Source organism: Vicugna pacos, chromosome 21 (genome assembly GCF_048564905.1).
Source record: "Vicugna pacos chromosome 21, VicPac4, whole genome shotgun sequence".
Lineage (NCBI taxonomy): Eukaryota > Metazoa > Chordata > Mammalia > Artiodactyla > Camelidae > Vicugna > Vicugna pacos.
The window spans coordinates 10,370,679-10,442,446 of NC_133007.1; the positions used below are offsets into that span (position 1 = coordinate 10,370,679).

The window sequence follows — 71,768 nt, forward strand, 5'->3', positions numbered from 1 at the left end:
ACATGGAGCACTTGAGAAAAGCGAACACAAACCACTGAAAACGTAACTCTGATAAACATAAAACCTGCGACCTGCCAACTCCAAATGCAGTTTTTCCAAGATACAAATTCCATGCATAAGTTCAGGGAACCAAAGGGACATTTGATCAGTTGGCCACTGGGCTGAAGCTGGTTCTGGATCCAAATTCTTTCCTCAGATCTTCATATCCAACCCCTCCCCCACTCCAAGACCCCTTGGGTATCCATCCCATGGTGTCAGACTTACCCTTCAGAGTCTCTCGCACAGGCTATCTTCACCGACCTTCATGAGGAGAGGAGAAATGACAGAAAACAAAGAAACATGCTATTTCTTCTTTCACCTCTCTGTCACCTGAATGGATCCAGTGTCCCTCCTCTTTATAAAATTCTGCCCCAAATGGTGCTGCACATATGCCACAGTAAACAAGCAAAAGGAGGCATGAGAGTGTGGGAGAGAAGGATTGGGGGTGATGATTCAGGTCACAGAGACAATGGGTTCTTTCAAAGAGAGGAAGAAACCCTTAAAAAAAAAAAAGAAAAAGAAAAGAAAAAGCCAGATCTGAGAATCTGTAAAATGACATTCAACTGGAGTCCCTTTCTTTAAGCATAAACAGATGTATTATGTCCACAAGTCCTCCAGTGGAATAATGCCTAAGTACCTAACGGCAGAATGTGGCTGGACATTCAGTGAGAAATTGTGCTTTAAAGCACTGCATTGTCTAAAGAGCTATAGTTAAGAAAATCAAATTCATTCTTTCATTGAACTAACATGCATTAAACATCTACTCTATGCCCAGAGGCTGTGCTAAGAGCCAAGGTATTCACGTAGGTAAGAGGCTTGCACTCTGGAGGAGTTTTTATTTTAGTAGAAGAGACAAGATAACAAAGAATGATAATAACACTGTGAGGAAAGAAGGAAGGAAGGAAAGAAGGGGGAGAAAGATAGCTAAGGAGATGGTAGTATGGAAGAGAAACTGCCTGAATCTACCTGGGGAATTCTAGAATGACTTGAGTGACGACACTAACATGAATAATTAATAATGGCATTAGCAACAATCATTAATGTTATCTTTATTGTTGTACCCTGGTGACACGTAATGGTATGAATAATATGGGTCAAGTACATTAATATCATCCGGTTTTAGGTTAGAAAGTTCATTGAATTATGTGAAACACTTAAAACAGGCAGTGAAGAATTGTTGAAAATGATTTTCAGTGGTGAACGGGAAGGTCATTGGACAACAGAATCCTTGGCAAAATGACAAGAAAGTCAAATTGTCCAGTAATTGCTAATAATGAACTCTTTTAGGGAGTGTGTGGTATTTTATGTTTAAATAATAATGTTTAAAATAATAAAATATTGGAATTAGGAGGGACCTAGACCTAGATCCAGGTTACTATTAGCATTTCTTTATTACATATATCTGTCTATCCTTCTATCTGCTCTGTAAGCTCTTTGAGGATAGGGCCACTGTCTTGTTTATTCTGTATTATAGTACAAAGCAAGAAACAGGAGCTCACTAATGTTTTCTGGAGGAAGAAACTAAGAGGCTATTGATTCAACCCCTTTATTTTTTTGAAGGCATGGAAACTGAGCCTTAGAGTTATGAAGGACTGGTAGACAAATTAAAACTTGCTAATGGTATCTCTTGGTCTCTTGCCCCCAGGCCAGGTTATTACCCACCATATCACAGTACCCATCTCTGACCAATCCTTAATCAATGGAACGTGTAGCGAAGGTAGTTTTGATCACACAGCTTCTAAAGATTTGCTGTCTTCTCATAGCTTTCCTCTGTATACTTTCACCTCCTCCATGTAGATGCCATGAAAACAGAGAACAGAAATTTGAAACCCCATTTTTTAAACCCTGCTGATTACTGAAACCCTAAGTCTCATCTCTGACATTTCCCCAGACCCCATAAATCCCTAAGACAATTAGAAGTCCCACAGAGTATATGAAACTAGCCTAGTTTCCCATGTTTTGTTTGTTTGTTTGTTTTTTATTTCCTACTGTAGGTCATTATCAGGATTCTATTTTAGGGCAGAAATGCCTTTCACTGCCCCTCAAGTCATACCAAAGTAGGTAGTTTCCTACTGAATTGATTCTGCATAGCAAAAAGCACTGCTGGCTTATTTGTTCTTTCAAGCAGTAGAGGGTCTTCCTCTTAGTCTGATACTGTTTTTAATCCCTGTATACTTTGTACTATGATGTTGATGGTGGTAATGGTGATGGTGATGGTGATGGTGATGGTGATTTTTATTTTCTATTTGTCTTGGGTTTCCATTGATTGAATTTTACCTTAAGGATTGCAGGTTAAAAGTTAAGGTAATAGAAAACTAAGTTTCTAAGAGTTTTCACCAAAAAAGAAATAAAGCAAAAAGTTAGGTAATGATAATAGTGCTGTCACAGTACCTTGGCATACAGTCCTTCATCTAACCTGCCCAGCACAAGAGGTTTGTATTCTGATTTTGTAAGAATACTAGGTGTCCAGTGATTACCCACACTCACATAGATAATGAAAGGTGGAACTGAGGCTCTAATCCAACACTTTGGACTCGAAACCCACTTGGAATTTTGTCTAGCACAAAACAGGGCAAAGGGTAATCAGAAAAACCCAGCAGGTGAAAATTAAATTTCCTTTATGAGGAAACTAAAGAACTAGAGTCAAATAGATTACATTAAACCATTTTTGTGTGTGTCAAGCTCCCAGAATTAAAACTGAATTCTTAATCTCAAACTCACTTTCTAGATAGGGCCACCATATTGACCTTGGAAAACTGTAGAGTTGGATCATTTTCATTGCTTAGCAAGGAGAAAAAATAACTGAAAACCATTAGAAGGGGCAAGCAAATAGAAAAATGTTTTGACTCTAGTTGGTGTAGAAATAGATTCAGAAAAAAAAAATCAGAAGATGTGAGCCACCCCTTGTGAGGCTCCAGTATTCATCTGTCAGGGTTAAATTGGATACTGTATCATAAGTGTGTATTATATAAGATTCTGAAAACTCAAGTGTTTCTAACATGGCTGTACCTTCTAGAATATCTTTCTGGCTGCAGAGGTGTACATACTAAAGGCAGAAGGATATTTTATCAGGAAAGCAGAAACTGACTCACCATATTGAATTCCTAAATTTTACAAAGTTCTCAACACTTGATCCTTCTTTAATTATGAGACGTTAAGATGTATTTCAATCTTAAACTGATTCTACTGGTGTCAGCGCTTGAGCCATGTATGAACAAACAATCTGATATTCTCACTTAGTAGGGAGGCACTGTGACAGGAGTCTTGTTCCAAGAAAACTTGCTCTTCTTTTGACTCATTAGAGTCCAGTACATCTCCTCAGAGCATTCCTTATTTTCCTGGGTCACTCAGACCTTAAATATTCAATTAACCAGGAAAAAAAAAAATCAGTGACTGGCATTAAAAACAATTGAGTCTACAGATGGCTTAAATGAACATTCTGGGAATCACCAGAGCCACTCAACATTCTCCAGGGAGCAATAATAACATAATTCCTAACTGTTGTAACTTAATTCATTACATACTACTGAGCACTAGATATAGGCAAAGCACTACACTAGTGTAACAGAGGGAAAACCATGGTCCCTGCTCTCAAGGAGTTCACTGTGTAACAAGAGACAGTAGCTATGCTTACAAGAGACTAAAAAACAAATAAAAGTACCATAAGAAATGTCACAGGACTCCAATAGTCCATTTCTGCTCCTGTTTGCTACCGTCAGATTGCCTCCAGCAAAGCTGATGCTAATTTCGGTTATAACAGGAAGCATCAGGAATCTTCTGACTGGGTCAGACTGCCTCAGAATGAAGGTTCTCTTCTTTGAATCTGTTCTCTCTTCTGCTTTGGTCTTCCTTCTTGTCCGCGACCTTTTCCCAGTTCCTCCTCTCTCTCTCCCTGCCAAGACTTTAGGCTATTAATCTTGCCTTGCCCTGCACTGGGGGAACTGCGCTCCCTTGATTTCTGTTCCTCCGTCCAGGTTTATTCCACGGCCAGGTTGTGGACATCATCCATGACACCGTCAGACTGCTCATCAGGATTCTGACTCCTGAACCTTGATTCTTAGATCTGGTTTACCCTTAGGACTATGTCTGCCTATGTCTTTCCAGCCCACATCTAACCCCTGTTCCCTGTGAAGCACTTTGACACTGTAGGTACAGTGACAGGATCTTAGAGATACAGAATAAAATCACTGAGCAATAAATCTAATCAAGTTGTTTGAACAGAGATGATGAAACTACATTGTTTCTATCAGTAAAATGACTGAACTAGAAGAACCTTTTGAAAAGAGGATTTATGCTCTGAACTGAGCCACCTAAAAGATTAGAATCACCAAATTTAATACCGAAACAAGAAAAATGTGTTATGTAGAAGCAGCTATCTTATGAGAATTTTATCTCAAGGTCCCAATACAGCATAAAATCACATATCTAAGAGCTAGGGAGAATCTTAGAGGTCATCTATTTAAGCTTCGTACTCAGTTAAAAAAATCTGCAGATCACCCTTGTTAGGAAGCTCTTCAACCTCATTTATCCAACCCACACTTGTTGCTCATCCAGTTTGGGGCAGTTTTAGTGCTACAGCATATAAATGACACAAAGATCTAGGCCTCAAGAAGCTTCCAACCAGAGGAGGGGTGGACATGAAACAAATCATTGTAATACTGTGTGATGGATATTGTGATAGAAACAAGTACAGGATTCTGTAGGAACTCACAGGAGTAAAGAATGGAACCTCACTGAGATCAGCGTAATTAGGAGTAGGAAGGGAGGTGAGAAATGGCTTTCTAGTACAGGAAGCTCTTGGGATGAGCTGGAATGAGCCAAGTTCACATGAGGGGAACAGGTACACAAGGCTGAGATGACAGCATGAACCAGCACAAGAAGGCATAGTGAAGGAAAAGCAGGCTAGGTAAGCAAGGAGAGCTAGATAATAAAAGGCCTCGTCTGTTCCAACAAGAAGATTGGATGGTACCCTGAGGACAGTGGGAAGCCACTGAAGGATACTGAGTTCGGGAGGAACATGAAAACATTTGCATTTTAGAAAAAAAGAATGACTTCAGCAGTAATGTAAAGGATGGGCCAAAGGAGTGCGATACTGCAGTAGCAGGAAAAGTGAGTTAATGCGTCGTATGTAGAGAAGCATGGTAGGACTGCAGGAGCTCAGTTCTAGGGCCAGGGAAAAATCCTGAAAAACAGAGAGGAGAAGGAAGCAGCAGGACCTGCGTAGTTCAGGAGCAAACAGGATGGATCACAGCCTCTGACCAGACCCCAGTTAACTTCACACCTTCCTTTAAGTCCAGAGAAGTGCCCAGGCATACAGAAACTGTATCATTCATGGTACCAAGGCACCTTTCCTCAAGTCTTTGGAACAGTTGTGCCCCACACTGTACAAAATTTTCCCTCCTACTCCAGTTCCCCTATACATGCCTGCCAGACATTTGCTGGTCAATCTCACCTCTCATGCTTGCAGGACAATGGGAAATTTTACGATGGCTGGAGGACCTGGGAACGTCAGTCTTGCATTGGGTCGCACTGTACTGCTTGAGTCATGGAACTGGAGTTTACTGAATGAAGAGACAGTTACAGTAATCCAGACAAGAAGGATCGAGGGCCTAAACCAAAGTAGATGAGATGTGACAAAGACAGAGAGCAGATTAGAGTAGCATTTAAAGAAAGAATTGACAAGACCCATAGACAACAGAGACTGGAGAAGAAGGCTGACTTTGTGGGTGTCTCTGTATTAGTTACCTGCCTTCTACCCTCCCTGAATGGAGATAGTGGTGAGAGGAAGGCTTTCCAGACACTGAATTACCATGAATAAAAAGGAAAAGTGCTTCCTCCCGAGAGGTATCGATTCTGTGTTGGTTTTTGAATAAATGTAACATTGATCATCCACCATTGAAGATGACTTCACTGAAGCTCATTTACCCTTAAGTAAAGGAAACATAGATATCTTCACATAGTTCTTTCTAGCCTTGTGATTCTGTCTTTGGGTTTTATACCCTATGTTAAACATTTTCATTATGTAAGGACAACATTTGAAGCTGTAGAACTGGTTTATGGACATTCTGATCATCGAATTTCTTGTATTTCCACTCATGATTATTCTTTGCTTTGTGTTCTATGCTGAATTGGGGGATTTACTAATTCAGGCAGTAAATGCATTTTTTTTAAAAAATCTCCAACTAACTGATATCCTTCCAGCCTTCTATATTATCTGGGCACAAGGTGAACCGAATGATTTCTATCCAAAACTCTGTTACAAAGGAGCTATTCTGGATGGGCCTCTCCTGAAGCATTTGATTAATCCCAGGCAGACTGTGATGGAAAATTCTGTGCTGGGTTTCAGAGGTCACACAAAGAAATGCATATGTGTCAACCCTGGAAAACTATCATCTGCATTCCAGCAGCGAACTGTTTTGGAAATGTCGTCCCTCAGAGGAGTTCATGCCAGAGCCAATTAAACTCATGGTCATAAAGAGTGGAAAGATGACACAAATGGCTAGAAAAAATCATAAAGTGTTAGAACTGAAAGAGTTACTAGATACGATCTAGTCTAACTCCTTCATTTGTAACTGTGGAAACTGAGACTCAAAGAGCTAAAAAGCAATGGGTTGGTGGCACTAACAAGACTCCAGAGCTCCCGACTCCAGGTTCAGTCTTCTTCCTATCACACGTTATCACTTCATGGGATCCCAAAGTTGTACATAGCAGTGCATTCTGGCTGAGATTCAGATATGCTAGCATGTGGAACTAGGCGCCCTCCTGTCCAGAGGTCATCTATGTGCACCAGGCTATTAAGGGTAACTGTCATGGAATGTTTGTGGACACTTAGATAAGAATCTAACTGCATCCTTTTACTGGTATGGGCCCAGGACCCCCATGGGAAAGAACTTGAACTGTGTTCATAATTGAGGTCTAGACAAATACAGACATCTCTGATAGATTGGGGAGGTCCCAGGGGAAGCCATGGTCCAAACAGCGACAACCACGCCACTGAAGGAAAAGTTACCATAAGTGGGGAGGAGTCTCGAGAGGGATAGACTTAGTATCATGGCCTGAGTGTAGAAAAAGGAGCTGTTATTCTGGGTACAATATGAGGCTATCCTCAAAACACTCTCCATCTAGCCCCAACCAGCCCCCTGGGAAGTCTATATATCCAAGGCAGAAGAGAACTACATGAAAATAAATATACAAAAGAAACCAATCACTCAAAAGCATCTGCATTTCTGACAAGAAAATGAACTCCACAGAGGGCTGGATGATAAAAATATAAGATTTTACCGCTCCTGTTAAAGGAGCTAGACATAAGAAGGGAAACAGGTTTCCGCTCCAGCAGAATACTCAAAGAACAAAGATGTGCAGAGAAGGAGAGAAGCTTCAGTCAGACAGCAGCAGAAAGAATAGACATGTCAAGGGAAGTGGAGGCTGAGAACAGATTATCAGCTGTGCCAAGGCATCCAGAGGCTGCCACGACTCACGTGGCAGAGCTGAGTCAACAGCAACAAGGTGACTAGTGGCACAGCCACAGCCGACGACGAGACACACCCCAAATTGCAGGGGTTAAGAGGAGTGCAGCAGCAGCATCCTGTGGATGTTAGCAGCAAGGCCAACCTGTGTAGGCAGGCAGCAATATGTTTCAACCAAGTCATACCATAGATCAGGGAAGGATAGTAGCTGGAACAGATAAACTACTGAATCACAGGCTCTTTTCTCACTGCAATATTCCACACACTTAGTGCTTGCTTCATACCTAAACTAAGACATCAATATTAATGTTGTAGGCTGAGTTCCCTAAGAGACAGCAAGTTGTATGCAGGACCTTTGCTGTGGAGTCCTCTTGGGATGGTATCTATGAGAACAGGTGAAAGCAACATTGAACAGAGAGAAATTGGTTTGCGGTAAGTCGTAACAAAATCCTCAGCTGATCTCATGGGGAGCTTTAAAAGTGGCATGGGCCTACAGAGTTATTCCAAACTGGGGCAAGGGGTGGGCCTTTATACCCCTGTATCAACCATGTGGGTTGCCTCCAGGAAGTAGGTGTCACCTTGGGTGAGGTGACATTCAGCAGAGGTCAGTCTCTGGTGAGGGACTCCAATACAAGCCATTAGCTGCCAAGTCCCAACAAGTTGAGGACTTTCAGTCCTCAAGGAAGGATCTGAACAGCACACCACAGTTAGTTACACGAGTGAAGGGCAAAGCGTAAATTCAACGAGAGACCCCACCATCCTTCTGAGGATTCCTAAAGCTATAGGAAATAAGGTGAGGTTAAGGTCCAGCCATTTAACAGATAAGTATTGTTGATTATCGGATTTAAGGACATATTTTTCATGTATTATTAGCCTGAGTCTAAACAAATGGGGACTAGAAGCATCCAGACTTCTCTAAAAGGTTAACAGAGTCATTTAGTCCAAACTTCCACCTCTAGAAATCAGATGTCTGAGTGCCCAACTGCTGGTTTCATTACATCACTCAATGAAAAAACTATGTATGGACTCATGGGCCTGTGACTCACCTGTTCTCTCCCTCAGAACTGTCTGATAATGGAACTTTTCACCAAACAGAGATCCAGATGTCTGCTTCTTAATGGCGTGGAAAGCATTCAATGATCCTCAAAGCTGAGGCCCTGGTAACCGTGCTGGAGAACATAGCTTGTACCTGATGCTAATTGGGGCCCCTATTTTCCATCTTCAGTGCATACCTTGGAACCTGCACACTCAGGTGTGCCATGGGGTCCTAAAGAGCAGACCCTGGAGACCCACGCCCATCTGGATAAAGAGCCTGCATGTCTGACTCACAGTAATCACCAGCCTCTTAATGAAGGCTCTATATGATGACCTTCCCCTAGTAAAACAGGGCCTCAAAAATACTCTGGACTCTAACAGAGCACACTAATCTCTTCCATGAGGAGAAGTAAGCAGGTTGAGAGAAAGGGGATAGAAGCAGTGGTAGAAATGTCCCACTTTGTGCTAACACGGGTCACAGGAGGCAAGGCAAGAGCACTGTTCCCCAAACCCCAGGACAGTTGCTTGTCAAGCCTCTTTTTTGATCATCTCCAGGCTGAGAGGTGCACTGTTCAGCAGGAAACCTATTCTCTTACTGAAACCCCTTACTGTTAAAAAGTTATTCTTTGTTCTGAGCTGAAAACTGTTCCCATTTAATTTCTACTCCTCACTTGTTCTAATTCTGCCCTCTAGGATATCCAGAATTATCTGTGTTCCCTGTACCACATGGCAGACTCGTTACCAGGCTGACTCTCCTTCCCATGTGCTGCGCAAGCACACTGGACAAATCTCTGCAACAGTTTCTATCCAATTAGATTGCTAATATGTGTGTTTTCTAGTCCTACCCTGACGGGCTGATTCAGTAGATCAGATGGAAAGCTTAGGACTCTACCCTGACAGATTGCTCAAGTCGTCCAAAGATCCTCCTTTTAAAACACAGTATTAGACTATGAGGTTCTTAAGAGCAGAGATCTTATCATAATTACCTCTGTATCCTTGGCACGTAGGGTTCTGAATAAACCTTTTTTGAATGAATGACTACTTAAGCATGAAAAAAATAAATGGAGAATTTTAAAGATAGTTATCATTAACAAATTATCTGTAAGCCTTTTCCTTTTCAGAATAAATGTATCTAGTTTTCTTCAAAACAGACCCTTCATAACCCTGTGACTCTCCTCTAAAGCACTACAGTTGCCAACATTTTTGTTAAAAGGCGGTGTCTAAAGTCCAGCTCATCTTCCACATTCAGTCGGTGCATGGAACAACTGCCTCCTTTAATCGGAACACAAGGATGCTCCCAAGACAGTGTGAGATTGCAATACCTTCTTTTGGCAGCCAAATGACACTGTTGGCCTACACTGCACTTACATTCAACTAAAACTTCTATAATCCACCTCATCCTGAATAAAAGCAGTTGATTTTTTTAAAAATTAATTGTAGTATTTTTCTCCTACCCCTATTAAATTTCATATTATTACTTTCAGCTCATTCTTCCAGTCTGTCAAAAGCCTTTTGAATCTTGACTCTATCATCCAGTGTATTAGCTATTCCTCCCAGCTTTGTGTCAACTGAAAATTTAGTAAGACATTTTCTGTGTCTTCATCTCCAACTCAATAATTAAAATGTTAAAAGTGACAATGACAGTCAGAGCCAAAGATCTAAAGTATACTACCGCACATCTCTCTTCAAATGACACAAATCTCTTAAGCATTTTTGGAGTATGGCTATTGCACCAACTATAAATCCACCTAACTGTGCTTTATTCAGTCCTTACTTCCTCTTGTCAACAAAGATATCATGAAAAGAACATGATGTTCTAGAAAGAACTCAGACTAGGAAGCTTGAGTGTATTCCAAGCTCTATCTGCCATTAACTTACTGTGTGACATTGGGTAACACAGTCAATCCTTTTGGACTTTCTTTTTCACTGACAAATGAGGAATTTGAACTAAGTCATCTCTGAGACCCCTACCAGCTCTACAATTCCACGATTCTTGGTATCTTGGTGAAATATGATACCTACAACACTAGCAACCCCTCAGAAAGTAGAAGAAGTTGCTTTGGCATGACTTGCTGCTGGTGAACTTCTACTGGTTTCCAAAGAAAACAGTGTACTTGTCTAAGTTCCTAAAGCTATTGTTTAATAATCCATTCTAAAATGTTGCAGTCCTACCTCCTCTCACAGGCAAATGGAAATCAAGAGACCCCAATACTGGACTGAGGTTTAAGGCTTCCGGGAGTTGCATAGGGTTAAAGGACCACCTACCTGCCAAGCTTTGAACCTGGGCATGTAGAGATCCAGCCTAGACAGTTGTGTGAATCAACATCAAAGTCTTCCATTTGTAATTTCTGAAGTCTACATTTTCCATTATAAAAGTTAAAATGGTTGCCTCCCTCAAGTGTTTGGCTATGCTGTGCCATTTTTTTCCTCAAAGATCATTAGTAGCAGTTACATGCACACATTTCCAGGTTCATCCTCTTGGTCTAAAGACTTAAATATATTTAAAGTAGTTAGTGCCCGTTTGCTTTCGTTCATTCATCTCAGTGTTTAATTCCTTACTCAACCTTTTGATTTATTAATCGTCTTCTTTAATAAAGAAGAATGAGGAGAATAAGAGTTCAGTAGGTCTGTATTGTCTTCAACAACTGTTAACATGGCCTCACCTAATTTTAAATGATGGAACAATCTTTTAATATATTTCTTGCCTACAAATTCCACTTTTTTTCAATCCTCATTTTACCCTTTCTTCAGTCCTTTGTGGTATGATCTTTCATTTGGTGACTTAAAAAACATGCATGAGAAAAAGACTGGACCTTTGTAGAAGCCAAGTTGAAAAGCAGAGAAGTCCTAAGGCAGAAGGGAGGAACTCTGAGTCAGAGCATTAGGATCGAGTAGCTGCTTGTGAAGGCCGTTTCCGAGTCCTCAGAGAAGGACCCAGGAGATCAAACCACACAGAGGCTTTGCGCTTCAGAGGGCAGACCAATAAAGAAATGCGGCTACCAGAAATTAAATCCACTTAGTGTTCACAGAATAATAGGCATTTAAAAAGCAATTTAATCCTTTCTTCTGAAAAACAACCAGATTCATGTTTCATTTTATCTTTGCTCTGAGACGTTTTTTTAATTTATAAGGACAAACAAAATCAAATTATGTGTTTTTTATTCAGCAAAGATATCTTAATGTAAAATAAAAAGCACAGGATGGTACAATCTAGTGTTATATCCCTGACTCTCTACTACTTATAGCTAAAGAAAGTCTACACAGAGTCTAGCCTACTTTCAATGAGCTCCCTTAATAATCTATTATACTGAGCAAAAAACAAGCATAATTTCCAAGAGAAGTTCATTTTCTAAAGAGTTCGTCCAGGTTCTTTTAAGTTATGTTAGTAATGAACTGTTACAAAAAAGTTAACTATGTATAGGATGGGATTCGAATTCAGTAACCAAAATACTAGACAGCAATGAAAATAAAGGAAAACACCAAAAACTCAGAAAGATTTTGGTTGTTTTTGTGAACATTTTCTTCCTCTTGAAGCACCATGACTGCAATCATCTAAGGGAAACTCTAGGTGATGTATTTTCCCACTCTGAGCCCAGATGGCAGAAATTAGAGAGTTTCAGCCTAATGCCAGATCTTTTAACTTTTAATGTGACTCCAAATTATTTTTCTGGAGCACACAGCTGTACAGAAGGTGGAGAGCTATAATATTTTATTTGAAGACCTCCAGATTTCAAATCTTTTCCCCCAGTCCAAGAGGAACAGTATTGAGGACTGCTTGAGAAGTGTCTTGAGGACTAGCTAGTTTATACCGGTTTTCTTACACTGATCTCAAGTGAGATAAACGACTTTGTTAATTAATCAAAACACATGTGTTATACAAGTAGCTTATAAAAGCAATTATACAAATAAGGGCCCCATTCAACATCTTTAGCACTAACCACAGAAAGTATTTCAGATTTGTCCAGAAGGAACTAGACTTTAAATAACTGATGTTCTTAGAGAGTAGAAGAATTACTGTCTGACAAAAGGGATTTCCTTCTTCCAGAAAACTATTTTAGACAGTTGTAGTCAGTTTTTGTGCCCCCACCAAAACATAAATCACTAACCTAGGAATAGAAGGGAACTTCCTCAACTTGATGAAGAATATCTACAAAAACTTCCAGCCAACATCATACGTAATGGTAAGAAACTTGAAGCTTTCCCACTGAGTTCAGGAGCAAAGCAAGGAAGTCCTCTCTCCCCAGTGCTTTTCAACATCATTCTGGAGCCCTGGCCAATGCAATTAAAAAAAAAAGAAAGAAAAACAATGAAAGGAATATATATTACGAAGGAAGAAAGAAAACTATCTTTGTTCACAGATGACATAAATGTCTATGTAAAAACTCCAAGAGAACCAACCAAAAAAAAAAAAAAAAACTCCTGTTATATGTGGAATTTAAAAAAAAAGACAAAAGAACTTTTTTACAAAACAGAAACAGACTCACAGACATAGAAAACAAACTTATGGTTACTGGGGTGGGGGAGGGTGGGAAGGGAAAAATTGGGAGTTCGAGATTTGCCGAAACTAACTGATATATATATAATATAGATAAACAACAAGTTTGTATTTTATGCCACAGGGAACTATATTCAATATCTTATAGTAACTTATGATGAAAAAGAATATATGTATGTTCCTATATGGCCGAAGAATTGTGCTGTAGACCAGAAATTGACACATTATAAACTGACTATACTTCAAAAAACATATAAAAAATAAAAATAAAACAATTTTAAAACCCCCCTGAAACTAATAAATTATTAGAACAAGGTTGCACTAAATGGTGAGAAGGATGTGGAGCACCAAGAACTCTCATGCATCACTGGTAAGAAGGTAAATGGTACAGTCACTTTGGAAGACAGTTTGGTTGTTTGGTGGTTTCTTATAAAACTAAACATACTCTTACCATACAATCTAGCAATCACACTCCTTAATATTTTACCCAAAGGAACTGAAAATTCATGTCCACATAAAAACCTGTACACAGATATTTATAGCACTTTATTCCTAACTGCCAAAAGATGGAAGCAACCAAGACGTCCTTTGGTAGGTAACTGGATAAGTAAACTATGGTACACCCACACAATGAGAGGTTATTTAGTGCTAAAAAAGAAATAAGTTATCAAGTCATGAAAATACATGGAAGAAATATGAACGCATATTACCAAGTGAAAGAAGCCAATCAATGAAATGCTATGTACTATAATAGGACTCTAACCTTACGACATTCCAGATAAGGAAAGCTATGAAGACCATAAAAAGATCAGTGGTTGCTCAGAGTTAAGAGGAGAGAGGGATGAATAGGTGGAGCACGAAGGATTTTAGGGCAATGAAACTATTCTGTGTCACTGTAGTAGTGGCTACATCATGAAAAATTAGTCCAAATCCACATAATGTATAACACCAAGAATGAACTTAAGTGTAAACATGGATTTTGGGTAATAAAGATGTGTCAAGATAGGTTTATCAATTGTAACAAAGATGCCATTCTGGTGGGAGATGTTGGTAATGGGGGAGGCTATGTGTATGTAGGGGCAGGGGGTACATGTGAAATATCTGTATTTGCTCAGTTTTGCTGTGAACCCAAAACTAGTCTAAAAAATAAAGTCTATTTTAAAAATAAGTAAGTAAATACATAAAATTATATATATACATATATATGTGTGTACATATGTATACACACATATAACATCTACATTCTAAACTTGTGAATGTAAATTTATTTGGGAAAAGGGTCTTTGCAGGTATGATTAAGTTAATGATTTTGAACAGAGATCATCCTAGATTATCCAGGTGGGCCCTAAATCCAATGACAGGTGTCCTTATGGAAGACAGAAGAGAAGAAGACACAGACAAAGAGAAGGCCAGGTGAACACAGAGGCAGAGACTGGAGTTACGCAGCCACAAACCAAGGAATAACTGGAGCCATCAGAAACTGGAAGAGGCAAGGACGGATTCTTAAATAGAGCTTCAGAAGGGGCAGAATCCTCCCAACATCTAGATTTCAGATATCTAGCCTAAATAAATATAAGAGAATAAATTTCTGTTGTTCTAAACCAAGTTTGTAACAATTTTTTGTAGTAGCCACATGAAGATAATATGCTAGTTTAGAAGAAAAACTTGGATTAGGCAAGTTTCAAAGACTCAAGCCTACCTTTCCTTTCTACCAGGAAAATCTGCTTCCTCCATCTCCAAAGCCAGCAGCCAAGTCTATCTTCCATCATATAGCTCTAAGTCTGCTTCCATCAACATTTCCTTCTCTGGCTCTTTGACCTCCCTCTTTCACTTATAAGTACCTTTTTGACTACACTGGGCCCACCCAGATAATAAAGTATAACCTCCCTATCTTAGGACCCTTAACTTCATCACATCTGCAAAGCACCTTTTACCATGAAGGTAACAGATTCACAGGTTCCAGGGATTAAGATGGAGATATCTTGGGAGAAGGAGGGACATTATTCTGCCTACTGCACATAGCTTAAAACGTGCCCATGGATAAACCTACCACAAAACTAGATTACAGGAATTACCATAAACCACAAAATAAAAAAATAAGAGAGAGAGAGAACCAACAACAACTACAAAGCTCACATGGCATCAGCCTCTACACAGAGAAAGCATAGGAAAATAGCACAGGGCTGATGTGCCTGAGAACACAGGAACTCCAAAATCCCCAACAGATACTCACTGGAAGGGGCAATGGGCCAATTTAACATAAGTAGCTGAACTGGGAGAGGTTCGAAGTTCAGGGTGAGTACAGGGAGCACACACCAAAGTATGAAGAAGCTGGATCAGTCTAGCTATATGAAATCTTGAAATTAACAAACTAAAATACCCATCCAGGATAAATCCCAACAGTAAGATCTTTTCAAGCAGGGCATAACAGAGAAATAGGATCAAAAGGCAAAAGGAGGCAGGGGAAGACAATCTCAGAAAGTCTGAGTCTATTTACCAACCACTTTGTGAAAACAACAGAAGAGGAAGCTCTTGAGTAATGAAATCTGAAAAGCTATTTTGGCCCATCCTACCATCCTGAAAACAGAAAAATTCATTTCACTTAGAATGAGGCACAAACAAGGATGTGATCAAAACTCATTAGAAGTTAAAATTAAAAACAAAAAATAAAGAGCAGAATAACATCCTCTTAGACAACAAAAGCACTCCAAAAGGTCATGTGTGCAAAACATAAAAATGGTAACCTAGTATTTCAAAATAAGCTAAAAATCAATTAAGAAAATGCTGGGATCAGAGAAATGCAAATCAAAACTACAATGAGATATCACCTCACATCAGTCAGACCATCATTCAAAAATCCACAATTGACAAATGCTGGAGAGGCTGTGGAGAAAGGGGAACCCTCCTACACTGCTGGTGGGAATGCAGTTTGGTGCAGCCACTATGGAAAACAGTGTGGAGATTCCTCAAAAGACTAGGAATAGACTTACCATATGACCCAGGAATCCCACTCCTGGGCTTGTACCCAGAAGGAAATCTACTTCAGGATGACACCTGCACCCCAATGTTCATAGCAGCACTATTTACAATAGCCAAGACTTGGAGACAGCCTTAATGTCCATCAACAGATGAGTGGATAAAGAAGAGGTGGTATATTTATACAATGGAATACTATTCAGCCATAAAAACCGACAACATAATGCCATTTGCAGCAACGCGGATGTTCCTGGAGAATGTCATTCTAAGCGAAGTAAGCCAGAAAAAGAAAAAAATATACCATATGAGACAGCTGATATGTGGAATCTAAAAATATAAATACAAATCAGAAACAGACTCATAGACATAGAATACAAACTTACAGTTGCCAAAGGGGCAAGGGGTGGGAAGGGACAGATTGGGATTTCAAAATATAGAATAGATAAACAAGATTATAATGTATAGCACAGGGAAATATATACAAGATCTTATAATAGCTCACAGAGAAAAAATGTGACAATGAATATATATATATGTTCATGTATAACTGAAAAATTGTGCTCTACACTGGAATTTGACACATTTTTAAATGATTATAACTCAATAAAAATTGTTAAAAAAAAACAAAGAAAATGATGGATTTGTTGAAAGAACACATACATCATAATTAGAATCATTAGAAAAGAGAAAATAGGACTCAGAAAAGAATATAAATAAAAGAATATATCATCTCAGTAATTACAACTAAATTTGAAGGACCAAATAGATAAATAAAACACATAATGCATTAAGATAAATAGAAAATGAAGAGAATGAAATTTTTAAACTAAAAATGTTCAGAAACTTCAGTGCCAGTCTAGATGGAGTAAAAGAGGCCAAATTTACAATCTCATATGAACAGGTTAAAAAAAAAGGACAAAATACATGAAACAATGGTTATCAAGACATTAGACATCTAACAATAAAGGGCATTGATTTATGAAAAAGAGGGAACAAACCAAATGAGCCCTACCATTGTCCCAGTGTACTGCCCAAAGACAGCATCTAGGTCACAGGGAGTTCTCAGGGCAGAATATCATCAGGAGAGAGGGAAAGAAGGAGAGAGACACAGAGAGACAGAGAGAGATCTGCAAAGGGTCCCTCTTGACTTTTCATCTGAATACTGATCAATCCATGTATGTAAGATAATTACCCAAGCAGGGAAAGAGACCTAAAAGGATTAAAGGAAATCCCAGTTAGAGTGCAGAATTTAACACAGGGCATTGGGTAGAGTACTCAAAAGAGTTTTGTCACAGTATCAGGGAAAAACTAACCCTATGCTAAATGCTGCTCTGCCTACCGAAAACAAAACAAAACAAAACAAAAATTTTAAATCACGGCTGTAAAGGATGAAACTGTTTCCAAGAAATTAAATGGTATCATTGAAAAGAAGCAATAATATTTATAACAGTACAAAAATACCCAGCACCCAACAAGGTAAAATTTACAATGCCTGTTGTCCAATCAAAATTACTAGTCATCAACAGAAAGAAGAAAGTACTACCCATGGTGAGAGGAAAAAATCAAGCAAACTGACCCAGCAATGACACAGACAGAACTAACAGATAAAGATGAAAGAATTACTATCCAGTGGTGTACTGAAGTCAGATCATACTGGCTCCAGAGAGCCAAGTTTTCAATTATTCTCAATTATTGGGAATTTTACAAGCCAGTTGTTAAACATGACCATCATTTAAAATTAAGTTACATAGATTTACAATTAAATAATTTATAGTCAAAGTAAAAGGTAACAAATACTAAAACTCATCACTTGCTAGTTATTCTGCTACATTTTAGTATGATCCATGCTTCTGAGGTTAAGGTTACTGTATTTATATGGTGAAGATACTATGAAGTAATATGCTCCTATTATGCATCTCTTCCCAACTCTGCATTCAGTGATGACATGTTGGTAGCTTTAAATCAGCCATAGTTTGGTAATTAAAGCACAGAAAAGTCCATATGTCACAAATCAAGGCTGTGGGTTGTTTTTGTTTTTTCTTTTTCCCAAAGAGCCAATTGCTAAACATTTGCCAGCACAACATAAATTATAACTGAATTCTCCATGTTTGAGAAACTAGAGGAACTATGGAACATGTTAAGTAGAGACATAGAAGAAAAGTAGATTAGACTTTGAAGAAGAAAAGATTAGTGATCTGGAAGACAAAGCAATAGAAACTATCCAAAGTAGCATATATAGAGAAAAAAAAGATTTTAAAATAAATAAATAAGTACATCATTGGTGAGCTCTAGGACAATTTTAAGTGACCTAGTATATGTGTAATTCAAGTCCCACAGTAACAAAAAAGGAATAAACTTTTAAAAAGAAAATAATGGCCAAAAGATTGTCCACATATGATAAAAACTGAAATTCATAGGTCAGAGAACTTCAAAGAACATCAAGTACATGAAATATTAAGAAAACTATAGCAAGGGACATCATGATCAATTACTTAAATCGAGTGATAAAGATACAATCTTATAGTGGCCAAAGAAAAATGGCACGTTATACACAGAGGAAGAGAGTCTCATCAGAAATAATGCAAGTCAGATGAACATAAAGCAATCTAACTGAGAGAAGAAATCTTTCAACCTAGAATTCTATACTCAGTAAAAATATCTTTCAAAAGAATAGGTGCGTGACTTTGGGAATGACATCAGCAAAATGGTGGCATAGGAAGTTCTGGCTCTCCCCCCCAAAATAAAATATGAATTTGAACAACTATCCACATGTGAAAATATGTTAACAAGAGCTAAGGATTCCAGGTGAGGGATTACTGCATCTGGATGAAGCACAGAAATAAGAAAAGATACCTTAAGGAGAGAAGGAAAGATAGATTCACATTACCCCCAAGACCATAAGGATCATGAATGATCAAGGAAACAAAACCACCAAAGGAACTCCAATGACTGACTCTAAAGGAATGGATATCTATGTAAGTTTCTTATAGCATACTTAACATATATAAAATCACTTGAAGGTAAAGTTATTATTTAAAGATGTTCATAACACCAGAAATTGACACAATATTGTAAACTGGCTATATTTCAATTTTTAAAAATGTATACTATAAACTGTAAATCAATCTTCAAAATAAAAAGAAAGAAAAGAGAACAAAGAAGTGTTGATAAGAAACCAACAAAAAAGATTAAATAGAATTATAAAAAAAATCAGTCTAAAAGACAGCAGAAAAAGAGAACAAAAACCAGACAGGATAAATGAAAAATAAATAGCAAGATGGGGTCAATCACCTTAATTATCACAATAGTTGTAAATGGTATAAACACCCCAGTGTAAAGGCAGATATTATCACTCTGAATAAAAAAAAAAGACCCAAATATTTACTACCTACGAGAAATCCATCTTACATATAAAGACATCACAATGTTAAACGTAAAAGGAAAGGAGCAAAAACAATATCCCATGCTAATACTGATAAAAAGAAAACCAAAATGGCTATATCAACATTAGGCAAAGTTGATTTCAGAGCAATGAATGTTACCAGGGATAAAGAAAATCATTTCATAATGATAAAGAGATCAATTTATCAAGAGAATATAATAACATTAAAAGTTTATATGCCTAATAACAGAGTTTCAGAATAAGCATAGTGAAACCAGCACAACTGTAAGAAAAAAAAGGTTTTCAAATTTTCAAAAAAGGAAAACAAACAATCCCTTTTAAAATCACATCCAAAACAATAAAATACTTTGGAATAAATCTAACCAAGAAGGTTAAAGATGTATACATGGAGAACTACAAAACATTCACTAAGGAAATTAAAGATGACTTAAAGAAATGGAAACATATCCCATGCTCTTGGATTGGAAGAATCAGTATCGTTAAAAATGGCCATTCTGCCCAAGGCAATCTACAGATTTAATGTAATCCCTATCAAATTACCCATGACATGTTTCACAGAACTAGCACAAATAATCCTAAAACTCATACGGAATCACAAAAGATCCAGAATTGCCAAAGCAAAATTGAAGAAAAAGAATGAGCTGGAGGAATAACCCTCCCAAACTTCAGACAATAATATAGAGCTACAGTAATCAAAACAGAATGGTATTGGCATAAAACAGACATATGGATCAAAGGAACAGAATAGAAAGCCCAGAAACAAACCCATGACCTATATTCATTTAATCTTCAACAAAGGAGGTAAGAATATACAATAGAGAAAAGACTTATCAATTCAGCAAGTGGTGTTGGGAAAACTGGACAGCAGCATGTAAATCAATGAAGTTAGAACACTCCTTCACACCATACACAAAAATTCAAAATGGCTTAAAGATTTAAACGTAAGACAAGATACAATAAATCTCCTAGAAGAAAACATAGGCAAACATTCTCTGATGTAAATCTTACCAATGTTCTTACAGGCAATAGAAATAAAAGCAAAAATTTTAAAATGGGACCTAATTAAACTTATAAGTTTTTGCACAGCTAAGGAAACCATAAGCAAAACAAAATGGCAACCTACAGAATAAGAGAAAATATTTGCAAATGATGTGACTGACAGAGGCTTAATTTCCAGAGTATTTATACAGCCCATACAATAGCAAAAAAACAAACAAACCAATCCAAAATGGGCAGAAGACTTAAACAAGCAATTCTCCAGTGAAGACATACAGATGGCCAATAGATTCATGAAAAAATGCTCAATATCACTAATTATCAGAAAAATGCAAATCAAAACTACAATGAGGTAGTACCTCACACCAGTCAGAATGGCCATTGTTCAAAAGTTCATGAATGACAAATGCTGGAGAGGATGTGGAGAAAAGGGAACCCTCCTACACTGCTGGTGGGAATGTAGTTTGGTACAGCCATTATGGAAAACAGTATGAAGATTCCTCAAAAGACTAAAAATATACTTACCATATGATCTAGCAATCCTGCTTCTGGTTATATACCTGGAGGGAACTCTAATTCAAAAAGATACATGCACTCCAGTGTTCATAGCAGCATTATATACAACAGTCAAGACATGGAAACAACCTAAATGTCCATCGACAAATGACTAGATAAGAAGTTGTGGTATATTTATACAATAGAATACTACTCAGCCATAAAAAGAATAAAATAATGCCTTTTGCAGCAACGTGGTTGGGCCTAGAGATCGTCATTCTAAGTGAAATAAGCCAGAAAAAGAAAGAAAAATATCATATGATATCACTCATATGTGGAATCTTAAAAAAAAAAAGACACTGTGAAATCATCTACAAAACAGAAACAGACTCAAAGACATAGTAAACAATTTTATGGTTACCAGGGAAAGAGGATGGAAAGATATAAATTTGGGAGTTTGAGATTTACAAATGTTAGCCACTATATATAGAAATAGATTTTTAAAAGGTTTCTGCTGTATAGCACAGAGAACTAAGTTCAATATCTTGTAATAACCTTTAATGGAAAAAATATGAAAATGAATATATGTACATATATGCGTGACTGGGACATTGTGCTGCACACCAGAAATTGACACACTGTAACTGACAGCACTTCAATTAAAAAAAAAAACTCTCAACACACTAGGAATAGAAGGGAATTTCCTCAGCCTGATAAAGGGCATCTATGAAAAACCTAAAGCTAACATAATATAAGTGAAGAACTAAGTGCATTCTCCTTAAGATTAGGAACAAGGAAATAATGTACGTTCTTACTTTTATTCAACATTGTACTGAAAGTTCTGGCCACTATAATTAGACAAGAAAAAAATCTATATTGGAAAGGAAAATGTGAAATGCATTTATTCATAATTACAATAAAATGAAGACATGTCTAAAAACCAAATATATATGTATGCTCTAAGAAGAAAGAGTGATGAAAAAAGAAAAGACCACATAGTGAAAGATCATTTATATAAAAGGTATGTATAGCAAACATGAAATGAAAAGATGTCATAACTTTTTAAATAATTAACTATAAAGACATAATGAATAAAGAAAAGATTAAGTAAAAAAATATCGTGGAGTGGACAGAGAAATTCAGGACCACTCTGAGTATATTTTGTTTCATAAATTTAACTTTGGACTCACGTACATATTCTACATGGCTGTAAAAAAATTAAATTTAAAAATTCATTCCAGAAAAAGTTAAAATAAAATGAAACTAAAGAACCTAAATGTGTATCCAGCTGGTCACATAACCACATAGAGAAAGAGACCAAGGGAACTTTAAAAATAGAATCCAAATCATATTGTTGGTGAAAGGGCTGGTATTATTATTCTGAGACTGTTGTGTGTGTGTTGTGGGATAAAGCAAATGAGTAACTATGTGATATTCTATCATTCCTGTTGCAAACCGAGCATTCTCAGAATACTTAGAGAGAGAATTGGACTTCCTACAGCCACATAACTCAGGGTATCCAATTATTGTCATTCAATGTCAAAGAGATCCAAAGATTGGAGAGTCTAGAAAATTCAGGAATGTTTAGCTACATTTGGCTTCTAGGTAAATGTGAATTTACTATCTTTGGAAGTTTTCTAAAAGTAGAGTAATACTAGAAATAAAGAAATAATGACATAAAATATTCATTGAAAAGTTAAGCTCCATTTCTCTTGGCTGTTTAAAGCTGTTTAGCAATAAGAGGCAATCGAGAGTTTAAAATAGCATGGTAAAAGGAAAGCGTTAAGAACCCTGGTTTCAAGCCCTGGATCTGAATTGAGGGTTGTGAACTGGGCGATCTGTATGGTCTCTTAAAGTTTTCAAACTCTGTCCTGGTTCCCAGTAAACATATGAAATGCCATCAGCAGCCTACTTTTTTCAGTCCAGTAGTTTCATTAGTAAACAAGCTGACTCATTAGCAAATGTCCAATCTCACTTGAAAGGTGTATAGTTCATATATTAAAAAAAAATTAATGATGATCCAAAGCCTCAACAACCAGACCTCAGCAGAACATTGGCACCAATATGTTTATCTGGAAGAGAAAGTAACAGAGAATATATCATTAGAGCGGATAACTACAATAAAAATCTCAGGATTGGAAAGCCTGAACAATACCAATTTACCACAAGAGTCCACAAATTGAAGGCCACGTTTGCCAGACATGGAATTCCTAAAAGGATTATCTCTGACGATGAGCCACAGTCGTCCTCAGAGGAATTTCCACATTTTGCCAAAACATGAGATTTTGAACACTTCACAGTCAGTCCACATCACCACAGAGCCAAGCCCTTTGCGAGGGGTTAGTGGTGAAAAGCTGAAAGAATGAAACTCTAAAACACATTGCACCAAGCTAAGACTAATGATAAAGGCCCCTGCCTCAGACTATTTGGAGCAAGGAATGCATTGTGGGCAACTCTCAATTCTCCTTTCCCAGTTATTATAGTGTTAGCATCGCCCGTCAACACTACTGCCTACGTGTGGAATGCAAGGGCCTATGGCAGGGAGTCTGCGCCTCACACAGATATTGTAAAACTGAGTCAAAACAGATATGATAAACAACTCACACCACCAAGTTCTGGCCTGACCCCTTAGTCCGTCTGAAACCCTATCCCTTTAAAGTTATGGTTGACACCAAATACCGAATAGGAGAGATTCTTGCTGGTGATGGTTCATGTTTAAAATGACACTGGAGTCCTATAGGAAACATTCTAGAAAAGATCAACATTTGTTTAATTAGTGCAGCAAGTGTGGTTTGAAAATCTAATATGCATTAAAATCTAGACCTGTGCTGATGAAGTACAGTCCTGCCTTAGTCAAAGCTTTTTCAGTGGCAAGTAACAGAAGTCACTCAAGCTATCTTAAGGGGGAAAAATGAGAATTTATTGCATAAGAGAGAGGGTATAGCTCAAGTGGTAGGGCGCATGCTTAGCGTGCACAAGGTCCTGGGTTCAATCCTCATTACCTCCTCTGAAAATAAACAATCCTAATTACCTCCCCCACTCCTACCCCCGCCAAAATAAAATGATGGGGGAAAAAAGAGAATTTATTGCATAGATTATAGGGGTATATTATGGAAGCCAAGAGCAAGTAATGCAGTTGGTCCTCATGAGGGCTGTAATTAGGAACTGGAAAGATATTAGCATCAAGGCAGAATGTGGTCCTTATCTCTACCTTATTTGTATCGTTTTTGTTTCTTCTCTCTCCCTGCTTATAGCATAAGATGACACTCAATGATTCTACATCTTCACATCTACAAGCTTGCACAATCCCTTACACCTAAGTGTGGACTGGATCCTGTAATTCACTTCTAATATGAAATATAACAAAAATAATAGTATGTCACTTCTAAAATTAAGTTAAAGAGAATGTGGCTTCCGTCCTGCACACTGTGACTCTTTGTTCATTCTGACTGACACCAGCTGCTGTCTTACAATCTGATCCATGAAGAGACCCACATAGGAAGAAACTGAGAGAGGCCTCCGAACAACAGCCAGTAAGAAAATGAGAAAGTCCTGTCTACAATCATGTGAGTTACAGTGAGTCTGGAAATGGATTCTACCAGGTGAGCTTTCAGATGAGACTGAAGCCTCAGCCAAAACCCTGATGGAAACCTTATGAGAGATCTTGAGGCAGAGGCATCTAGACAATTCACATCCAGATTCCTGGCCCGTGAAAACTGAGATAATAGACGTTTATTGTTAAAAGCCATTAAACTGGTGGGGGGGATGTTTATGCATAAGTAAGTAATACAGATTTTGGTACCATAACAAATACCCAAAGATATGGGAGACTTTAGAAATAAGAGGTGGATGGGGGTTAAAAGGGTTTTAAGGAGCATATTTAGAGAAAGCCTGAACTGCCTTGAGCATTTCTGTAGTAGAAACCTACACTTTGGGGATGCTGCCAGTGAGGGCTCAGCAAAAGAAATGAGGGGAATGTTACTGAAAACTGGAACAGGGGGATCTTTATTATGTAAGGGCAGAAAGTTTAGCAACACTGTTATCTGAGTGATATGGAAAGAAGAAAATGTTCCTACCAATAAAGCGTGTGATCTGATTAAGTAGGTTTCCAAGTAGAATGCTGAAGGTGCCACCTGGTTTCTTCTTACAAAAGTGAGAGGAAAGAGATATAGAGAGAAGGGCTGTTCAACAAAAAGAGACCAGGAATTAATGAGTTTGTTTTTGTTTTTTGGTTTTTTTTTTTTTTTTGGTAATTCACAGCTACTTCAGATGGCAAAAAAATTAAAGATTAAAAAAAAAGTTTATAAGTAAGGACTAAATCAAGAGCACCGCCAGAAGAACATGGTTGAAAGATAAAGCTTGTGTTTTTAATGACTTTTCTCTAGAATATTTTTTTTCCAGATGATGATTGAGAAGCTAATAAAAAAAAAAAACGGTGCCAGGTTCCACAATAGTAACAGAACTTTGTTGTTTTCTGGAGTTTTGTTTCTCACTTTTTTTTTTTAATGGAATGTGCTGGATGTCTCTATAATTTTGTTCAGATGACTGCAGAACCTGGAAAAGCTGTTGCTGCAAATACTGCATAACATAATGCTATTAGCCTTTTTATATAAATAAAAATAAATCTACATATATATAGTTTAAATTTTTGGAAACATTAGCTGTGCTGTCAACTTTGGAAAAAGTATCCCAGTTGTACCATGTTGGGTTGGCAATGTACAGAAATTATCAGCCATATTGGTCTAGAAACGTTCAACATACTTTTTTCCATTTGTAGAGGGGTAACACATTGTATTAAATATGTAAGTTCTTATCTACACAGGTTTGATTACAGAAACTAATAAAATTCTCTAAATAATGAAAAAAAGAGAAAGCTCAGGGTAGGACTATAAAACTTTCTATTCATACTTCAGAAAAAACATAAGTGGTGCCTATCAGTATTATTCAGTCACACAAAAGTCCCTTTACAGAGATTAAATAGTCTCTCAAACAAGAGGTCTTCTCAGAAGCGTACACACATTGTTCCTCATTTGTTTCAGCATAGGCTCAATGTGAAGAAAGGCTTTTCCTAAAGGGATTTATGAGTATGAACTTGATCTAATGGAGTGAACTCCAAGACATTGATAGGAAGCCAACAATATTTCTAAGAGAATCACATCAGCAGAAACTCTACAATCTTAGACCGAAAGGGACAGAGTCAGTACAAAATGAAAAGAGGCAGTTTGATCCCCAAAATGTAACTGGTAGGAAGCGGACTGGGAAGACTATTCAGCTATACCATGTAACTTGCCATACAAAAAGCATAATGACTCACAAGGTGCAGCCAAGATACCCAGAGAGCAGAGCCAAAGAGCCATGGAGTATTGTTCTCAGATCTGGAGACAAACTCAAGTGATTTCCAACATTTGCTTGTCCAGATTTCAGAATTGCTATAGACTAGTGACTCCTTTGTGGCTTCCATTCCCCCATGCCTTTTTGAACAGGAATGGACCAGTTAATCTATGCTTGTCCTATAAATGTGTATTGTGTGTATGGACTTAAAAGTCTACAGATTGAGAAGAACTATACTCAAGGAGCTGTACTTAAGGAAATATTCGTAAGGTGCCTCACCCAAACCTGGAACTTATTGAGATAATGGGGTTCCAGACTTTGAACTGGTGCTGCCATGCCATACTTCTGAGTAGGGGTGAGTGTACCTTCCATGTAGGAGGGACAAGATAATTGGGATAGAGTAGACTGTGGGAGGCAGCCTCTAAGATGATCTGCCTTATCTGCCTCCTGATATTTACAGCCTTGTGTAATCATCTATCGTTGAGTGTGGAATGGACCTAGTCACTTCCTTCTAGTGGATAGAATATGGCATAAGTGATGGTCTATCACTTCCAAGAGTAGGTTACAAAGAGAGTATAGCTTCCGCTCTGTGCATTCTCTCTCTTCCACTCACTTGTTTTCTGACGGAAGCAAGTTTCCCCATGGAGAGCCCCCTCCAGCAAGGAAGTTCGGGAAGCCCCTGACCAACAACCAACAAGGAACTGAGACCCCCTGTCTCACAGCACATGAGGAACTGAATCCTATCAGCAACTCTGTGAGTGAGAAAGGAAACAGACCCTACCTTAGCTATTGCTTCAGTTAAGTCCACTGCCCTGGTCAATCAACGTGTACAGAACCTGGATTGCAGCCTTGTTAGGGGCAATAAGGTAAAGGTGTATATCTAAGCCATTCCTAGATCTCTGACCCACGGAAACTATGAGATAATCAATGTTTCTTACTTAAAACTGTTAACTTTTAGGTGATTTGTTATGCATAATAAATAAGTTAATACAATGGCCCTGTACCTATTAATCTGGCACCACCAACTAATAGCAGTGTCTTACTCCAAAATTTCCAAGAGAAAGTCTGATTGGCCCGGATTGGCTGGGGTGTCCACTATCAGTACAAACAGCTATGGCCATGGAGGAAACAAAGTTGTTTGGTACAATTATAGCCACAGTGCTTCAGTCCTGTAAGTAGAGATGAGCTCTTAGAGAAAAGGAAGTGGGCTAGGAAAAAGTCTCTCTGAAAAGGAAATTCACAACTAGTGGGGAAGATAAAACACTTGAAGTGAACAAAGGCTACCCAGGGCAATAAAAGATGAACTCCAGGCCCCATGTCCCTACCACCTCGAACCCAAAGTCTAGGGCTGTGTCTAGTGTGGCTCTAAGACAACCAGGAAGCTCTGTTACTAGCATTACTTTGTTTGCTGGGGTTTATTTTAATCCACTAAGCTAGTTGTTGAGCAGAGTGCTGAGAAAATGATCGATTGATTGAATCCATTTGTTGACACAAGCAGAAAAGGAGGAAAGCAGGTGTCACACTAGAAAACAAACGCACCTCTTTGACAGAAAGAAAATCTCTACAATGTTAGCCCTTTACAAGGCATGACTGCTCCAGTGAATCCTCTTTAGAATAGTGTCTTCTTATGATTGAATAACAGCAACCAAAAAAAAAAATGTTGGACAGAGGATTATTAAGGACTAAAGATCTCTCTGAGACCAGAAGCATCAGGGTCAGATGATGTCAAGAAAAGAACTTCTCATTCCTATCCTTGCTGCTAGAGAGTACGTATTACCAAAATGCTGGCCCCAGAAAGTACAAAAACAAGAGGGAACTAGCAAAGGTTAAGGATTGACAGTACAAAGCCGTGTGAGAAGAAAACCTAGAAATAGATCAGAAATGGGCTTTAAGTCTAGACTCACCAGAGAATATAGTCTGATGATTTACAGCACTAATTTATACCTAGGATTTTGAAAGTGAAATTTAAAAATTAGAAATAGAAATTCAAAGAGTATGCTTCTAACCTGTCATCAAGATAAACTGGGACAGAGAAAAAACTATAATCATCACCTGCGTAATCCCACCCTATCTCCTCACCACTATCAAAACCTTTTTTTTCTCCAAGTCTTTGTCACAACCCTGTTCTGTGACATCATTGGCAACCCACAGTGATAATAACACCATTACTAGTAATATCAGCAACAGCTACTATTTACTGAGTCCTGACCACGTCTTAAGCAACGAAGTAAGCACCTTTGGTATACAAATCACCTAAATCTCATAAGAATATAACGTGGGTACTTTTAAGTTCTCCGTTCAGTAGATGAAGAAATTCATCTAAGGCTGAGAGAGATTTATAAAACCTGCCCAAAGATGCACAGCTGGAAAATGAAAAGGCTGGAATTTAAACTAACTTCAAAGTCCATGGCCACTATGTTAGCTGGCCTCCCATGAAATTGCACTTGCTAAGCACTTGCACGCTATCATTGTGCAAAGGGCTCTGCTTACATGACCTCAGCAGATTCTCACAACAGCCGATAAGGTAGGTTTGGTTGTACCATTTCACAAAACAAGAATCTAAGTAAATGCACTAATCACCAGGCTATTATCTATAGACCCTCTAGCTAAAATCAACCACTACTTGAGTCACTCACATGTGCAGTATGAATACTTAACAAGAACAATCTTTGTAGACAACGTGTTTTATGATGACCATAATGGGTGAACAATGTACAAATATCATACAGGGAACCCTTAGTTTCATGGAATACCTAACTCATGGTAAACTGTTTCTCTTTGTCTTATTTTAGACGTCAAAGAAGACTCTTTTCTGCTGTGTACCCACTTACACAGATCCTACACAGAAGTCCATGGGTGTTTCAGGAACAATCAGGACAGATGTAGCTGCTGGGGTGGGGTGGAGGACGACAACCAGCAGACTGTCATGCTTATGTTGTTCTGTGCTGACATCTGATTTGGCTATTCTTATCTGTGATTACATGTCCCATTCATCCGGTTCAACCAGACAAGGTTTTATTAATATTATTGATGGTTGCTATAACAATAAGCATGTGAATATAGTTTAGCTATGAAACTGTGACAAGTATTTGGTTGATCACAGTCCGTAAATTGCATCAGAGGGATGATCTCCAGAGGTGAAGGGAGATGGAACAGGACATCACCGGATGGACACTTGCTTTGATCTCATTGAGGAAACTTACATAGTGATTTCTTCAGGAAAAGTTCCTTTCCAGGGGCTTCCTCTGGAAATTTGGAGCTGTTTGACCCTTGGAGAAAAGCCAGTAACCCAATCAAAGATTCTTCCTAGACTGTAAATAGCATTCTGAGTTTGCATCCTGCGTTTCCATTACTCTCCCTCTCCTGATCTTCTCAGTCCCTTCAGTTTTCAGGACATTAATAGAATAGTCAAATACCAGAAATTGGCTGATCTTCCTTTGCTGCTTTTAGCTCTGGCTTCTTAGGTGACATTCCTTTGGACTGCAGATACTTACCGAAATTTATACCGGATACTGTAAGGAGGGAGAAAACAGGGAAAGACAGTAGATATAGAAGACAGGTAATCTCTGTCACTGAGGAAACTGTGGTCTTATTTAAGGGGTAGGATGACTGAAGGCATTTAGGTTTAGGTGTAGGTTTAGAACTTTGAGTTTTATCACCAGGAAAATCCAGGGTAAAACAGGATGAGTTAGCCACTCCATAAAGTCAGCCTGGGAAATTCACTTCATCTATATAGAACTCATTTCTCCCACTTGTAAAAATGAATTTAAATTTTTAATTTCTTTTCCTTAATTGATAATAATCCATATTCAATAGGAGAAAAAAATGCATGGAATCTTTAAAAAGGAGTACAGAGATGCCAGCATGTCTGATCCTTAGAGGATTAGCTCCAGAGAGACAGGAAATCGGGACCTTTTGGTGAAACACCTCGACGTTCATGATTTCAAAAACGTAGTTTCTCCCTGTGGTGCACCTGTGGTCCCTCTGAAGCAGTGGAGTACCATTTAACAAGCTGACTCCCTGAAGGTGTCTAGTGATTCCCACGATGCAGCTTACACACTAGAAGAACCTGATTCAACAAATTTTGAACAACCAATCTTAAAACTCCCAACACACAGCTGCATGTTTAGGACGAATAAAACTTGATCAGTAAAGTATTTTGATTTCAAGGGTCTACCACTGAAGTACAGCAAAGAAGATGTCAGATTAACGTGTTCCATTTAATGCACTCGTAGGGAAGGGGAGAGAGAGGGGGTTGGGGGAAAGACAGTCAAGTCACCCTATGTTGATTTCATACCACCATCCCTCTTCCAGTGAGAGAAGAGCAGCCACTGAGCTTAGGATCATCCATTCTTCATTTTCTCTAAAGAAACAGAAGTGCTATGAGAATTAAAGGCTGGTGTGGAGGAAGGGTGCACTCAAAAGCCTCCCCCCTCCCAATTTAGAACATAGTTGTTAGAAGGTATCAGCAGAGACTTCTCCTCCAAGATGGTAGCAAAGGCAACACTGTCCCCCCACCGTGGCTCAGCTCAGTCAATAAAAAAAAAGACACTCCACCCAAGGCACTGTCAGAGCTCATGGGCTTTGTGTGAATGAGGCCAAGGAGACAGCTGTGATTCTATGAGGCCAACAGATGACCCATCACTTTCCTTTCTGTGTCCAAGAATGCTTGGGGCATGTTATGAGTTGAATTGTGTCCTTAAAAAAAAAAAGATATATTGATGTCCAAACCCCTGGTACCTGTAAATGTGACCCTATTTGGAAATAAGTTCTTTTCAGATGTAATCAAGTTAAGATGAGGTCTTACTGAATTAGAACGAGCGCTAATCTAATGGCCGGTGTCCTTATAAGAAGAGGAAATCTGGACATAGAGACACACAAGAACAACATGTGATGACAAAAACAGAGATTAGAGTGATGCATCTGTAAGCCAAGGAATGTTAAGAATTACTGGCAACCACCAGAAGCTAAGAGAAAGGCATGGAACAGACTCTTCCTCCGACGGAACCTTTCCGACACCTTGATCTTGGAATTTTGACCTCCAAACTGTGAGAGAATAAATTTCTGTTGTATTAAGCCATCCAGTTTGTGGCAGTTTTTCAAGGCAATCCTAAGACACCAATAAAGTGGTCAAGGGTCTGTCCTTGGTAAAATAGTGAAGTAGGTACCTCTGGGAAATTCCTGCCTGATTTATTGAACTCACCTCATTCCATTTTGCTCACCTTCCCTCCACCCTCCGTATCTATGCTAGAGATATAATACTAAAATTCAAACCCTTCGGTGGCTCCCCACAGTTTGCACATGATAGAAGCAGACCTACAAAGCACTGCCAGACATGGACACTGTCTGTCTCTATAGCCCTCTCTCACCTCAGTCATTGTACTTATAGTCCCATAAAACCGCACATCTTTTCCTTGGTGACTTCACACAGATGTGTTCTTTGCCAGTGTAAAGACTCAACTCAAATATCACCTCCCTAGGATGCCTTCCTGCACCTCTGCAGGTGAAGAATTTGTCTGATCTCTGTTCTCTGGCATAGGGCTTCAAACACTCTTGGAATTTCCTGAGTGATAGAAGAGTCTTTGTTATGCTCCTGATATGACTCACGGTAGGTCCTTAGATAGCTCCAGGATGGAGGCAGGTCACCAGAAGAAGGCTGGGACTTTCAGTCACCGGACCTTCAGGGAATGAAGCAGGACTGGAGACTGAATTCAGTCATGTGGCCAGTGACTTAATCAATCATGCCTGTGTAATGAAACCCCAATAAAAACTCTGGGTACCAAGCTCATGAAGCTCCCTGCTTGGTGAACACTCCGATGTGCCGGGAGGGTGATGTACCTTGACTCCAGCAGGACAGGGTGTGGAAGCTCTGTGCTCCCTCCCAGAACCCATCCTACGTGTACCCTTTGTGGAAAACCTATAATCACAATACAGCACTTTCATGAGTTCTGTGAGCCGTTCTAGCACATTCTCAAACCTGAGGGGACAGTGGAAACCCTCAAATTTATAACCGGTCAGTCAGAAGAGTAGGTGACGTGGGGCTCCTCAAAATGCAGCTAGCATGTGAAGTAAAGGCAGTCTTGTGGAGGACTGACACTTGAATCTGTAAATCTGCTAACTCCAAGAGGTTAGTGTCAGAACTGCACTGTTGGGTTTTGAAACAGAACCACTTCCCAGTCCTCTCGCCCCCCTCGTCTCCAGCCGGCACGAGAATCTCTGCTGGTTTTGCATGTCTGCAAAGAACTCTGCTCCACGATCAATCCATGTTGTCTCAGTGGGAGACTCCTGTTTCCTCAGCTCCAGAACAAGCATTTGACCCAGACCTGGCCAATAAGAGTATCCCACTTCCCCTGGTAGCTTTAGGATAGGCATGTGATCCCAGAAAGCACAAAGAGATCAGTCTGACAGAGAACATCCTCTTTCCATTAGGGTTGTTAAGCAGATAATAAGCAAGACTACAGCTGCCTAATCCATCCTTGGCACCATTTGCAGAAAATTTGCCTGAGAATGATGTCAACACACATTAAAAAGAGGAGCTGAGAGACAACTGTCTTCATAGAATTCTTGACACCCTGAATATAGCTGCGTTTGAAACCAGAAATACCTCCTGGACCTCCTAGTTATGCTAATCAGTCATTCTTTTCTTCAAGTTGTTTCGAGCTACGTTTTCTATCACTTGCAACCAAAGACTCTTGACAACAGACCATCCTTCCTGGCTCTCATTTCTACCATCACACTCATTATAATTGTCCATTTGTTTGCCTAGCTCAGGAGAACAGTGACCATGTCTTATTTGTCTTTAAAAATCTTCAATACCCACCTTGATGCCTAGAATGGTAGTGTCCAACGCCTTTTTTTTTTGAGTGAATGTTGGGTAACAAGCCACTTCTTTCCCAAGTGCTCATTTCCTCCCTCCTGGAATCCCCTTCTCCCCCTCACCTTCCCTCTCAGCACAGACTTATTCACGGGGTAAGAGAGGGAAAGAAGGTCCTGGTGTAGAAATTGAAAGAACTGGATTGTAGTCCTTGTTCTGCTTCTTTTTTTTCTTTTTTTTTTTGAGATATGTAACCTTAGCTGATTCTCTTGTCTCTCTCCAGTCTCAGTAAAGTGAGCAATATCTGAAGATCCTCTAAGGAAAAACCTTGCATGACTCTGGTACCTGCTAAACTATTCACTAAGAACTAAAGCAATACCTGTTAAGGACTAAGCTACAAGCTTTCCCTAGAACCACTGCATTTGAATAGATGGTTTCTATCTATTAAAGACTGAGAAATCTTCAAGGGTGAAAAGGGTGAGACTACAAAGGTGGAATGATAAGCTACAGATAAAGCTACCTGGTAGGCGTGCCCAGCTCAGCCGCCCCATACACCACATCTTTCTTGGGTGTTGCTCTTGGAACCACTACTGGAAAGATACAGGATGGGACTAACTGCAAAAGATAGAATCTGGTCAAGTCTCTTCAATAGGTGCACTGACCCCATTCCCAACTCAAATCATCAGAACTAGACCACAAACTGGAACTCACCCAAAACCCACTGGTGGGATAAATGGCTCATTCCATGACACTGACACTGTGTCCCCAAGCTCAAAAGGAAAATATCTGTTACCAAAAAAAGACAGAATGACCTTAAGAAGAAAACAGGATGAACTGTGTCTTCCAAGTCTTAACTAAACCAGAATAAGACCGACTGTCCACTTGGGAGACTGCCACAGGCCTCTAGGTTCTTACGGACAGCAATGTCTTTTTCTTCTACGGGCAAAAATTTAAATGTCTTTATTTGAGGCCAAATTCCCCTCCACGGTAAAGCTATGATGAATTTCAAGAGGAGAACCATTGAAAAGGACGTATGTGATGAGTCTGGTGTTCCCCACCCCCACCTGCCCACCCAGACTGAGTCCTGACAGGGCATCGAAAAAGTGAGCTTTGACTGGACAGAGTCCGCTTTTGTTCCAACCAAGCCCAGAGGCCGTGCCCAGAAGAGCAGGAGCCAGTGGGGCCAAAGAGGAGCGTCTCAGTTAGTCAGGCCCTGGATTACTCTGGCTCCCCTCCGCGGGGCTGAGAGAGGATAGCTACTGAAAAGGGGAGGCAGCAACAAGAGAGGAAAGGAAATGTTTTCAAATTATCGAGACCAGATTATGACACAATTTTTACTTTCCTTCTGAATAGACAGCAAATGACACTCCTAGGAGATTCCCAGGGATAACTGTAAAGTTCAGGCCAAATAGGGCTGCTCACGAGAACAAAATAAAAAGACTTTAGAAAACTCCAGGGAGAAACCACTGCCCACCCACCCCATCTCCCTCGGGACTTTATTTTTCTGGCGCTTTTTGTTTGTTTTTTTGGCGGGGCGGGGGTTAGGTTTATTTTATTTATTGGTTTATTTTAGTGGAGGTACTGTGGATTGAACCCAGGACGTCATGCACGCTAAGCATGCGCTCTACCACTGAGCTACACCCTCCCCTCCCATTTGTCACCAAAAACAACAAAAAACCTTCGATGTCCAGATCTACTGGATGCTGCTCCATGTATTTTTAAAACTTCAGTTCCTTAGTTTAAGATCTTAATTTCTGATAGACTGCAGGTCCTCCTAAGAAGGTAACATTTTAAATTAGTATCAGCTATGTTAAGGTGAATAAGTTCCTATTCTTTAGGGAGTAACTTTGACCAGTGAGGGAAGCCAGGAAGGAAAGAAACGAAGGAGGGAAGAAGTGAGAGAGAAAGAGAGCAATCAGGAACGAGTCTGCACAGGAGAAAGGGGAGGCTGAGACTGACTACCGCCTTCACAACTTCGCAAAGTGGTCTTAGTGAGGTGCAATCAAAATTCTTAAATCGGACCCTTTGAAAGTACTTAAAAAGGGCACCTACGAATCAACAAAGAGTCATCCCTGGGGAGAACCCTACATACAGCTCATGGAAATAAATCCTACATTAGAAGAGCAGGAAGCACCCCTTCCATCTTCAGTCACCGTAACAGCTTTATTTCTGAACTGCCGGGTCCTCCCGCCCTCACAGGCATACTCTGGATTTATTTCAGGGAGAATTAAGCATCTCCCTACCAATCTCGTCTCTCTGACACAAACTCTGGAAGCTACAGGTCACTGCTCCACACTTTTCAGTTCCTGAGCTACGGCTGTCAGTTTCTTCATGCTGCAAGTTTCTAAAGAAAGAACCTCAGAAGAGATAAACACGTTAGCTAGAGTTCTTAAACGGTGGGAAGAATTGCCAATTTTCTCTTGGGTAAGAGCGCCCTCTGGTGGTGAATGTCTGTATTGTGGCCTAGCAACTCCTATGGAGGGAGGTATCCCGTCTCTTAACGGGGCTCAACCATAAATAAACCCTTCCTGGTGGAACCCGAGATTCCAAGATCTCATCCACTGAAATCGGAGTTATAAGATCTTGGTTCAAGGCCTTGCTCTGTTATTCCTAGTGTGTGACGTTGGCTTAGCCACCTCGCTCAGCCTCACTTCCACTATTAAAACTAGGGAAGCAAAGCCAACATGAGGGTCAAATGAAAATGCCTGCTACTCAGTAAGTACACATTAACATATACGAAAATAAGAGATATCATTATGGTTCCCCAGATTAATGCAGATCTCAGATCCAAATAGACAGTTCTTAATATTATATTCTTATCCTGAGAGCCCCTCCGTGCACTGCGTACATTACCCTTACAAATATCTTCCTTCCAGATGGCCGTCTCCAGCCTTCGTTTAGTCCTGTGTGACTTCATGCCCGTGTTGCTGCTACAGACTGGCCCTCCTGCCTCCAGTTTCTCTTCCAAACCACCTCACCAACTGCTGCCCTACTGACCCTAACAGCTACAGTCATCAAGTCACTTCCCAGCTTGGGAGCCAGGGGCAACGTCCCATGGCTGTGAGCAGGGATCTGCAAGAGCCAGCAGTGGCAGGAACAAGCAGCCCTTCCACAGCACAGCCAGGGTCGGCCCGGTGTCCCCCTCATTCCTGTCCCCTGGCACCCCTGGCGTGCCTGGCTTTGCCTCTCATCCTTCTTTTCTGTAGGCTGCCGGGTGGTCCCTGGTGAGGGACACATGGCTTTCATCGCCTGGCCCCTGGCTACTTCTACCTCATCCTACTTTGCTCCTTCATATATTTACACTGCTGTCCACTGCAACCAATCAATTTGTAGTTCTCTAAAGACAGTGCTTTATGCCTCCATGACTTTGTACGTGAGTTTCCTCCACCTAAAGCGAATTTATCACCCTCCTGGCTATCCTTACCCACCCTTCAACACTCAGCACCAGCATGTGTTTCTCACCCCTGGCCTCCAAGGCTGGGGTAGGTGTATCCCCGCTATGGATCCCTGTCGGTGCTAATATCATAGCACTCATCATGCTGTGTTCTAGTCCTGTCTGTCTCTCTTCCCCTGTGGCCACGCATAACGCCTGGTATTCAATAGGCATGCAGTGTCGTTTGATAAATGGATGATGGCTTCCACGTTACTGAATTCAAAGGCCGCTCTGTTGTTCACATCTTACTCGATGTCTCAGCAGAACTGGCTGACTGTTCCACTCCATCGCTTCCCTTGGCTTTCATGACTCCGAATCCTACTTTTCTCCCAGCTCAGGCTCCTCCGCTGGAATTCCACATGTTGGAGCGACCAGGGCTCTGACTTGAGACCCCATTCTTCTCTGGGTTCACGTTCTCCCTGGGTGACCTTCTTTTGTCTCACAAATTTTAATGTCATCAATACTGATGACCACTAGCCTGTGTGTCTCCAGCTCTTACCTTTCCCAGCAACTCTACACTCATATAACCAAGTGCCTCTCAGCTTTGATAAATTCTAATCACAGATAGTCAATGTGGTTGAAACAGAAGTCTCAGTTTCCAATCCCCATCTCCCAACTTACTCTTGCCTCAGACTTTTCTGATTTCAGTTCATGGCCTCAGCATCCATCCAGATGTTCAAGTCAAAGCTCAACTAATTGTCCTTCGCCCTCTCTCTTTCCCTTATCTCCTGATCCATCACCCTTACCTCCTGATCCATCACCCTTACCTCCTAATCTATCACCAAAATCTGTCAGTTGTACCTCCAAAGGTCCAGAACCTTGTCACTCTTCTCAACCTCCACTAGAAGGGCCACCACCATTTCTGTTACATGCTTCTAACTGGCCTCCTCAAGTTCACTGTCTCTCACCTCCCATCAACTTTCCACATCACATCCAGAGTGGATTTAAGAAGGATGACTGGAAGGCCATAACACATGGTGGTGCTAACTCTGATCACGTGATGAAGATGGTGTCTTCCAAGTTTATAGTAAAGTTACTTCTCAGCTCTGACACGTGAGGAGATAGAAACTATGTAAAAGTTCACATCCCACCCTACTTTCACCCCCTTGCTTTAGTGTTCATTGGTGTTTCTTATTTAATCATTCCTCTGACGGTTGTCAACAGTGATTGTCTAAAACCATCATTCCTTCTACACTTACTAGTTGACTGTCTACCATAAGGAAGAGATTTCTCTTCTCTTCTCCCCATTTAGTTATTAATTCGTTTGTGTATATCAGTGTGGACTCATGAGGTCCCGTTTCATTCAGTGGGTCGTAATCGGTAACTACCATAGTTTATTTTGACATTTAATTTGGTCCAGATTTGGCCTGTGAGCACTCCTCAAGCAGTTTCTGCATCTTTGCCATCCCCCCATCATTCTCTGAGCACTTTTTTCGTTTCTAACACAACTATATAGTCTAGGCCCATCTTATAGTTTGCCTCAGCCCTAGAATCCACCATTTCTTCAAGCAGAGAGTGGTGTTTGGGAACCAAGATCTAGGCTCTAGGTGTGTTCAGTACTACTAGGGAGTTGCTGTTCCTAGTCCGTTTCAGTGGACAGAACTAGGAAATTATGCACATATATACATACACACATATACCTGTATGTATATGTGCACACATAAATGCACACACACATAAACACATTTACATTCATTTTATGTATATATATATATCCCTAAGTTCACACCAATACCTTCAAGTCTAACCCAATACCATATGGTCCATTTCATTCTAGCTTTGCCCCTTTCCATATGTGCGTCTTCCTTCTCTGACGATAAGAAATGCATTTTCTCAAACTCTTTTATTTTGTAGCTAATCTCCTGGCCCTGTCAGGCTGCTGCTCCCCTCTGGCCAGGACCCTGACCCTGACTAGTGCCTACCTGCCAGCCCTATTTTGTGCTATGCTCACATACATCATTGTATTTTAATTCTCTGAAAAGTGCTTATTTTGAGTCTGCCCTTCTTAGACTATAAGGTATCCTTACACATAATACAGCGTTTGGTATATGGTGTGTCCCCTGTAAATATTTGTTGAGTCGATGGATGAACTCCTGCATGCATGCTGTGTATACAGGATCCTGAAATAAGTATTAACTAGAGAGTCGTGGGTGGTGGAAAGAGGGGGATGCAAACCGTTGACAAGCAGTCTTGAAGCAGGTCCTGAGGTCTAAGTTCCAGAAGAGTGAGCAGGCACTGTGCTTTCACGGGCTCTTTTTTATGGAAAGATAATCATGGATGACGGCACGTGAAAATCTTTATATACTAGCAGAGCTAAAATGAAAAGGATGAAACGTGTGCTCCAGAAATCAGGGTTTTCAAAAACACGGATGGCAATCTTCAGAAAGACAGACAACTTCTAGAGCCAGTCAAGAAGAATATGCAGAGGGGCTGATGCGAAAGGACTTCTCTTTTGGAAAAAAAGAAAAAGTTAAAAATAAAAAAGAACAAACAGAAAGCTCCTGAAAATGGAGCTGGCCGCCAAACCAGTGAGACCTCATGGCCACTTGGGAAGACCAGGGCCCAAATGGACCCCATCGTTGAAACCAAGGGAAACATTCGTGAACAAAGGTGAAGTTAGACTTTCCTGAATAACCAAACCCGTGACTCCTTGATGACAGTAACTTGGTTACCAGACAAAGCTGCTTTCATCAGCTTATCAGAAGAAGTGTGGAGTCATTCTTGAGGATTATGCGAGTTACAAGAAATCTCAAGGAAATGATAAGGAGTGTGTCGTTAATGAAATTATGACATACATAAATGTATACTCAGTCTCATGTTGGGCACTCACTCACTCTACAGCTGTGAGACACAGTGTTCTGGAACCCTCGCAGATCACTCTGGCACACCCACGGTCCACGTTTGTGGAACTCCACACCTACTGAGATAATTTGTATGCAACAGGTAGGTGACGTTGGCCTGCGTACCTCTGGATCTAATTTCCGGATGAGAAGAGCTTTGCTTTAATATTAAACTATCTATACAATGTTCAAAGCACCTGGCAGAGATTTTTGCAACTTTGAATACAGCCAGCAACTATGGGACACCATCAGAAAGTTGTGATCTGTCAGCACTCAATTATATTTGGCTCTCAGTGGTGTGCTGGAAAATGTTTAACAACCTGCACTTTTGCGGGGGTGGGGGGGACATTGATTTGTAGCATTTGACAATTTCTAAGGTGTAAAGACTTCCAATCATAAATTTCACTGAAGGAGGAGCTGGGTCTTGTGAGCTGGGGCAAGCCAACTCAGGTCACCGCCAGCCTACCATTGTGTATGAATATATTTTGGTTCTTGATCCTTTTGTACACATGGTGTACTTCAAAATTATTAGTGTAGAGCAGGACTGATGTTTAAGCTTGTTTTCTGTTTGGTTTTAAACAGAAAAAATTTTAAAGACACAATTCCTTTTCTCATTTCATAATTGCCACCCATGTATGAAATGATGGCCAAAGAGGGCTTTATTGTCTAGTTGATAATACTGTCATCATACAACATGCATTTTGTGTTGCAATATGTACTATGTGTTGATGCTACATGACAAAATACTCTGATTCCTAGTGTCTAAGGTTCGAGTCCATGTATATAAGTGAAAACATATCCATTTGTGCTCATTTTAATGGTCTATAGAGTAAATAGCCCTTCCTTTGTATGTCATCTATGTTGTTAAGATTACTGAATAATGGCTTATTTAGTGGTTTTTGATGTAATGTTATATGTATTTATAGTTTCCCAGAAAAGTTGCTTTTCAGAAGTTTTTTTTCATATTTTCAGTATCTTCCCTTAAATTATACATATAGGGGTTTGTGTGTGTGTGTGCGTGTGTTGGGTTTTCTCTTGGTTTTTTTATGTAATCAGTGAAGAAGCCAGAGCTGATATGTGCAATAAACCATTTTCATGTTGACATGCTGGGATGTTGTTACCAAACTCCTGAAGAAATTAAGCTTATGAACTAAAGTAAAACACGCCTCTTCTGCAGCTACCAGAATCATGAACCTTCTAATTATAACAGTAGCCCTCTCTTGTACAGGGTTTTACAGCTTCCAAAGGGCTTTTAAATGCATTGCGTCTTCTGGTGGACCCTTGCCAATGTGTACTCTAAGGTGCAGCATCCTTTACTTGCATGTTCCAGCATGTTAACAGATGAGCTGCCCAAAGAACACAAAAACAAATCCTAAGAATTCAAAATTGAAGGAAAGGATGGAACAGGTTATTCATTTTAATCTTGGCTTTAACAAAGCCAGTACAATTATATTTGGGGAAAGGAGACAAATGTGTTTATTTATTAATTAAATAATCATCATCTAAATTAGTCTAAAGCAGCAGGAATCATCACCTCATCATACACCAGAAAGGTGACCTCACTGGACAGTGCGCATCTTTGATCTACACAGTAGCCAAGAAAAAGGCCTGGAAAAGACAGTTTTGGGAAACTGACATTTAGACTCCTAGAATATGACCAGATTACGGCATAACTAATGAGAATTCATGTTTAACTGGAGCTTAAATTTCCACACCAATCTCCAAGGCAAAGCTGTGGCAGAAGTAGAAGAGAAAACAACAGAAAAATAAACTATGTGATTTGGCCTCAAACTGCACAGGCAGTTAAGGCCTGGTGCCTAGAAGTCCTTGCAGCTGGAGCTATGGCTCATAAAGGCCGCTGTGATTCTTCTGGAGCTAGGTCTACTAGGCCAACAACCGATCAACGCAACTCCTCATCTGCCCCTGAGGGAAGTGCCCCATCTGAATGAGACTCTTCGAACCAGCAGCCATAGAGAACGTGGTAAGTGCATGGGAATTTCAGCAAAACACAGAGATTTCCCCTGCCTTTCAATGAAAATACCATCTTGTTGAGGAGACAAAGCAATCACTCATTTAAAACTCACCAAAATAGGACACTAAAATTTTAAGGAAAGGGAAGCGAGTTCAGAGAGAGTGTTCAGGAAAAGCTTCAAAGATAACAAAGGAGTTGATCTGGGTCCTGGAGGGCAACTGGACTTAGATGGACAAAGAAAAGGCAAGGAAGGACTTTGAGTCAAACTGGAGCAAACGTATAGAAGTAGAACCATGCAGCGAGCACTTGGAGAACATTAAGTAAACCACGGAGTGGTCACTGAGGCTTAAAATTTTTCAACTGGTGGTGAAATATAAAGAACAGATGTCTTTTAAATATTCCTCTGCCTGTTGCATGAAACTCTGAAGGCTGGGTATATTTCAAAGGCCCCAAAGCGTGAAGCATCCTCATTCCTTCATGGAATTCTGAGCGGTGGCTAGGAGAACACAAACAACAAACTACAGAACATGTCAAAAAAGTCTCAGCTCTTCCTAATAAGCAGTACAAGAGGGAGAACATATTGTAGCTGCCTCCCATTGCACAGTCCACTGAAGAAGAAAGACGGGCGATGGTGGCAGCGAGGTGACAAGAATGGTGATGGCGATGATGACAACCAGAATTTACTGAGTGTTTCTAACACCTTGGGATTTGTGTTTTCCCTACATTACTTCACTTTATCCTCACAGAAGCTTCATGACATTTTGGGGGGGTAACAAATAATGTAAAACTGACTCAAAATAGATTAGCATTAAAGGGAATTAACTGTCTGACATAACCGGAAAGTCCAGGAGTAGGTATTCCTAGCTTCAGAAATGGCTGACTCCAGGGGACCGGATGACGTTATCAGGGGTGTCACTGTTTCATTTCTCAGCTCTGGTTTCCTCTGACTGTTGACTTCACCCGCAGCCAGTCACCCTTGGTATACCTGCGGAGGTTGACTGCTGGGAGCTCCAAGCCTCCACGCTTGTCCTTAGAGGCCAGAAGAGAACTTTCTCTTGCTCACTCCCTCCCTCCTGCTCTCCCCACCCTCCTCTTCTCTCCATCATGGAAGGCTTTGGATGGCTCTGCTGAATCATGTGCACAACACTCAGACCAAAGGCTCCAAGGGCCTTGAGTCCTGTGGCCATCCCTTTTTCCACCAAAGATAGGCAGGCAATGGGACTGGCAGCCCCCCTGGCACCACATGAGTCAGGGAGGGCCATTTCCAGTGGAAAGCAAGCTGCCTGGCAAACATCCACCATGTGTAAATACTAAAATTATCATATTTGGTGATGAGAAAATTGAAACCTTGGGTGGTGGAGTCTGAAACCAGGCTTTGGAATAAGACTGCTCGTTGCTAAACCAATGGCTGTTAAGACTTGAGCCTTACTCAGATAATTAACCCAAAATCTGGGAGGTGAGAACTGGGAAACACATTTTTTTTTTAATCTTCTCAGGTTGTTCTAATATTAGAAAGCAGCCAGTATTGAAAACTTCCGTCCTAAGCACTAAATTCCGTTCATAATAAACCCCAGGCTGCACACAGTGGTCACTTCAGCCAGCTTTATCGTCCAGCTCATAAGAATGACCTGACCGCTTCACCTGCCTGCCTCCCTCGCTCACCTTTATATCACCCCATCTTTATAGCTTTGGTCCCTGGTACCTCACTGACATAGCAGACATTCAATAAATATTTGTGAAGCTGAACTGGCGTAGCTTCCTGGATTTGCATGCAGACACTCCTGCTGGAATGGGGGGCAGGAAGGATAATACAGCTATCTTCATGTTGTAGTAATGATGATAATGAAAGGAAGGAAGGAAAAAGGAAAAGGGAAAGCAATCCACTGTCCGTATCTTCTGAGTCAAAAAGAAACCAAAGAAAAAGAAGAGAGAGAGATCAGTAGTGAGAGTTATCATGTCACCTAAATTACTTTTCAAGTCAACATAACCCTTCGAGCCAGCATTTCAGCTCTTATTCTGCCAGGATCCTTAATTATAATATTCTTATTCCCCAACGAAAGGCTCATGAAGCTTGTCAGCACCTTTCTAGAATATTAACTGTTTTATTTTTTGAAAAGCTAGGCTTTATTAAATCGAAATTCTTTCCGGAGAAGCCTAGTCTAACGGCCTCTTGATCACTCATCCCATTTGATGACACCACACTAAACAATAGCTTTAATCTGATCAAAAGTTTAATTTTTCTTCAGCCAAACCACTGCACTTTGGTTAAAAGCTTCTGTTAGAACTATACTAACATAGTAGCCCTTGGTTCTGTGTTCCTTTGGACGATTTCTGGGATTTTTTTGTCATACAAAACAACTTGCTGCTCTCAGACTTCCATTTTGCCCTGAGCCCACATGTTTCACCTCTATTTGGGTGTGGAGGTAGGTGCGGAATAACTCTTATTTTCCCTACTTGGCTGTCTCTCCCTAGAAGCTCTCCCTTTTCAGCGGCCCTGGGATTTCCCTTTCCACTGGAACCCCATGTCCGCCAATGTTTTATGGGGCTGTCTGCAGCAGCCCCCTTGGCGCCAGCCAGGAGCACCTGCTGTTTCCTTGCCCTTCTCCTGACCTTCAGTGCCCATCCCCTGCTGGGCACAGGCATTCCTTCCATCCAGAGGGGTTATGGAGTTTGCATATCTGCAATCATCTAGTTGTCCTTCTACTAGTGAGTTTATTTCCAGAAAAAAAAAATGATTGCGCATTAAACTGAGGAAATATTTACCTAAAAGAACCCTTTATGTGAAATCCAATGGCTTGTTGGCAATCATATCCCCTTTGGTGATTTTCTTCCCAAAGTTCTTGCTCTTCCATTTTTATTATCCGTAATGACTAAAGAAAAAACAAGGTCTAATTAGAGTCCAGGGGAAGAATGCATGTTTCTTCAGAGGAAGAATCTAGAATTTCCTTTAGGAATCTGATGTTAGGTGCTCACTGCTCCTAACCCCATGACTGCCACTGTCACCACTCCAGGACTTTAGACTTGGTAATTTAGGGATCTCGATCTCTTTGCTTCACTCTGGACTCAGGTGTTATTTTTCATCGGACAGTTTTATATGTCAGTAGCACTTGAGTTCAATAGGCTTTGAAGGGCCAGTAAGGGACCCTTATCACTATCTGTAGTGCTGCCCCGCTGGGAAAAACTGTTACACATACACAAAAATAAATGTGCAGCAGAAGCAACCTCTCCTTACCTTATCTCCGCACTCAGGCCCCGCCCCTCACCCTACGGAAGGCACTGGGCAGTCAGCAACAGTAAGAGGAGACGCAGAAATCATCCGCTCACCACTCCTTACCATTTTCTTCTTAGTTCAATTTTCTTTCTCCTGAATTACATCTTTCAGTAGCTTCTTCTGCACGGTTCTTTTGTGCTAAATTCTTTCAGTCTTATTTTGTCTGAAAATGTCTTTTCGTGGGGGAGATTTTATTCTTAATTTGCTATAGAATTTAGGTTAATATTTATTTTCTCTTAACACTTTGAGGATATTTCTCCACTGTCCTTTGACTTCTGTCAATGCCTGTTAAGAATCTCCAGCTGGTTGGACTGTCATTCCTTTGTTGTTAACTTGTCTTTTTGCTAAAGTTGCTTTTATTATATTTCTTTGTCTTTGGTATTCTGTAGCTTCATTAAGATGGGTCTAGATGTGGATTTATTTTACTTATTTTACCAAGAACCCTGTCGTGCTTCTTGAGCCTTAGGACTGCTGTTTTTAATCAATGCTGAAAAAATTCTTAGCTGCTCTTTTTTTTTTTAACATTTTCTATTGATTTATAATCATTCTACAATGTTGTGTCAAATTCCAGTGTTCAGCACAATTTTTCAGTCATTCATGGACATATACACACTCATCGTCACATTTTTTTCTCTGTGAGATATCACAACATTTTGTGTATATTTCCCTGTGCTATACAGTGTAATCTTGTCTATCTATTCTACAATTTTAAAATCCCAGTCTATCCCTTCCCACCCTCCACCCCCCTGGCAACCACAAGTCTATATTCTCTGTCTGTGAGTCTATTTCTGTCCTGTATTTATGCTTTATTTTTGTTTGTTTGTTTGTTTTTGTTTTTGTTTTTTAGATTCCACATATGAGCGATCTCATATGGTATTTTTCTTTCTCTTTCTGGCTTACTTCACTTAGAATGACATTCTCCAGGAGCATCCATGTTGCTGCAAATGGCATTATGTTGTCAGTTTTTATGGCTGAGTAGTATTCCATTGTATAAATATACCACTTCTTCTTTATCCAGTCACCTGTTGGTGGACATTTAGGCTGTTTCCATGTTTTGGCTATTGTCAATAGTGCTGCTATGAACATTGGGGTGCAGGTGTCATCCTGAAGTAGGGTTCCTTCTGGATACAAGCCCAGGAGTGGGATTCCTGGGTCACATGGTAAGTCTATTCCTAGTCTTTTGAGGAATCTCCACACTGTTTTCCATAGTGGCTGCACCAAACTGCATTCCCACCGGCAGTGTAGGAGGGCTCCCCTTTCTCCACAGCCTCTCCAGCATTTGTCATTTGTGGATTTTTGAATGACGGCCATTCTGACTGGTGTGAGGTGATACCTCATTGTAGTTTTGATTTGCATTTCTCTGATAATTAGTGATATTGAACATTTTTTCATGTGCTTTTTGATCATCTTAGCTGCTCTATCTTTGAATATTACCTCTCCACCATTCTCTTTATTCTTTCTTATTGAAATCCCTCTTCTGTATCTTCAAGGTCCCTTGATGTCTAATATTTCCAACATGTTTTTTTTTTCTTTTCAGTGCTTTACTGATAATTCTTCAGATTTACCTTCTAGTACACTAGTTTTCTTTTTAGCCATACCCAGCATTTTTAGCCTATCCACTAATTTCAGCATCTACATGCTTTCATTTCTAAAAATTATATTTAATTATTTTTAATGTACCTATTCTTTTTATAATCTTATGCTTTATGATATTATTCCTTTTCTTATGTCACTTTAAGCACACATATTTGACAGTCTCCACCTGATAGTTCTATTAATTGATGTATTGTCACTCATAAGGAATTGTTTCTCTGATGTTTTATAATTTTGGAGTGTGAGCTTATCTTCATTGTAGCTTTATCTATGGAAATCTTGTGTGCCTTCAGTTGAAGAAGTATTCCTCCAGAGAGGTTCTGCCAGCTGTGAGGCCCTAAATCGTTCATATACTCTTCTCTCAATTTAGGAGTTCCTAGCCAACCATTCTTTTCACAAGGTTTTTGTGTGCCAAGTGTTCAAAAGTAAGCAATGGCTACACTTGCTTTGAAAACATTTCAAGAATAAAAGTCCTTCAGCTGAAAGGTTCTCTGTAAAGCAGCCCACTTGGTGTAAGAAGAAACCATACCTAAAGCATCCGATGCCACTGGCAAGCATCTAGTAAACTGAAATGAGACCAGACCTTTACTTTATTCAAAAAGCCAAAATTAGGGCCTGAAGTTTCTCATCCTCTTGTCTCTATGACTGGTCATAGAGATAAGTTATATAATTTAAATCCGTCATATCTTCTGGGCAATACTTAACAACTCCAGTCATCATGGATTTTTTTAGGGGGAGGATCTATTTTCCTGGATTTAATCCATGGTTCCTGTTCAAGCTGACTCCGCATGCTTAAGTACATCCATGGCTCCCTCATACAACTGGGGACTGTAACCTTCCTCCAAAAAATTCCCTGCATCTCAGCTTTTACTTGTCTACTACCACCCCCTGTTAATCAACTCAGAACCTCCCACTTTTCTCTGGTTTCTTTAGTGCCTTCCTTTTAGCTTATTTCCATTCTTTAGCTAGCCCCCTCAATTTGAAAAATAAGTTTGAGCCTGATTTTCAATCTCCATTTCTCTTTCTGTTGAGGTCTATCTTGTACAACTCTCTCTTCTCCATTAGTATTAATCATAAATGTCTAGAGCAGAAGCCCTCAAACTTTTTGGTCTCAGAGTCCTTTTATACTCTTAAAAATTATTGAGGACCCCAAGGAAAGTACACATGGATTTTAACTATTGATAATTTCTGTATTAGAAATAATAACTGAGAATTTTTAATATGTATTTACTTACTTTAAAATGACAGTAGTGAATTCATTATGTGTTGATATAAATAGCATATTTTCCTCCCCCCCAAAAAACCCAACCCTATATTTTCCAAAGCATAAAAAATAGTGGAAAGAGTAGCATTGTTTTATATATTTGCAAATTGTTTAATGTCTGGCTTAGCAGAAGACAGGTGGATTCTCACATCTGCTTCCACTTTGAATCTTTTGCAATACCACATTTCACATGGTAAGGAAAACCTCCACTATTCATTCACAGATACTGAGGATGAAAAAAGGAAAATAATCACATTATTATGAAAATAGTATTGAACTCATAAAGATCCTGAAAGAGACTCAAGGACCCTCAGAGGTCCACGGGCCATACTTTGAGTACCTCTACAAAGGGTAAATCCCACCCAGTCCACCCCAGACCTGGAAACACCACACACTAATCTAATTTCACTGAGGTCACCCTAAGATAGGAGTTTGAACAGCATTCTTTAGAATGGTGTGACCAATTTATAGTTCAGTTTGCACACTGCCCCTCTCAGCATGACTTATCTTTGGAAGATGTATCACATGTTGCATTTGCATAAGCCTGGATAAGCAGGGAGTTGAATCACTGAATGAATGGAAAAAATTGCATGCAAATAAAATGAAATTACAAGACTCTTTTCCCACTTCCCTTAACGTTACCCAAGCCACTCTCAAGCCATTTTTCTCCCTAATTTATTTTAAATACCATTGTTCTCCCTAACAACACAGTTAGGTTTTATTATTCTGTTTGAATTAATCTGTTAATTGACCCTAGGTTTCTCTTTGCTTGTCTCTCTGTTTCTCTTTCAATTTTCAGTAGTGTTAAAGAACACAGACTCTGGTATCTGATAGACATGGCTTTAAATCCTAGTGTTTTCACTTTATCAGTGAGGTGGCATTCAGCAACAAGCAGCTGGAAACCAACCAGAAGTGGCTTAAGAGATAAGAATATTTATTATGTCTCATATTAAGTCATAAAATAGGGTGATACTAGATTAGTTAACTCAGCAGGGTCTTTCCATCTCATCTCTGCCATCTTCATTACATCACCTTTGTTCTTCGGTTTTCTTCCTTTGTGTTTGCTTGATGTCTTCAAGTCACCCACATGCCATAGCAGAGCATCCCAGAGGCAGGGAAAGTGAAAAGAATCTTTTTAAGGATAAGCCTTCCAGAAGCCCCAGAGAGGATTTCTTCTCATGTCTCATTGGCCCACATTGTGTCTCGTTGTCATGACTGAAACAATTACTTGGCAAGGGGAAGATAGCACCATGATTGAAACAGACCGGGGGCTGAAAAGGGACTCTGCCCCGCAGTGGTGAAAAATATTGGTGTTCTTTTTGTAAAATAAAGGAGGGAATAGCTATTGCATAGGTGACCAATAGCATTTCCCATCTTCTTTCTAGCTGTGTTACCTCAGAGAGGTCACTGAACGTCTCTCAGCCTCACTGTCCATATCAATTAAATTCAGATAGTAATAGTATCTACCATCTAGGTTTTTATGAGGATTAAATGGGATGTTCATGAGCAGCACTTAGCGCAGTGCCTGACACATAATAAGTACCCAATAAATGTTAGCCATTAATTTACCATTGAATTTTCAGTGAATCTTGTAATTAGATATTCTTCCTGATGTCTTATCTGACTGTCCCTTCTCTCTTAGCAGCTAATAACATCTTCTGTAATAACCTATCACGTGATTAAAAGATTTTCTTCTTTATGCTTTAATCACTGAGCTGCTTCTTTGCTACTGTCCCTTTGCCATTTATTGAATTTACTTGAAGTACAAGAGTAGACTCAATGCTACATTAAAGGAAAACACTGAGTATAAAAGGAGAATTACTATAATTCTGGCTATAATATGGCTTACTCCATTTGAAATGCCCAAGTAGAATATTTGCTTTTACAATAAGCTATTGTAGACTAGTATTTGGCTAATAGTCCACCATGATCCTCAGGTCTTACTATGTCTCAACATGCCATTCCCCTTCCAATTACTTTTTCACCACTATGCATCCCCTTCTGGTTGAACTGGGCTAAATGTTTACATTTTGTTCCACACAAAATAATAGACTTCTTTCAGGGAACTGCTTCAGATGCCTGTGAAACAGAACATCAAAAGGAGAAATCTTTCGAGTATAAAGTTCCATCAGCTTGATTTCACAATATTTTCCTTGCAGTTACGTGTAACTCTCGGCAATGATGCAGGGAATGCTATGAACTATGTATGTACATTATATGTTGGTTAAAAAAATTATTGCTAAAATATCCGCATGTCTTAGAAGAGTGAAAAATATATAAATCATCTGAGTGTTTCAAATGTTTTGTGTTCTTTATGTGCTTTGCAATGATTTCCCTGAGCAATTCCTCAGGATAATTTTATGAACATCATCTTTGTAAATAAGGCTGCATGGGACAATAGAGAGAACCCTGGCCTGGGAATTAGGTGAGATGGGTTCCAGCCTGCTTACTGATGATTATCTGTGTAGCCTCAGGTAATTTGTGTTCTTTCTGGACTTCCGTTTCCTCATTGTCCACACTGAACTTTGTAGCTTTGATATGCTAAGCAGGGCTGATATTGCCAACCTTAGTTGCATCCTGGGATTTGAAAATTCCTTCATAGCACTGTGCTCACGTAGTGTCCACTCCAGTGAGGTACTTGGGGTGCTCGCCAAGCACGCACACAAGCTCCTTCCCTCGGCAGACTACATCTGAGCTGTGTCTGTGTGATTCCCTTCTGATCCACAGCTGTGCTGTCTGCTTTTATGTGTCAAAAGAGCAGTTTCTGGTGTCTTTTGTAGATGTGCTTCAGCTATGTGAAGATGCAACAGTAGCAAATGAAGGAAATATCTCAGTATTTTTGAAGATGAAATAGCTCAGGGTCCCAGAGATCATTTAGAAATCCTCCCTCCACAGACAACCCCCTCATTTTTCAAGTGAAAAAACATTGCTGCAGCAAGTCGGATATGGAGTAAGACTGCAACCCAGATCACTTGTCTCGGAGACAGTGGAATTTTCACTGAAGCATGTTACTGCTTCCAAATACACCACAGTGTCAATATCAGGGATTAGCCACTGATATAAACAGAAAATTATAAAAATGCGTTCACAAGGTTTTATGGTCTACAAGCAACTTACTTCTCTGTTATTTCAATGGAACCTCTCTGCAAAGAAAGCTGACACTTAGAAGGGTTAAGTGACTTGCCCAGTGTCACTCAGCCAGGCAGTAAAAGAGCCAGCCTTGGAGGCCAACTCCTCTGATTCTGGTCTTGTATGTTTCCTGAAATTAGCCCTGCCCTCCATCAAACAGGCTGACTACCAGGGGAATAAAGTAGATCTTTCCACTGCTTCTGGCTGCTGAGGGATCAACCTGAAAAAGGTTGGTCCAGTTGGCAATATGCTCCAAGCTATTCATATGTTCTAATCTACCAAGATCAACACCATAATTAAGTTTACTTTTAGGAAACTCCTGAACAGAAAACCAACCAGAAGCCAGGTGGTCCAGGTGATTCTTTTTTTTTTTTTCCTTTTTTGATGCCCTAAAATGGCTCGTTTCTACACATTTATATATTAATATTCAATTATATAAATGGTGGTTCATACAAACATCACTAGATAGACTATTTTTCAACCCAAATTTTTTCATCACACAATATTACCAATGTCTTACATTTACAATAGGGAGTTGCAGCATAGTGGTCAAGCAGAAGGGCGCCAATGGTCACATCAGCATTCAAACCATGGGTCTATAACCTGTCAGAGTCCTCATTCATGTAATGCAGCTAAAACTGTAGCACATACATCATAGTCATTAAGAGAATTAAATGTGGTAATACCTATTAAGGTCTTAAAATTGTACCAAGCACACAGTAAGCATATGATAAATGCTAGGTATTATTATTATTTATATAATGGATGTCATATTGTTCTCATTTTACAAACAAGGAAACAGATTCAAAGAGGTTAGTGATCTTCCTAAAGTCACAAAGTTTTAAGTGCCCTTATGAGAATTTATTTGCTAAAATCTTATTAAACACTAATTTGAAAAGACACATGCACCCCAATGTTCCTAGCAGCACTATTTACAACAGCCAAGATAAGAAAGCAACCCAAATGCCCATCACAGATGACTGGATAAAGAATAGCATACATATATATAATGGAATATTACTCAGCCATTAAAAATGGAATTTTGCCATTTGTAGCAATGTAGGTGGACCTAGAGGGTATCATGTTTATTGAAATAAGTCAGAGAGAGAAAGTGTATGAGATCACTTACATGTGGAATCTAAAAATAACTCAAATGAATTATGTATGTGAAACAGAAATAGACTCACAGGCAAAGAAAATAACCTAATGGCTACCAAAGGGGAGAAGGATGGGGAGAGGGGCAAATTAAGTGCATGGGATTAAGAGATACAAACTACCATTTATAAAATAGATAAGCAGCAAGGATATATAAACAGCTCATACAACTCAATAACAAAAAAAAAAAACAATCAAAAAATGGGCAGAAGACCTAAGCTGACATTTTTCCAGTGAACACATACAGATGGCCAATAGGCACAAGAAAAGATGCTCAGTGTCGCAAATTATTAGAGAAATGCAAATCAAAACTACAATGAGGTATCACCTCACACCAGTCAGAATGGCCATCATTCAAAAGTCCACAAATGATAAATGCTGGAGAGGGTGTAAAGAAAAGGGAACCCTCCTACACTGTTGGTGGGAATGTAATTTGGTACAGCCACTGTGGAAAACAGTATGGAGATTCCTGAAAAAGCTAAAAATAGACTTAGCATATGATCTAGCAATCCCACTCCTGGGCATATACCTGGAGGAAACTCCAATTCAAAAAGATACATGCACCCCAATTTTCATAGTAGCACCATTTACAATAGCCAAGACATGGAAGTAACCCAAATGCCCATCAACAGCTGGCTAGATAAATAAGTTGTAGTACACACACACACACACACACACACACACACACACACAGGAATATTACTCAGCCATAAAAAATAATGAAATAATGCCATTTGTAGCAGTATGGATGGACCTACAGATTATCATACTAAGTGAAGTAAGTCAAAGACAAATATCATATGATATCATTTATATGTAGAATCTAAAAAAAATGACACAAACAAACTTATTTACAAAACAGAAACAGACTCACAGACATAGAAAACAAACTTACGGTGACCAGGAGAGGAAGGAAGTAGGAAGGGATAAATTGGGAGTTTGGGATTAGCAGATACAAACTACTATGTACAGAATAGATAAACAACAAGGTCCTACCGTAGAGCACAGGGAACTATAGTCAAGGGCCCGTAGTACCTGTAATGAAAAAGAATATACGTGTGTGTGTGTGTGTGTGTGTGTGTGTGCGCATATAACTCAATCACTATGGTGTGTACCAGAAACTAATACAACATATTTCAATAAAAAATTAAGCTTAAAAAGAGAAAGACTAATTGGTGTCAGGCTGAGAGCAAAAACAAGAATAGGGGAGAAAAGAAGAGGAGTGACAGGCTGGCTGGGTGGGAGGGACCCCTAAAGGACCACATGATAGAGCCCTGAGCTGAATGTCACCAATTTCACACTATTGCTATATTTAATAAGTGACCAGTCTGTGCTGCCCTGCTTACCTCAAGTGGTTTGGTTTTCCCTCAAAGCGTGACAACTACAGAAGAATCAGATCAAACAGAAAAACACAACTTGGGTTGCTTATTAAGACAGACTCTGAGGGAAAAGCCAGTTGTGTCTAGGTCTCTACCATGTGACATAAATCTGTTTAATTTTAAACTGTGCTCATAGTGGGGAAAGAGCAGGGGGAGGGATGGATTAGGAGTTTGGCCTTAATAGATACACATTACTGTATATAGAGTAGATAAACAACAAGGACTTAATGTATAGCACAGGGAATTATATTCAGTTTCCTGTAATGAGCTATAATGGAAAAGAATCTGAAATATTTTTATATATATATATATCTGAATCCCTTTGCTGTACACATGAAACTAACATTGTTAATTGACTACACGTCAATAAAAATAAGAATTAAAAAAAAACAAATAAATCTGTTTAAATTTGAGGATGTACCTGTCATGTGGACACAAACTTCTTTTCTTACGAGTCTGTAGGTTAATAATACCCTTAGGTAACAGTAAGAAAAAAATCAATCTAATTATCAACTAAATTACCTATGGTATTGTTGTTGTTTTCATTTTTAATTCATCTTGGACTGGTCAATACCTTGTTCAAGAAGTCTACAACAACATCAAACAAGGTACTATGGAAGTATCTAAATGTTTATTCTCAATTTCTGTTCTTATCTCTTTACAGAGCAGCAACAGTTTGTGGACCAGCAGGTACTTCTCATAGTTTGAGGAGTGTCAGCATAAATATAAGGACATTTATGGTCAAATTCATGAGAAACTCAGAAGTTGTCCCAGGGTTAATTTGGAGGCTCCATGACATTAAAAAGACCCAGGTTTTTATTATTATTATTATTATTATTATTATTATTATTATTATTATTATTATCATCATCTTGTTAATATCCCACAGGGTATTGGTTTCCATCCTCAGGCTTGTAAATGGCCACAAGCTCCCCAAGCCCCAGTCACCTCCTCACTCAACATTATCCACAGCAGGAAGGGAAAAGTAAGAGCCAAGGGGCTTTCTCCTCATGTGGTTCTATCTTCACTCAAAGTGTAATATTCTGTCTAGAAATGCTCCCAAAGGTCCCCCAACTCATCCAAAACTGCCTCTATACCAAACATGCAAAGAAGAATGGGACCACTGTGGCTGAAAGAGGACAATGAGGACGCAGATCCTTAGGGCTCCACAGCACACTGCCATCTGAAAACACCTTGGGACCTTGGCAAAGAAGAACCAGGAATGCCTGATAGGAGAGAAAAGAACTGTCTGCCACAGAAGTCTTAGCTCTGCCCAGATCACAGGGGGCTTAAAGAAGTCTGTCCTCAGGGAAAATGTGGCACTCTGCAAGGATGAAGGATGCACTCAAATTTTTTAACATGATAATCATTTCTTATCCATTAGAAACGTCTGGAAATCAGAAACAACCAGAAGGCAGGTCTCCTATTCATTGCCTCCTGAACAGGTCTTTGAACTTCATAAGTCTCCTTTTCCTTGTTTGTAAAAGGGGCTTACAGCAGGACTTTCTTCAGGGATGTGTTATGAGGGCTTTAAGAGCTAACAGCACTTACAAAAAGCCCTGGCATTCGGCAAGCCCTGAGTAAAACTTACCTTACTGTTACTGCTAAGTGGTTATGGAGACAAATTTTGAATTCCTGCATAACTTAGCGTCACTATTAGAAAAATCATGAGAGCTTGAGTCTTTGCATACTTGAGCAATTTCCAGGGCTGGTTTCACATAAACACACAATAAGGAAAGACTGAGCACATAGAGAGAAATTTTATGGGCAGTACATGGGACTTCTGAAAGAAGAACGTCAAGACGCTCACTCAGAACCAATGGAAATTCAGGAAACCCAACGCTGTCTCAGAGTCCAGCAAAACCTAAGAAGCAGTGTGAAAGTACAGGCCTCCCACAGTCCTGCTTCCCCTAAGTCACTTTGGGGGCTTATCTGAAGAAGTTCCAGGAAGAGCTGTGGAGCAGCAGAGCTGCGAGCTGCCCTTAGAGGTGGTGCTAAGGTTGTAATGCTGTGCTGTCTGCTTGCCAAGAAGCTATTCCAGGAAGCAAGACACCCTGGAATGACCCAGAGGACCTTCTGACAGGAGCAACTGGGAATGACCACAGCCAACAGAAAATGCGGCTGGGAGTCACTGCATGCAAAGTATAGGAAGGAATGGTCACCAGGAGATCGCACGACCACTGGCATTGCCTGTCACTGAGGGCCATGAGCCACAAAAGCTATTGCCATCAATAGCAATTTCTAAACAAGAGTGCTGGAAACTGCCAGTGGAACTGATCCTTACTGTTCAAAGCAGCAGACCCTAGGTCGGAACTGAAAGATCTTATTGCTCAGAAGTTCTGGCCCTCTTCACCATCCGGTCAGGGGATCAAAGTGCTAGTAATTGAACAACGAACTGTAGACGGAACAGCTTGAGCTCAGAGCCTAAAGACCTGGACTTGAGTTCTGGATTTTCCATTCTGTGACCTTAGGTAAACCCCTTAATACTCTGAGCTTCAGAGTATTTAATGGGTTAACATATATGAAAATGCCTTATAACATATAAGGTACCAGGAAAATCAGAAACATTGTAATCGTTTTTTTTTTCAGTATATTCCTCAATGAAGAGCAAAATTAACAATTTTGCACAAGAGAAACTAAAGAGAATATAGCCCTAGTAAATCTGAGTAGGGGCCCAAGCCAGTTTTAGAGACCCTTAACAGGAAACTAGCTGAAAGTTCAGATGAGGTTTGGAGAATGAGTGTCTTGCTAATGACTCAGATCAGATTCAAATTTGTGATCTCAAGTCCTTGGGCCTCTGCATAGATGTGGTACAAGTTTTCAGTTGCTTAATGGGTCTGCAATCCCATTTTGTTTCAAGTGAAAAACCACCTGAAAGTTTCCTGAAAAGGGTTTTTTAGGAAAAAAAAAAATTAACCATAACATATCTGTGGTTGATCTTCTGTCAGTATAGTCCCTTCCAAAGTTCCTTGGGAAAACCAGAAGGCAGCAGTGTTTCAGCAGTTGGGAGAGAAGGACACATTATAAAATGTGATCACAACTGCTGTGTTGAGTCAGGACACCCTTCCAAGGCATGCAGACTGGTGCTCTGTGAGGGCAGCCACGCTCTCCACCCCTCACCACCAGTCTCGAGGATTTCCTGCACACATCTGAGTAGTGACACTGCCTCCCTGCCTCCCTTGCCTTGGGCACCGTCTTCTGTTTTGGCAACTAGTGGTGCTTCTGAAAGACTCCATCTGCCTACCCACTTTGAGTTTCCACTGCACTGACATCTGGGATTCAGAAACTATTCAATCTGCTGTCAACAGAGACTCCCTTACAAAAAAAGAAAGAAAGAAAGAAAGAAAAACACTTAAGAAATAATCCAAACACTAAAATGAAACAGAGAAACAGCATTCTTTTTTGTCTTGTTTTTTAAATAGAGCTTTCCATCCCCAACATGTTTATTCTATAATTAGAAAGTGTGTTGTAGAAAGAGTGTTATGATCACCCCCTAAAAATCTTGTTTTTGTAATACTGAATTTATCATATGATATTAATTTGCGGAAAGAAAAAAACAGGAAAGCAGCTACAGCACCAGGAGTTCTGCAGAGCAGGACGGTGGAGTATCAGAGGCAACAGGAACACCTAAAACCACCATAATCATGTCTACTAGTGATTTCAGGCATGAGTGTGATGAAACCGTTTAGTTCTAGTCCACACTGACTCTTCTCAAGACCACTGCAATAGACTGAAATGATTACCCCAGTGTTCCCCTCCTCTGATTCAATCTCCAGGAATCACTGTCTTGAATCCCAGGGCTGCTCATGCCCTCACTCTGGTCAGAATCGTTTTAGCAGAACTTCATCACCTACGCAACCAAGGACTGCCCCCAAACTTGGAACCCAAGGCGCCTTAAAGTCTTTTTTTGCAGAGGTGATACTGCTTCCCCCAGGGTGTATTTGAAAATGTGTGAGGATTCTTTTCAGTGGTCAAAATGCCATGGAGCACTGCTGGCTTTCAGAAAGCTGGGACCAGGGACACACACTCCTTAAGATGACAAAGAACCACTTACCCCCCCAAAACCGGTAGAGAAACTCTGAGCTTAAATTTTCAACTTTTCCTAACTTTATTTTCTACTCCTTCCTGTCACACCCAACATCCCAGCCACCTTGACTAGTCCCATCTCTAACTTCAATGGCTCTGCTCACACTGATCTCTAGTCTGAGAAGTCCTCCGCAACTCACTGATTTTGCCACTCTCAATCCTTCAAAACGTAGAATAAACAGTTTCCATCCTGCAGTCAATACTCCTGTGGCCCCACATGACTTTGCTCATCTCTCTGCTTTAACACTCACTGTATCCTGACTTACAGTACTGCCATTTGTATTACTCTTGTCTCCATCACCAAACAATACTTTCCTGGAGGACAGGACCTGCCTCATTCAGCTTATATATCTAAAACACTGAGCACTCATTTAGTGCCTGGTGCTTACTAGATTTATTGAATTTCATTGAATTACAGACATCATTTGTAAATATTTTTTCTATCAAATGTACGTGGGGACATTCCAAAATTTCTTAACTACTGTAGATTTAATACAGAAAGTCTTACTAGTTCTCCTTAGGCAAAAAAAAAAGTTTGACTAAATTGAAAAAATGGTTGGTTTCCTGCCCCTGTTAACTGAGACAGGGTTAAGTCCTTTCAAAAAAAAAAAAAAAAGAATCAAAAGGAGTTAGTCTTCCAAAAGTCACAAGGAAAATGAAAATGTGATTTTTTTCGTGTTACCCAGTGAGATCTTTGTGTACACATAGCTCCCCAAATGACTAAACTTCACAAATTTCACTTGAATTTAATTCAACTTTCCAAAAAAAAAAATTTAAGTCACCTTTGGACTGGGATGAAACGTGGAAAATTTCATCTCAAAGTAAGATTTTTTTTTTTCTAGGAAGCTGTGAGCAAATAAAAACAAGGGTTGGTGGAGGCATTTTACCACTTTTACCACAGGACGGGTCACTGCCAGCGCCACACTTGTTGATGAGACATTTGGCAAAAGGCCTGCTACAGAAACACAGTCTGTGACTTTATTTTGCTGGAGATTTCATCTGTGAAGATTTTCTTTTCCAGTTACAAAGTTCTCCCAAGGGGGACATAGCTGCTTTTTGGAAACCTGTGAAGTGTTGGCAAGCCTTGCCCTGTTTACCATGGAAACTTGTGCTTGGATAGAATTACAGTGTGTGACCTGGTACGAGCATAGATGGATGTCTGATGCCTGCTATTTTCTCTTCATGTTGATTTGAAAATTATAAATCACAAAACTAGATCAAATAACTTTGATTTCTCCAGTTCATTCGCTCATCATGGTATACAGTCACACCTACGCAGACTTGAAAATAGATTGGTGGACAACAGAATATATGCTACAATATATTAGAACGTATGAGTTTGGTTCTAATTAATCTGCATAGGGTTGCCTGGAAAGGGAGTAGACTGTTTGTAAGCATGGGTGATTTAATATGTGTTTATCTGTTGTTTTTTTTCTTAAGAAGTTACAAAATATCATATGGCTTCTAAATTGCTTTGATGGGTTGTATTTGTTTAATGAGAAAGAAAAAAATGAACTAGCACTGCCTGTAAACAGATATGATCTGCTTTCCTCTAAATAACTGCTTAAAGCATCTGGCCCAGGATTGTGTAAGAAATTTGTTTTTATGTCTTTGGGAAATAGTTAACAATCTGGTTCAGGACCTCATCACGTCTTGCCTGGATTACTGCAATCGTTTCTAATTTGATCCCAGACCACAGCTCTCACACCCCACCCTCAATCTGTTTGCCACACTCCTACTGGCACTGGCATTCAAACAACAGATCTGATCATCCCAATCCAATGGTTGAAACTCTTCTAAGGTTTTACGAGTGCTTTTAGGAGAGAGTTAGCATGGCATGCAAAGTTCTGCTCTAGGCTTCCCCCTTGCCTCACACTCCTCTCACTCTGTATTCCACTGTACACATGTCACTCTCTAAGGTACCACTCAGTTGCGCCTCTCTGCCTTTGAACTAGCCTCTCTCAAGCATATAATGTCAACTCTGGAGCCCCCTGCCCTTCCCATGGCTTGCTCCCATTCATCTTACAGCTCATGTGCCACTTTCTCTAGAAATTAACCCAAAGTTTCTTATCTAGGAAGAGTTTGACTCCCATAAGTGTTCTCCAGTAACACTGTGCAAATCTCCAGGATGGCAGCTGTCAACAGCACTGCATTCTAATAGCATGGAAGTTCCAAGAGACCCAATTTTAGGCAGAGCTTAACAGATATCCTGGTGTGCAGATGGTACTCAATAAAAATTGATCAAATTATGAATGAACAAAAGAATGAGTGCAGAATTAAAATTTTTGTGTTTACATTATACTTGTTTTCTGGTTATACTTTTAGACACTGCTAGTCTTGAATTTGCCATTTTGAAAGGATCTCCATGATCAGAAATTATTTTTTCCCTTTTTACCACTTTGGGAAAACAAAGTAGGTTTAAGAACCAAGTTGAATTCAAAGAAAGTTTAGACAAACTAAAAAGAATTGAAGAATGCTCTTTTCATGGCTAGCACAACCATGGGCCCAAGAAGGATCTGAAGCGTGTAGCAGCACCAAAGCACTGGATGCTAATAAACTGATGAATATGTTTGTTTCTCATCCATCTATCCATCCACACAAGCTTGAGAGAATGTCTCCCCCTCATCATTTTCGAAGGAATAGACCTAAGTACACTCCGTCAGGAGATGAAGTAAAGAAGGTCTGGATGCAACAGTTCATTAAGATTGATGGCAAGGTCCAAACTGATATAAACCTACCCTGCTGATATAACAGATGTCATCAGCCTTGACAAAACCAGAGAGAATTTCCACCTCTGCTATGACACCAAGGCACTTTGATGTTCATTGTATTACACCCAAGGAAGCTAAGTACAAATTGTACAAGGTGAGAAAGATCTCTGTGGACACAAAAGGAGTCTCTCCTCTGGTAACTCATGATGTTTACAACTACTACCCTGATCCTCTCATCAAGGTAAATGACACCCTTCAGATTGATTTGGAGACTAACCAGAATACCCATTTCGTCAAGTTTGACACTGGTAACCTGTGTATGTTGACCAGAAGCGCTAACCTGGGAAGAATCCGTGTGATCACCAACAGGGAGCGATCTTCTCGTTCTTTCGATACACTTCATGTGAAAGATGCCAAAGACAACATACAGCCTTGCCACCTGGCTCTGCAACATTTTTGTTATTGGCAAAAGCAACAAGCCATAGCTATCTTTTCCCTGAGGAAAAGTGACCCACCTCACCATTGCTAAAGAGAGAAACGAGAGGTTAACAGCCAAGCAGAGCAATGGGTGAAATGATCTCTAGGTGATATTATTGGAAGGGTCTTTGCACTTAATGGAAGATATTATGGTACAATTGAAAAACAAAAATAAGAGTGGCACAAACCATTTAAGAACTAAATATTAATTATTAACACAGCTATTCATATGATTTTGTGACCTTCTGCACTGTGTACATGACATTGTGCAACCCTGAGCATCTAAATAAAGATGCTAACTTTAGTTTATGACCAATAAATTGCCTTTAGTTATCGCACAGATATTGGTAATTTTCAGGATAAAATCATTTTAAATTCAGTTGAAAACAAAAGAATTAACATAAGTGACCTTCTTTAGCACTTCTGGTAAAAAGTATGTTACTAATTTGAACCAGCATTAGGGTTTACAAATCCCCCTCAGATCTGAAACAATTTGCTTGCAGGATTTGTGACTTGACCACTTGTTTTCCTTCATTCCTGCATAGGCACTGACAGTTCAAAAAGCCCAATATTTAATTCTTGTGGCAATAAACCAAACCCCAGTCCAGAGCTCATACTTCCTGACATCTTCCACCCAGTCTCCAAGGGATAAAAGCAGTGTTTGAAATCAGCCTTCTATGTAGAAAAAAAAAATCTACAGTGTGATATGAAGTGCAACAGAATTTCTAGCCCCCAAAATATATCCTTCCCCATTCCCTGCCCTTACCTCTCAATGTCTGAAATTACTTGGACAAACAGAAACACACAGTGAGAGAGAATAGGCTTAAGACGTCAAAGACGTTTGTCCACCAACTTAAATTCACACTGCTTATTATGTTTCCTTTTTGCCTTATTTTCCAGGAAGCTCAGAGACCAACTGACTGTTCAGTTGTAGTAAAACTTTTCTTCCTGCCTCAGTTAGAAGCCTCATCCTATTCCTGTATTTTATGGACTGGATGTTTGTGCCCCCTAAAATACATGTGTTAAAGTCCTAATCCCCCAGTGTGGCTATATTGGAAGTGGGGGCCTCTAAGGAAGTAATTAAGGTTAAATGAGAGCACAAGAGTGGGGCCCTTCCTATAAGATTAGTGTCCTTGCAGGAAGAGACTCTCGAGAACTGGCCACTCTCCTTCTCCCTCCCTCCCTGCACACATATCAAGGAAAGGCCATGTGAGGACACTATAAGAAGGCAGCCAGGAAAAGAGCTCACACCAGAAACTAAAAGAGCTAGAACCTTGATCTTGGACTTGCAGACTCCAGAACTGAGAAAAATTCATTTCTGTTGGTTAAGACAGTATGCCCAAGCTGACTATTACATATACGATTCCTGTCTTTCTTTTTTTAATCTCGCTACCACTTACCTGGCACCCAGCCTCTAAGCCCTGGTCCCTGTAAACTCTGCTGCGCTGCATCTCCCACTGTCCACCTACCAGTTGTAAAAACCTTGAAAAAAATTTCATAAACTTAATGAAATCAAGAAGGGTAATAGCCCAGCACAATAATTTGAGAGCCACCCTTAGTCTATACCTGCAAGCTTAAAATTCATCTAGTCTATTGCTTTTCTGAGTATCCGCTATAATGTTATAAAAAGCAACGATGACTTTTTCCCTTCTTATATGTTAGTGTACAGTTTTATAGGTGATGTTTCTGTAAAACAGGCAAAATTAACAAGTACGATATTGTGGCTTGATTTCATGGGATCGCGTGTCCTTAATGAAGTGGAAATGACCTTACTCCCACCCCATTTTTTTCATGTTTTTCTCCTTTTTCTAATTTTTAATATGATCCAGAATCCAGCCCCACTCTTACGTTCTCAAGCCTTTCCTTCCTCACACATTTTCAGCAAATGATCTCAATATTGCCTATTTCTTTGACATCATTCAGCTAAATTTGTGAAAACTGTTTTCTTCTCATAAGACCTACTCCAGATAGCTATCCTGTAAGCCTTATGAACCACAAGATCTTCTAAGGGAAGTACAGATGTTTAGAGCTATAACAAGGCTAACCGTGCTTAATTAATAGTTTTTGTGTCAAGAAAAAAAAATCATTAAGATGACAAGTTTCCACTATCGGTCACATGCTTAAAACTTTCTTTAAAACTCCTCCTTGTGAGCTAAAAATAGTCTGTATTTGCATTGAATAAAAAATTATATTACTAGAATATTTGAGAAAAACCCATATAGACTTTTTTTCCTTAGGTGTGGAAGTAAAGAAATGACATTCATTTTTTTCAAATTTTGTATTTGGTCAGTTTTAAAAAAGCAACTGAAAAGTGGTTGAACTTGTTGATTCCCATGTGGATAGACTTCAGTGCGAGGTAATGTTAGTGAAATACAGGAAAAATAATAAACTGAAGTTAAATGTGACTTGAAAACACTCTATAAGCAACTGAGAAAAATTCTTCACCCTCTCCTGGATGAGCTTGTCAAGATTAGCGTCTTGGGCATTTAGAAGCTGAATAAAGTTAAATGACTCCAGATGTAATAATGCCCAAATAGAGAAAGACCATTTCCACTGTCAAGCATGGATACAAGAGTTCCTCTACACAGGGTTCTGGAAACAACCATTGGTCAGGAAAGTGAGCATCAGATCTCACTTCTTTAAGAACTAAAGTACTTAAGTGTTTTCTAGAAATGCCCCAAAAGAACTTACCAGGACTGACATTCATGGTATTCCGTGGACTACTCCCGTCCCCAATACAGATCTTTCTAGTTTTTTATTTCACAGTCACAGAACCTACTCTCCAGCGAAACTAAACCCCTCCTTGACCACACTACCTAAGGTCTTCCACCCAGCTTCTGCCCTTCTGCTGCTTCTTCATAGTACTTAGCCCTGTCGTAAATTATCTAAGTCTACTGTCGGTCCCTAGTCTCTCAGAATGAAAGTCTCATGAGGACATTTTTCCTTGTTTACTGCTGGATATTCAGGGTCTAGGACAGTATTTATCATATAATAGGTACTCTGTAAATATTTATTGAATGAATGAGTGAAACATTCCCCATAAACATCTGAACTTCATTGCCTCTATGTCTTGGCCTATAAAGTTCCCTCCATTTAGAATGCCTGTACTCTCCTTCCACACATCTTCATGGGCCAACTAGTTTTATAGCATCTAGGTCTGTGTCTGAGTTGACAATGTGCAAGCGTCAGCTCCCTTCAAAGAACAGCGGATATTTAAGGGATCAGCCTGTGATTTTTTTTTCATACACACAGACACACAAGTGCACATGCACACACATACATACACACACACTGCACAGTATCACTCAGAAAATATTTATTATATTGATTAATGAGACTAATGTACCATTCAAGTTCTAAATGTGACTTCATTTTAGCTAGAAATTTAACAAGAAAAGTGGACCCACCATCTGGTTAGTGCTATGGCATAGCAGGAGAAATATATCAACACATGTGTTCAATCCACATAGAAACAGCAAGGGTGGCAAATTCTGATGTCAATTCAGATCATTAGTTAAGAAAACTTTGATTCTATTTTGTCATATTACCCTCAGTTGTCCCCTGCCTGGCTCCTGGGACATATCCAGGACTCCCTATGACATTCTGTGGGAGTTTGGAAAAAGAGAAGGAAAGAAGAAAACCCAGAATCTTCCCCAATCTACATAAATCTTCAGGGGCCTCCTGTCCATGGGTTTATGTCAAGCTGACCTCTGTTTTGCTCTAGTTGAAGAATCCAGCTTGAACAGGTCAGTCGTGATTTATGAAGGCAGAAAGAAAAATGCATTTGTTCATCTCTTGGACTCAGAGTCTTAATATCAGGTCAGTCATTCTAGTCCCACACATTTTTCCAACCACCAATTCCCTTTTCTCCTCCCTCTTCCTCCATGCACTCAGTGTCTAACAACCTATTCAGTAATAAGTTCTTTTAATTACATTCTAAGAATTCTCATGGCTTATGACTTACTGACAGTAAGTTCTCTGACTACAAAAAAAGTCAATGTTTAATCTCATCTTTTTCTCTGTGTTACTTCTATGCTCATCCCTGGCCGTATAATACAGAAGTATGTCTTTTTTATTTCAAATTGCTATGTAATATCTCTAGCTGGGTCTAGAGGTGAATGTCATCTGCAGATGATAGCATAGTTGGTGCATTTATTTTGATTTTTTGACAAGTGTGAATGGTGACTTACAAACTGGCCAATGATTCCCAAGGTTCATTTTGTGACACCTAGGTTGTGATACGCCAAACGGTATAGTAAAATTCTTAAGTATCTTAAAACTAAATTAATTTGGATTTACCTTCAAATTTCTGATATAAATATCAATAGCATTAGCATTCCTTGACACAAAACATAACAAAAGTTGTATCTCTAGATTAGAAACTATTGTTTCCAGAGGCAGACTCAGTCCATTCACGAAGATTGTTCTGTTACTTACTACGAAGTTTAGATGTTTTCTGATGATAATAAATGAATTCATGTTTGCTGCGTTCAAAGACTTTGTCTTTTAAAATATTCACCCTTCTTTAAGCCCTTGGAATTAGAAACCTCATGCGTGTGGGAAGGTTACACAGACAACTATTAGGAGTTGCACCAAGTGTTTCCTCCAGGCTTTAGGTTGGCTTGCTAACGTTAAAAGACAGTGTAAGAGTTACCTTGTGGTCAAGGAAGAGAGATGCATACTTGTTGATGCTAATCCATTCTACTGATGCAGGTGAGAGTGAGACATGACTATGGCTTACTCACAAGACTGCCTTTAACCATGGCTTAAAATGCCCTATACCAGTTGGGACATGAATCAGAAATAAGAGGAGGAGACAGGGAAAGATTATCTGCACAGCCTCAGTCCCAACTGCACGTGCACAGAGCTGGGAAGTATTTTGCTTGGTACCAGTGCACTCAACACAAATACATTTAGTGCCTATTAATGACATTTAGCGCTTATTACTGAGTATTTATTTAGTACTTACTATGTGCCAAGGAGTGTTCTCTAACACATTAGTCCTTTAACACATTAGTCTTTTAAATCTCATGGCAGGTAACAGGCAGTATGCTACTATTACTGTTTTCAATACTTTATAAATGAAGAAATTGAAACACAAAGAGAATAAGCAACTTGCCCCAAATCATACAGCCATTAAGTGAAGGAACTAGAGTTCAAAGCCAGGGATTTACAACTCCAGAATCATTAACCACTATGTTACCTGCCTAAGGGGTTAAGGCGTGCCTATAAAACACTAGTGAAAGATATCTTGAAGTTACAGATTATTCAAAAAGCATTGCACAGGAATGAGGAAAATGATGACAATCCAAGGGGTTGCACTGCTACAAACAACCTCAAAGACACAGCAGACTAACCTAGATCTGTACAGACTAATGTTACCAAAAAGGGGGCGACACCTTCATCGTCACTAGAGGAAGACACTCCACAATTACCAAAGTAAGAAGCCATTTAAAACCATCCAGAAAAAAATCATGCACTTGTCGTGGGCAAGTCAAATTACTAGGAAGCTTGGTAAATACTATAATGATGGGTTTTCCTGACTTATCTTTAAGGGGGAGTTAGATATACCCTTCTTGGCATGCCAGCCAAACAGGTATGCAAGAAAGGAAATGAACACATACCAAGTATCGCCAATAGGCATCTTGAACAAATGTCACAATGATCATGAAGGCTCTAGAGGTGTTCTGAAGAATCTTCATGACTCCTTCAAAGTCATCCATCTCATAAGAATAAGGGACTGTATCCCTGCTCAGCACAAAGCCTTCTCCAGGCAATGTGAGATGCTAGCTATAGCTGTATCAGCGGAAATCAGATCAGAGCTCTGTTACTAGTTCATTGCTTGCTTTGTTTTTGTGCTTGTGTCAATTAAAATGAATGAAAGGAAACACTTGCCTTATGAGATACAGGTTTCCTATTACAGTCAATGAAATAATTACATGAAAGGCACCATTTTTAATCTGTTCAATTACTTAGCAGATCACTTGGACAGTTATCTAGCCTTAATTAAATTCTTCTTTGGCACGTAAGAACTACAAATATTTCATTAATATTGATTTATTTTTGTAAAAGAAAAATACAAAATTAAAAGTTGAAGTAAACCTGCAAATTAAAAATAAATGATATTAAAAAATGATAAAAAAAATAAATTATATAAACATAGTCATCTAGAAGCAATATTAAGACACTTGGAGACAAGCAGAACATTTAGCCATAATTTCAAATAACTCCTTTGTCAATCGCACATGAGTTGCTAACAAAAATTACATTTAAGTCTTTCTTATTTTTAATAAATTCAAAGACTTAACTCTTCAGCAACATAGTGTTTTAGCATTTACAAACTTGCTCATGTCAGTGATTATATAAATAAAATTATAAAAACAATAAATATTCTATTATTATTAAAATCCACTTAGAGAATAAACCATTATTCTGACACATGTTTCTTTATAAAAATAACTAAAAAGTAATAATAAAGCTGAATGATATGATATTGCAATTAGGACATGAGGGACATTGCATCCAGATTAAACTGCCTGAACTTAAAATGGTATGTTCTAAAATCTTTCTGAGGAAATAATGTATTTCATTCATTTATTCATTCATTAAGTCAAAAAGTATTTGCTGAATACCTATAAAACAGTAAAACATATGTTGAACTACCAACTTCTGCTGAGTATTAATATATTAATTTATTATATTTTTATTTATATATTCTACTGTAGGATAAATATTGTTCTTCTTAGATATATTTAATGAATTTAATGATGAAACTCTTGAGAAAATCCCATGTAGTTTTCTCAAAATGTTGTCCCTGGGGTCAATTTTTCTTTGTAGAAAATACCAATAAAAATTTTGGGGCAATGGGCCAGCCATGTCAACAATCTCCTTACTCCCAAATGTTTCAGAAAAAAAATTACCGCACTATACTTAAGTATTTTCACTGTGAGATTTCTTTTTCAAAACAGATATTTTTTAGTATTGAAAAAGGATAAAAAGACAGGATAGAAAGTGCATCCTTTGAGACTTTTGAATAGTTCCACTGTAGAATGAAGGCTTAAGGCTCTAAGCCTTCTTGCTCTGCCTCCTGCTTGATAAATCCTTTTCCACTTTGGGGACTTTGCATTTGTGTTCCCTCTGCCAGAAATGCCTTCCCCTGATTATGTCCATGGTTCTGTTCCTCACTGCACTCAGGTCTTTGCTCAAAGACCTTTGCTTATCTCCTCTGGCAGTACCCTCCTCCATCCCTCTCTATCCTTTTCCCTGCTGCAATAGATTATTATCTGAATCTGCTCTGCACAAGTGTGCTTGAAATAACGAAAAGAAATTCATGTGTAACAAACTCAGCATTAAGATGGCTCCATGACATGGATCCTGAAACAAATTGTAGCATTACTCATCCTTGTACAGCAGTAAAGATTCTATTTCCAGACATGATGACATTCACTGGTTTGAAAACTATTTTCATCTTAACATTAAAGAATACTACTTTTATTAAAAATCTCTTAGAGGGGGGAGGGTATAGCTCAGGGTTAGAGTGTGTGCCTAGCATGAACAAAGTCCTGGGTTCAATCCCCAGTACCGCCACTAAAATAAATAAATAAATAGCTAAGTATCTCCCCCCAAAACAAAATTTAAAAATAAATAAATTTTAAAAAATCTCTTACAGGTTTGATAACATTTGCTGATTGAATCTGAAAGTCAAGTACAATGAGGTGTTTCCTCTCCAGCACTGTGAATATGGGTTTTAAAGTCAGACAGTCTTCAAATATCAGGTAACTAGCTATGTGAGCATACCCTTGAACTGCTCTCATTAACAGTGCCAAATACCTTCCTTTGGTTTAATCTAACAGACACATTCCACCTCTCATGTTAAGGAGCTACTTTGAATCATTTGATGCAGATGACAACTCTTTTTTTCCCAGAAATTTTTATTTTCTTTCTAGATTTTTTGCTACTCCTTATCAGTCACCTTTTCAGACTCTTCCTTCTTTGTCTTTCAAAGGTTGATGTTCCTTGGAATTCTAAAATAGGCCCTCTTTTCTCCTCACTCTACATTTTCAGTGCAACCATCCTCTCTCACACTCAGACTTCTGATGTATTAACTTAGCTTACAGCTCTCTCTTAAGGTCCAGATCCAAGTATACAACTTCCTACTCAATAGCATTATATGAATTTCCCAGAGACATCTGAAGTACAATACATACAACTGGCCAAGAAGTCCATGAAAATGTGTTCATCATTAGTTATTAGAGAAGTGCAAATCAAAACCACAATGAGATTCCTACTTCATACCTGCTAGAGTGGCTATCATCAAAAAACAAAGCAGACACTAACAAGCGTTGGTGAGAATATGTTGAAACTGGAACCTTCGTATACCGCTGGTGGGAATGTTTCATAGCACAGCTGCATAGTATGCACTGTTCACAGAGCAGGGAGATGCTTTGGCAGTTCCCCAAAATATTATTATAATATTACCCAGCAACTTCACCTCTAGGTATATATACAAGAGAAATGAAAAACACTGCTACACAAAAAACTTGTACACGAATGTTCACAGCAGCATTATTCATAATAGGCCAAAAGGGGAAACAACCCAAATGTCTATCAACTGATGAATGGAGAAATATAAAAGGTGGTAAATCCAGAGTAGAATATTACTCAGGCATTAACACAGACTGGATTACTAGTACATGCTACAACACATATGAACCTTGAAAACTTTATGCTAAGTGAAAGAAAGACACACAAGGCTACATATTATATGATTCCATTCATATGACATGAACAGAACATGCAAATCTATAGAAACAGTAAGTAGATTAGTGGTTGCCTAGGGCGTGAGGTGCTTGGGGGAGGCAGGAGATAGGGAATGGCTGTAGATGGATAAGGGGTTTTAAGGGGGAGGGAGGAAGCAAAAAGGGTCTAAAATTAGACTGTGGTGGTGATTGCACAATCCTGTGAACACATTTAAAAACACATTGCTTTAAATGGATGAATTGTAAAGTATGTTAATCATATCTCAAGAAATTTCGATTTCTTTAAAAAAAAAGAAGGAAAGAAGACAGTCACTACACAAAATCTGCTTGTCAATAGTGTTGGTTAGAAATGCATTCGACTACAAGCGTCAAAACTCAACTGACAGCAACTGAAGCCAAAAGGGGTTTACGTTTCTCCCAGAACCGGAAGTCCCGAGGTAGGCGATAACTCGTGGCTCTCTGAGGCTCTGCATTGCCCTCATGGATCCTTTCCTCATCTCTTTCCTGGCCACTGGGATGGCTTTCCTGCCACGGAGGCCACCTTCTAGATGCTTCACTTTCTAGTCTCTGGAAATCCCCAGACAGTTTGAGTGTGTACTGACTAAAGAAAAAGACACAGACTACAACAAAAATCCTGACCACATACAAAACGCTCTGATCTTTTTAAGGAAAAGGAAAACTTGCTTTCCTTACCATAATCTCTTTGCCTCCCACCCTGCAGCCCGTCCCTCCCCCCACACACAGACACATACACACACACACACAACCTCTTTTTCTGTTCTACCCAGAGAGCTGCTTTCAGTCCCTCTTAGGGATGCTCTCTTCACCTACCCCTCTGGTGGTTTTTACATTTTAGCCATGTTACCATAGTTCTAATCTTACTGAAAAACCAAATGCGGTGGGATTGTGGGCTGTTATCAGTCACATGTAGCAAGGTCTCTCAGAAACAATTCTGTTTCAGATCTTCACATGGACCTGACAGTTTCCATCATCCTATTTGGAAGTTTACCTTTTTTTTAGGAAATACTATATGCCAGACACTATGACAAATGCTTTGGATGCATTATCACTATTGCTCACACTACCCTTTTTTTTTTGAATTTTATTTTATTGAGTTATAGCCAGTTTACAATGTTGTGTCAATTTCCAGTGTAGAGCACAATTTTTCAGTTATACATGAACATACATATATTGTCACATTCTTTTTCACCGTGAGCTACCACCAGATCTCACATATATTTCCGTGTGTTATACAGTATAATCTTCTTTACCTATTCTATATATACCTGTCAGTATCTACAAATTTTGAACTCCCAGTCTATCCCTTTGTTGGTGAAAAATGTGTTAACTACCACTACGCCAGCGGGCCCAGAAGACTTAACACTCCAAGCTCTGGAACCCCGGTGTACGGTTACACAGGCCTTTTATAGGCTGCCAGTTTTACACTCTGCAACATCATATGCAAATAAAATATAACAGAAGTTGACCAACCAGGAACAAGCTTTGTAGAAACAGACCAATCAGGAGTGAGCTCCATGCAAATGAAGCACTACAAATGGACCGATCAGAAGTTAGGGAAGTGGACCAATCAGAAGTAAGAATAATAACCAATCAGGAGTGAAGGAAATAACCAATCAGAAGTGAGCTCAGGGAACCAATAGAATTTTAGGTGTAAGTTAGCTGCTTTAGAGGCAGAAAGTGAGATAGAGGCCAGGGAATCAGTTGGTGCCGGCCAGAGAGTAGAGGCTCTGCTTGGGGGTCCTGCTGGTCTTTTTATGGGGCTTCCCGCCTCACCTTCCCATCCCCTTCCCCTCTGGCAACCACAAGTTTGTATTCTATGTCTATGAGTCTGTTTCTGTTTTATATTTATGTTCCTTACCCTTTAAGTTTGGTGTGCTAGACCAAAAGTAACTGAGTAACTTTCCCAAACTCAAACTAGTTAGTTGCAGAGCTGAGATCTGAAGCTGGATCTGTCTAACTTTAAAATCCATATATATAGTGCCAGAGAGGGAAGATCTCATTGTACTTAACTTGCAAATTCAATCAGCAAATGTCATCACACCTCCAAGAGATTTGTAATAAAAGTAACATTCTTTACTATTAAGATGAAAATAGTTTTCAAACCAGTAAATGTCATTACACCTGGAAATAGAATCATTACTGATGTACAAGGATGAGTAATGCTACAATCTGAGGATCCATGTCACGGAGCCATCTTAATGCTCCATGAATTGCTTTTCATGATTTCAAACACAAAGGTCCAAAGCAGATTCACATAAAATCTTCTTCCCTAAAAAAGGAAATGCCAGATTATTTACAACATGATGTAAAATAAAAATTATCCATCCAGTTCATTTGAATAATTGTATAACAATTTCCCTGATTGATTAGTTTTTAAAACCTGCTATTTCTAAATATAAGTTCACTGAATTTGTATTAAAGGTTATTTCCATAACCTTTAAGTCATAAAGGAAAAAAGAAAGTTATAAAGGAATTTCAAGCAGAAGTTTTTGAAGGTTAATTAAATAGAATGCCTTGGTAGATTTTTTTCTCAATTATTCAATGGCTAGAGATTTAGGTATGTATTATATTCCATAAACTCATAAAGTATGATGCTGTTGTCTTCTGTATTTACCAAAATAGACAAGT

The 71,768-nt window shown here is 39.4% G+C and overlaps 1 pseudogene; it reads left to right on the plus strand.

Moving 5' to 3' along the window:
- Positions 1–38,990: 38,990 nt before the first annotated feature.
- LOC102543683 (small ribosomal subunit protein eS4, X isoform-like) lies at positions 38,991–60,455 on the plus strand (annotated as a pseudogene).
- Positions 60,456–71,768: the final 11,313 nt, after the last annotated feature.